This window comes from Daucus carota, chromosome 7, assembly GCF_001625215.2.
Source record: "Daucus carota subsp. sativus chromosome 7, DH1 v3.0, whole genome shotgun sequence".
In the NCBI taxonomy this organism is placed as follows: domain Eukaryota; kingdom Viridiplantae; phylum Streptophyta; class Magnoliopsida; order Apiales; family Apiaceae; genus Daucus; species Daucus carota.
In genome coordinates, this window is record NC_030387.2 from 13,720,361 (window position 1) to 13,791,646 (window position 71,286).

Here is a 71,286-nt window from a genome sequence, read left to right on the forward strand (position 1 = left end):
ATAATTCTCATGTTAATGTAATTCATACTATTTAACATCATTATTGCATTTTTTTATTTTAACATTTCTATTAGGAACCCACTAGAATAAATTCCTGGGTCCGCCACTGTGCTCACACATACGGACTCACATTTCAAAATCATCTCCTCTCAAGAAAATGCTAAATAAACCAACAAAGTTTATCTTGTCAAAGTAAATATTATTACCGTGACAACAAAACGGGGATAGATTATTACCATCCACGAGACCGCGACATGTTCCGGGTCAATCTTGTGTTCAAGTTCAATTTCGATTTCTAGTCCATCTAGATGCCAGAAAATATTACTGGCTCCGTGGCTTATATTCTGCCAAGTATACTTTTACATTATGCCAACGTAAGTTGCATTCGTCCATGCATGTAGCTGCACAAATTGAATTCGGTAGGTATCTCTTTCATTAATGCTCAACCTAATAATGCTTTCGTACCCAAAGTCATCCGCTCTTATCAGACTGCTATTACCATCTTTGAATCACATCTCTATTCTGTTACACTACTTACGTCTTATTTTCAATTAAAATAAATAATTTCGATAAAGATTTATATCAAAGTTTGTTACCAGATGATAATAATAAGCCCTCATCCCACAAATTTTCGACAAGGATCGGTTATTTAATATGTTATCAGAGTTCAGACTTATTTCGAGAAGGATCGGTTATCTCGTTATATATAACTAGTGTTCACAGTATCAGTGTCGGCCCTTCTATTACCGCACAAAGCTGCTCTTCCCCGGTTGAAACCTGATATCTCCTGATCAAATGGATGTGGCTAATGGAAAAGCTCATGAAGTTGTTACAGCAAAGAGTACTGATGAAATAAAGTATGACAGGCAGAGTGAATTGAAGGCATTCGACGACACGAAAGCTGGAGTTAAAGGACTTGTTGATGCAGGGATCAAGAACGTCCCTCGCATATTTATACGACCCAAAGATGATTTACAAGATTCGATATCAAGCTCGGAAGGAGGACAGTTCAAGTTCCCAATTATCGATATGGATGGCCTGGATAAAGATCCTGTCAGACGACAGATAATTGATCAAGTTCGTGATGCATCACAGACATGGGGTTTTTTTCAAATTGTGAATCATGGCATTCCGGATACTGTGATGAATGAAATGCTGGAGGGTGTGCGTCGATTTTATGAGCAGGATCTTGGGGTTAAGAAACCGTGGTATACGCGTGACAACCTGAAACGTTTCGTTTATAATTGTAATTTTGATTTGTATAGTGCTCCTGTCGCTAACTGGAGGGATACATTTTACTGCGCTATGGCGCCTAGTGCTCCCGATCCAGAGGAACTACCCGAGGCTTGCAGGTAAACTAATTATAAGTGTTGAAATATAGCATAAGATCCATTTGGGACATTTCCTTAACATCTTAAGGTTTTAAATGGACTGGTCCTCAACAGTAAGTTCTGCTTTTTTTTTTCATGGAATGAATCAATTTTGTTCAGCATAAATTATGTTGGAGTAATTTATTCAAATACAAATTACTTTAGCACACAGGTGATTTGTTACTGTGAAGATCACTGCTACAACAGTTTACATTTTCTGAATGATCCTATGTATATTTTTACAGAGATGTGCTTATGAACTACAGCGAGCATGTAATGAAATTAGGAAAATCATTGTTTGAAGTATTGTCGGAGGCTCTTGGGTTAAACCGAAACTATCTGAACGACATCGGTTGTGCAGATGGACTTGGAACACTAGGCCACTACTATCCTGCATGCCCCGAACCAGAAAGAGCAATTGGGACTAACAAGCATGCTGACAATGATTTCCTCACTGTCCTTTTGCAAGATCACCTTGGAGGTCTTCAAGTGCTTCATCAGAATCACTGGGTTGATGTTCCTCCTGTTCCTGGAGCTCTGGTCATTAACATCGGAGATTTTATGCAGGCAAGATTTTTCACTATCTCCAGATCCAATTTATTACCCCTAACATTATTCTTAATTTAAATCCACTGTTGATTATTATTATGAGTGATCGCCTAAACATATGCTAATACGCTTAGGTGGCCTGAGTATCAGACTATCAGTGACTATCAAAATCGTGCTTAAAATTAATGTTTGCTTATTATTGAGCTTGCAGCTTATATCAAACGACAAGTTTATTAGCTCTGAACACAGAGTACTAGCAAGCAGAATCGGACCCCGAATATCAGTTGCTTGTTTCTTTACTACAGGTGCATTTGCGTCATCAAGGATTTATGAACCCATTAAGGAGCTCTTATCGGAAGAAAATCCTCCAAAGTATAGGGCTTTCACAGTGAAAGAATTTCTTGATTACTTCTTTGCAAAAGGGCTTGATGGCAATTCAGCTCTTTTGCACTTTAAAAGATCCATAGCTTGATTACTAGCTATAGATTTATATACTATATGAACCTCCATGCAGTAATACTCTATATAAGAATAAACTCTTCATGTATTTTCTGGATTTTATCGAAATCTGAACCTCCATTGTTTGATGTTAAATCTGTTATGGATTTGTTTTTGGGCTCCTCCAAAAGGCATCGTACTAATGAAGTTGTTTGGCTGCTTATTTTCAAGACAAATCTTTTTTATCTTTCTGATGTGAGACTTGGGTTGACACCTACTCAAATCGTACTAATGAAGTTGTTTGGCTGCTTATATTCAAGACAAATTTTTTTTATCTTTCCGATGCGAGACTTGGGTTGACACCTACTCAACAAAATCTTCAAGTAACTCACATAGACCAAGAAGGTCATGCATCTTAAAATTTAAGAGAAAGGCAAGTAAATCTGAAACCCAGTGATCAGTAAATCACTAACTGCTTTGAGTGCATTAACTAGCCCAATGTACACATTTTTTTTAGTATTGAAAATAATCACACACTCAGTTTATTCGAGGAGAATGGTTAGTTAATATAGCGCGTGTTTGTTTACCAGAAGCAGAAGCAGGAGCTGGAGCTGCTTCTAGCTTCTACTTTTCGTGACCCGTTTACGTAAATAAATAGAAGCACTTTTAAGAAGTTGAGAATGCTAATTTTTCTCTCAGAGTTTCCACTTCTTTACCAAAAAATGTATTAATTTATTTATTTTTCACTTTTAATCTACTTCTTTATTTTAAGCAAAAAAACAACTTTTTCATATTTACCCAAACGGCCCCGTAGCTTAGACTTACTCCTTTTGTGTCCAGTGTAGTCGTGATATTTTAGGTTTTCGAAGAATCTATCACTTAACAAAGTCAAACTTAATTATATTATCTTCTTGTCTATAACTAGTGTTCACAATATTAGTGTCGGCCCTTCTATTACCACACAAAGCAGCTATTCCCCGGATTAAACTCGCAGATATCTCCTTATCAAACAATATTACGACCATTTGAATATTCGAGGATATCAAAATTTTGAAATGGATGTGGCTAATGGCACAGCTCATGAAGTTGTTACAGCAAATATTTCTGATCAAACAAAGTATGACAGGCAGAGTGAACTGAAGGCATTCGATGACACGAAAGCTGGAGTTAAAGGACTTGTAGATGCAGGGATCAAGTACGTCCCTCGCATATTTATTCAACCCAAAGATGATTTACAAGATTCGATATCAGGCTCGGAAGCAGGACAGTTCAAGTTCCCAGTTATCGATATGGATGGCCTGGATAAAGATCCTGTCAGACGACAGATAATTGATCAAGTTCGTGATGCATCCCAGACATGGGGTTTTTTACAAGTTGTGAATCATGGAATTCCGAATACTGTGATGAATGAAATGCTGGAGGGTGTGCGTCGATTTTATGAGCAAGATCAGGAGGTTAAGAAACCATGGTATACGCGTGACAACCTGGAACGTTTCGTTTATAATTGTAATTTTGATTTGTTTAGTGCTCCTGTGGCTAACTGGAGGGATACATTTTACTGCACTAGGCACCTAATGCTCCCAATCCAGAGGAACTACCCGAGGCTTGCAGGTACTAATTATAAGTTCTGCTTCTTTTTTTTCATCAAATGAATCAATTTGTTTAGCATAAGTATGTTGGAGTAATTAATTTAAATACAATTTACTTTAGCACACCGGTGGTTTGTTTCTATGTAGATCACTGCTACAATAGTTAACATTTTTAATGATCCTACGTATTTGTTGCAGAGATGTGCTTTTGAACTACAGCGAGCATGTAATGAAATTAGGAAGATCATTGTTTGAAGTATTGTCAGAGGCTCTTGGGTTAAACCGAAACTATCTGAAAGACATCGATTGTGCAGATGGACTTGCAACACTAGGTCACTACTATCCTGCATGCCCTGAACCAGAAAGAGCAATTGGGACTAACAAGCATGCTGACAACGATTTCCTCACTGTCCTTCTGCAAGATCACCTTGGAGGTCTTCAAGTCCTTCATCAGAATCACTGGGTTGATGTTCCTCCTGTTCCTGGAGCTTTGGTCATTAACATTGGAGATTTTATGCAGGCAAGATTTTTCACTATCTCCAGATCCAATTTATTACACCTAACATTATTCTTAATTGGGTTTGTCTAGTGTGTGCCCATGGGCACATGTTAAGCGCATAAAATTTTGCATTTAGATCATTTTGATTGGTGTGGTTGGTGTATTTGCGAGGGGTCCATCATTATTAAAAAGTAGGAGATAATTAAAATGATCTAAACACAAAAATTTTCGCGCTTAGCATGTGCGCATGGGCACACCATAGAAAAACCGTTCTTAATTTAAATCCACTGTTTTTTTTTTTGAGTAATTTAAATCCACTGTTGATTATTATTATGAGTGATCGCCTAAACATATGCTAAAATGCTTAGGTGGCTTGAGTATCAGACTATCAGTGACTATCAGAATCGTGCTTAAAATTAATGTTTGCTTATTATTGAACTTGCAGCTTATATCAAACGACAAGTTTATTAGCTCTGAACACAGAGTACTAGCAAGCAGAATCGGACCCCGAATATCAGTTGCTTGTTTCTTTACTACAGGTCCATTTGCGTCATCAAGGATTTATGAACCCATTAAGGAGCTCTTATCGGAAGAAAATCCTCCAAAGTATAGGGCTTTCACAGTGAAAGAATTTCTTGATCACTTCTTTGCAAAAGGGCTTGATGGCAATTCAGCTCTTTTGCACTTTAAAAAATCCACAGCTTGATTACTAGCTATAGATTTATATACTATATGAACCTCTGTACAGTAATAATCTATACGAAGAATAAACTCTATATTGTAAAGAGGTTTAATGTGTTTATACTCCCTCCGTCCCACACTATTTGGCATGCACTTTAATGTACTTATAAAATATGGTTCTATGACTGATTTTTAAGATTTTTCTTCTGAATTATTCAGGAAAAAAATTAAAATAAGTTATAAAACTATACTTTAGAAAAACATTAAAGTGCTTGCCGCTCACCCTGCTTATACACTCAGGGGGGCGGAGGGAGTAATAAATCAACAGGACACACAGATCTTATGTACAATCTGTATTTTGTGGATTTTATGGAGTACTCTGTGCTAGATCTGAACCTCCATTGTTTGTAATTTGGCACTCAGTCTTATAATTTGACAAGATTTGAATCATATTTGTAATATAATGTAAGATATCTTTGTAAAAATTAAGTGTTTAACCAGTCATATTTAATTTCCTTTTTTCTTGAAATTGAACGTACTCATGCAGATCTAATTTTAAGAAGTTTTAAACTCTTGATATCATGCAAAGGGATCGAGGGAGATGCCGATGCAGAACAAGATCATTTCGAGTCAAATTTATATTTGCTTGAATCCTATATGCTCGTTATAAATATATTAATAAATTTGAAATTTATAAATTCATTATTAGACCTTATCCCTTGATTCTAAATATAGACAGGAAGTCATGCATTGTGTAATTTTGGAACTCTGCTAACTAGAACCAGAAAGCTATGATCACTAAATTTGCTTTTTACTTAATCATAGATTCTTGCCTGCACTAAACAACAAGAAAACCCAAACTAACTAGTCAGCGTAAAAGGCTTTCATTCTTTTTATCACCACACAACACTTGATGGTTGATACAGAGGGCACAACAATTTCATTCATACATAACAGGCTCTCTGATCACTTAATTTGTGGGAAAAATGGAGTGGTTAGCTGAGCGCCATGCTTTTAGTGAATCCAAAGGTTGTGTAAAGGAACTTGCAGATGCTGGTATAACTAAACTCCCTCCAATGTTTATTGACCCGAAAGCTAAATTTGTTGATCCCCGTCCCCGTAACTTAACTGTCCCGGTTATCGATTTGAAACACGTTAGTACAGATGCAGTTCCGAGGGCCAAAGCAGTGGAACAAGTGCAACAAGCGTGTGAGAAGTTTGGTTTTTTCCAGCTAGTCAATCATGGTATTCCAGCCAGTGTGATGGATGAAATGTTGGAGGGCGTAAGGCGATTTAATGAGCAAGATTCTGAGGTTAAGAAACAGTTTTATTCGCGTGACAAAACGAGGACCTTTTCTTTTTGTAGCAATTTTGGGCTTTTTAGCCGTCCAGAGATTAATTGGAAGGATAGCATTCATGCCATTATGGCTCCGAATCCTTCAAACCCTGAACAATATCCGCCAATTTGCAGGTTTTTGAAAATTCAATTTTATTTTTAGCTTTCACTTCATACCTGTTGTAGCCTAATTGAAGTAAGGTGTGCAAAATGTTTTTGTGTGAGTGTTGCAGGCATATAATGACAGAGTATGCTAGCTATGTTATGGAATTGGGGATTTCTCTGTTAGAATTGTTTTCCGAGGGCCTCGGGCTCCAGAAAAATTACCTAAAAGAGATGGATTGTGCCAAGGGGCTTGTACTCATGGGGCATTACAGCCCGAAATGCCCTGAACCAGAATTAACACTTGGTAATAGCAGTCATACCGACAATAGCTTCTTTACAATACTTCTACAAGACCAGATTGGAGGACTCCAAATACTCTATGAAAATCAGTGGTTTAATGTTCTCCCCATGCCAGGAGCTCTGCTAGTTAATATTGGTGATCTTATGCAGGCAAGTACATCTCCATGTCATCCTTATGAAGTGTTTAAATAACAAGGTTCCTTCCATTACAGACTAATGCAGATTACAAACACGAAAACTGGTGATTAGTATTGCTGAGACCGGTATAGTGACACTAATTTCTTGTTCTCTGACCGGTGATGTTAGAATACAACACGCCCTACTCCTAACACCTTGAGGTTTTACTTTTTAGGAGAATTGGTCACTTAATATGATATCCCAAAAGTGGGCTTTCAAGTGATAGAAATGTTAGAATACAATATGATCCTGATAAGCTCTCCTCCTAACACTTTTAGGTTTTAGGAGAATTGGTCACTTAAGGGTGATCGTGATATGTTATATGTAGCGGAACAATGATTTTTATTTGTGCGCTTATAGTCCATGGATGATTTCGTGTTAATGTTTGTATTGTTTTTATGGTTTTAAAACTTAATGCAGCTAATCAGCAATGACAAGTTGAGGAGCGTCAAACACAGAGTGCTGGCTAACAGAAATAGCAAGGCAAGGATTTCAGTAGCATGTTTTTTCAGAGAATATGGAAATGAAGCAAGAAAGTATGGTCCAATAAAAGAGTTGATATCAGATGAAAACCCCCCAATCTACAGAGAAATGACAATGGAAGAATTTTACAAGTCTGGAAATGAATATAAAGTTGATGCACTTTCATTTAGTCGTCAAAAGTAATCTCATGTACGTCAATTGTCGAGCATCGCTAGCAGAGTGTATATGCATCAGTACTAAACTTTTCTTGTGTATTTTTTATTTTGCAAATCTATCTTCTAATTTTTAATTGAAATTTATCATTTACGAAAATATGGAATTGAGAGCACATCGACTCTTGCAAGACATCAACTATTAGTGTGGTTGGTGTATTTGGAGGGGTCTATCATTATTAGAGCATCTCCAACGGCGTTGGTTAAATTGAACCTGCAAGATATTATGTAAAATTTGCTGAACTTGTAAGACATTGTACTTCAATGGTATTAACTATATTGGTTGTTTATAATTTAAAATCGAATGTTATTAATATTTTGGTTTCTTAAAATAGAATATATCAATTTAATATGGTAATAAATGATGTGCAATCACCCTACAGATTTCTTACAGACCTGTAAAGATTCGGCAAAGATAGCCATCCATAAGAGGTTGGCTAAAATTATAGAAAACAGATTCACATGGTTGGAGTATGATTTTTTCAACAGGCTGGCTAAATTTTTTATATTCGGAATGCCAACTCACTTTTTAGCTAAGGGGTTTGTATGGTTGGAGATGCTCTTAAGAAATAGGAGTCATCAAAATGATCTCAAACACAAAAATTTACGCGCTTAGCATGTGTCTACGGGCACACCACAGAAAAAGCGTAATATAATTTACCATGTAATGGACTCTTAGCACTTATTTCTAACGAGACTTGATAAAATATTATTTTGATATGATTTAATAAGAACAGATAGCGTTTAAATATTATAATAAAACTATGTGAATCCTTAGAGAATCTCTAACGGCGTTGGCTATAATCGTTGGCTAAATTGAACCTGCAAGACATTATGTAAAATTTACTGAACTTGTAAGACATTGTACTTTAATGGTATTGACTATATTGGTTGTCTATAATTTAAAAATCGAATATTATTAATATTTTAGTTTGTTAAAATAGAATATATATCAGTTTAATATGATAATAAATGATGTGCAATCACCCTACAGATGTCTTACAGACCTGTAGAGGTTCGACAAATATAATCATCCATAGGAGGTTGACTAAAATTATAGAAAACAATATCCACGTGGTTAGAGTATGATTTTTTTCAACAGGCTGACTAATTTTTTTTTTATTTGGAATGTCAACTCACTTTTTAGCTAAGCGGTTTGTATAGTTGGAGATGCTCTTAAAATACAAAAGTAGGCACTTATTCCAAATTTCAGCTCATTTTTTTTAAAATGACATGACAAATAGATAATTGATTTTGATCGGATGATTTATATATAGAGAGGATATCATTATTATTAATTAAACGTAACGAATCAAACACCAATAATTAGAGTTTGGAAAAGAAATGGAACCATTTTTCAGAATACCTGACCTTTTGGTGAAAAACAGATATTCATACATAGATATGGCAAGTGTAACCGACTTTTTATTTTTCAACAAAATATACTCTTCGGAAAAGATGGAGTTTTACTTGATTTAATGGTAACATAAAAATGTCAAATGTTGAGCACAGATGGTAGGGGAGAGCACGGTGCGGATCGGTGCGGTTTTAGGGTAAAACCGCAACCAGAACCGCAAGTGTTCGGTTTTTAAAATTGAAAACCGCAACCGAACCGTCGGATCGGTTTCGGTTTCAAAAAACCTCGGTTCGGTTTCAAACGGTTCGGTTTCGGTTTTAGAACCGCAATAAATAAAAATAAGAAACATACTTTCAAATTAAATTAGTAGATAACTTATGTTGGTTCGATATATATTTCAAATTTAATAACGAACCACATTATTATATTATCGGATTTAAACAAGATCATATTACAAATGAAACTTATATATCATGTGGGGATCATGATGGAAGTAGATTAGCGACTCAATTGTAGTGATACTAAAAGAAAGTGCTCGGTGGAAGAACTAGTTCGGATAAAACAATTTTAACGAAACAACCTCAGCACATTTCAACCCCACTTCCTAGTAACCTCCCCCGTCTCATTTTACTTTGTTCATCACATTTATATGTTATATATAAATATTTATATAAATTATGTGTAATATACATATATATAAATATAAATAATATTTATTTTAATAATCGGTTCGGTTCGGGTTTTTGCGGTTCGGTTTTGGCCTAAAACCGGAACCGCAACCGTTATAATCGGTTCGGTTTTTAAATTTTCGGTTTCGGATCGGTTCGGTTTTAGGCGGTTCGGTTTTTATCGGTTTTCACCGGTTTCGGTTACGGTTTCGGTTTCAATTCGGTTTTTTGCTCACCCCTAACAGATGGTAGGTAAAGCGTCAAATCTTGAGCACAAATGTCTGGTCTGCATTCCATTTACAAGTCTAGCATGACAGGTACAGATAATATGACATATGTTTCTTTACTCATCTTGCTGCTTATCTGGACTTATCTACCCACGCACGTTAGTTGACTGTTGATTTCACCACCAGGTTGCTTCTACTTGAATTATATGTTTCTTTTCTTTATTTTCTACATAGCATATTTTTATGTTATATATTGCCTTTTACAGTTACAGCCCACAAACAATATCTCATCAAGAATTGATTTTTATTACATGGGGATCTCTGATTTTATCTCTTGCCATCTGGGTTTATTTCCATTTTTTACTAGTTGATAAGGGTATGATTTTCTTGGAAATTTATTGAAGGAGGTGGATGCATATGCATATGCATAAGCCTTGTGTCTTTTGATGAGTGAATTTGGTACAATTTGTGGTTTTGCATTGAGTTGTCAAGAAATTGTGTATTGTTTTCTTGAGAAAAATGATGGATTTTGCTGGGACACCTGGGACTGCAACTGCTTTTGTTCTTAGGATATTGCAGAGCTTCTTTGCAGTTGCTTCAATAACTTTTATGGTCACCACCACTTCATTCTATCAAGTCACTGCTTTCTGGTATTTTCTTCTTTTTCCCATTATTCTGTAGTATATTGTTTTAAAATCAAGAATAAGAAAAATCAGAGTGTTTGTGGTTTCTTTACTATTGCAATTGCAAGTTTTGGTGCAGCATTCCCACTTACAAATATGTTTTACTGTTTGATTATCGTTATGTATACATAACTGTATTGGTGCTTCAAGAACTTGATAATAAGGACCGTTGGTAGGAAATTATTTTTGTAAATGTAAATGAATGTTAAGTTAGAAGCTCTCCTCAAATCATAGGGTGTTAACACTCCTGATCAATCGAAATTCGAAAGTCTTTTTCAGGATTTAACAGTGCGTCTATCTTGGAATCTTTAAACAAACAGCTAGTTAAATATGTTGAGAATATTTGGGGAGGAGTGTTCAAAGTTCAAAATGAAGACTGCTCCTTTACTTAACTCTTACTATTATGTTGTGGTACATGATTTTCTAAATTACCCCAATTATTCATTTTTATAAGAGATATAAACAGTTAGGAGGATCATTTGATTATCTATTTTAACACTGAAGTTTGATTCAATTGTGCTATATTGCTTAAACAAAGGGTAATGAGTTCTATAGTTATTTGGTATTAGCAAGTTAGAAATATTAATAGACCCCTTGAAACAGAAATCACCATTAGCATTTCTTTCCCATGTTTGGTGCTTGTCTTTATGCACAGACATGCGACCTCCATGCATATGCATTGCTGTCTTCCCTGTTTTTAGTGCATTTGTGTAAGTTAATGGAGTAACGAGTATAACTCGAATTTGTTACGCAGTAAGATGAAGGAGAGTAATGATGTGTGGCTTCTGGCAACTTCCTTTTTGGATCGTGAAGCTCAGTTTCATCTCTTTTGGCTGAAACTTGCATTTTAATTTACAGAAAGGCCGCCCTCTTTAGATGAACAGAAGCCATATAAACTCAGTTTTAGTTTACAAATATTTAATAGGAGCGGCGCACTTGAGGGAGAGGGAGGGTGATTGATATCACCCAACCTGCATCACATTTTTCCCGCTTATTAAATCTGAATTTTAAATATGTGCAGGCATGATTAATGCAAAAATGTATACTTATGTGAGCTATACATCAAGTCATAACTTCCAACTTTCTGTGCTGTTAAACAATGGTACAGAATTGGTCAAGAATGAAGATTGATTTGTAATTAAAACTTCAAGGTATTAACAATTAACAATTGCCTTCTGTTTTTCTCTTTTAGTTATTGGCATGACCAGAGTACCCACATTAGATGAAAAACATTAGGGGCAATTGTTTAAGAAATGATGTATTTGGAGGAATCTGTCACCCGCCTAAAACTATATGCCAACTTTCCGAGTGTTTGTTAACAAATAACAAGGAGGACCCTTTTGAATATGCCATACTTCAAAACTGAAATAGGAGCCTATAATTAATTTACGTGCAAATTATAGGATTTAAATGTTAAATAATACTCTTTTATGATCCTTCTATACTAAAGAACTGCATCAGTATTCTGCCTTATTGTACCATTTCTTTACATCATAATTTAGTTGTGGTTTTATGCTGACAGTTTTTTAGTTGCTTCAATGGGATTGCAAGTCCTTTGGAGCTCTGGACTGGCAATATTGGATGGTTATGCCTTGGCAACAAAGAAAGTAATCCACAATACTGGTCTAGTTGGCCTTTTTGTAGTCGGAGACTGGGTTCGTTGATCACCTTAAGCTTTTAGTTATTCAGAAAGAAAAAATTCATCATATGCTCCATGTTTAGGGTTGTTAATATGTAGTTATTATTTTCTTAAAATATTTTAGGTCACAGCGACATTGTCCCTTGCAGCAGCAGCATCCTCATCAGGTATTACAGTATTGTACTTCAATGACTTGGCGGGATGCAATTTTGGAGAAGAATGCCAAAAATTACAGTTGGCTGCTGGATTGGCCTTCTTAACCTGGATAACAATAGGAATATCCTCTGTAATTATGTTGTGGATTTTAGCGGCAGGATAATGTCCCTGACTATACTGTGCAGTTCATGTGTAGACAAAGAGAACTTGGGAGTTTTCCCTAGAAACGAGAATTCGGATTTTGATATATTATGTCTAGACAAAGAGAACTAGGAGTTTTGTATATACTGAGAATTTGGATGTTATTTCATCTTGTGTTCAAACTTCAAACAGAGAATAAAAGTGTCGGGAGATAAAATGTGTTTTACAATGAAAAATAGGACGTTCCCCTGCGAGGAATAGCATAAGCCAAGGTTATTTCTGGTGCTGAATGGTCGCTCAATGACTGAATCCAACACAAGAAGCACAAATTTGATCTAATTGATTTGTTAGGATTGCAAGTAGCAACTATACCATTGTTTGGCCAAAAAGCTATATCTGTATTTAAAATGAAAACAAAAACATAAGGAAATCGACTGGTTGATAAATATAGATTGCTCAAAATGTTGGTTTCTTATATTTGGCTAGTAAAAACCAGACACATCACAAATTAAGGGGATAACCAATGTATATCAATTTCACCTGGTAATCTGAGAGAAATAGTCAACTAATATGTGACTAGATAATCCAACATTAAGCAGAACTAGTTTCTAGACAATAATCTATGCGACCACATATAATCTAAAATTCAAGTTTTTAACGAAAAAAAAACCAAGATGCAGAAGGTACAGCTACATTTGGATGTCAAGCTTCTTGAATGCTGAAGGTTTCCTGTAACTCTCTCCTCTTAAGCTGCAGGCGGTCTGAGCTCATGATCATGAGATGTATCACGTACGGATGGTGGTAGGTAATGCCACATCGGAAAGACACCATAGCTAGGGTAGACTGGCATATTGTTTGGAAGAGCTGCATATGCTCCAGGGTGTGCCGGCATGTTGTTTGGCACAGCTGGATATGTTACTCCAGGGTGTGCCGGCATATTGTTGGGCACAGCCGGATATGCAGCTCCAGGGTGGGCTGCCATGAACCCAGCGGGCAAACTTGTCATGGTTTTCAATTGCTGCTCCATCAGTGTCTTGTCTGCTTTTAATGCAAGTTTCTCTTTACGGAGTTCATTCTTCTCTGCCTGTTTAAGAAAAAAAACTACCAACTTTTAATTAAAACTATGTATATCTATAAATCCAAAGACATCCTGTACTATAAATACTCGAGATAGTATCTGTTTGTGATATAAAAATCATAACTAATATAAGTATAACAATATTAAGACTACAGTTGAGAAATGTTAATCGACCCAAAAGAGACAAAGTGGTTCTAAAATCCCAATACATGCATGTTTTCCTTGGACAACTTATATACAATATCTTTTATTCCCATTCTGGATAGAAAGGCCACGTTATCCAAACCAGTGATTGCGATTACAGTTCATCCTCTATGCAATGTGCTTCACCTTGATAGAATCAATTCAGATTTGGATTAGACTCCTGATCCTAAAAAAGCCTTAAATTTGCTGTGTTTAACATTACTTGATCCTTTGAGAAGAAAAAACATCAGGGTTTGTCAGTGTACACGGGTTTTTGGCATTACTTTCAAATTCCGTCAATGCGGCTTTGTAAAAAACCCTCAATCTAATGTATATGTTGTTTACCCTGTTACATGTTAATTAGCTTTATCATCAAACAATAGGGATGGCCATAATCAACTGTCACAAGTTCGAGGTGAAAGAGCCGCTTAGCCGTCCACCAATCAATTGTGAGGAATAGTTCTGTCTTTCCACCAAAGGATATTTACAAAAAATGTAAAAATTGAAGTCTCAAACTACCAGAAAATATATATCAAATGACAATCAGCAATAGTACAGAACATCAGAGAATAAATATAATCAATTAAATAATAACGATGCTAGTGTACAAGAAAAATTAAACTGCGGAATAATTAATAAACATTCGAAGACATGCTTATAAAATCTCTGTAGCATCATAACTAACCTTTAATGTTTTTATTTCTTCTTCTAGTTTCACTTTTGTCTCTTTGTTCTCCTGTATGTCAGTATTAAGCTGGTCCAAAACACGAATGGCATCCCCAAGTATGGCTAATTTGTCAGAGGTGGCATGCCTTTCTGGTTCTAAAGTAGAACTCAATTCCATGAATCTGCAACATACCATCAAGAGTTATCCTTACACGCAATTCAGATTATTATGCCAGAAAGGTACTCGTCAAACAGAAAAATTGATAATAACAGCGAAATGATGTTCAATGCAAAAGAATGATGTTTGCACGTTGCACATCAAAAGTAAACTCGATAGACCCAATAATTACAGTTAAAATACATAATGGGTGGTGAAGTAATTAACGTCCGAAACAAATAATCACGATATAAGATTAAAATTGGCATGCCTTTCATTCAACTTTTCCCTGCGTTGCCTTTCACGGCATGCTTTGTTTCCGATGCTGCCACATGATTCATTGCGGCCCCTGATAGTCACAAAAATCCATCAAATATCAGTATTTCATGGAAATTTCTCAAATTTATGGAACACCATGTTACAAGGAAAAAACTAAAGTATGAATATGTAACTAGCTTAAAAAAACCACATAAAGGATTAAGAATACACATTGTTTTGTCTGCATCAGGTAGGAGCATTTTTAGTTTCACAGGGGGTGCTCCCACCTGCCAAAACTTATCAACTAAAAGAAGACTGTTTCCTCAGCATTTTGATTTTCTTCTTCTCTCAGCTTATTTTCTCTGCTCTTCCTAAACCTTAAGGTAAGCTATACAGGCCAACTTTGCCTAGATCCATTTGCTTCCTCTTTTTCTTATTTAACTTTTGTTGGACCTGAAATCTGATTGGCAATTGCCCCGGCAGTAAAGCTACTGTTGCCATCCGATAGCAAAACAACATCCTGAATGATCTTATGGAATGTTTGGAAACTTGGATTTCACTTAAAAATCTCAATTTAATCAAATGAAATGTTTGGATCAACAAAAAAAATTGGATTTGAATTTTATTTGAATCTAACACATTCAAATAAAGTACATAATGGAGAATTATAATGTCAACTCAAATCATATCATTTTAAATCCAACATTTGAAAATAATTACATGCTCCAGAACACTATCTTGGTCTGTTTTATGCACATACAAAAGATTAACAATTATATTGGCAGGCCATTGCGCTACTTGCTTGAACATGAATGCTGGAAAAATGCCATACCTCTTTCTCGTGCATGATTTCTCAACACATTCCTTGCCTTCTGGTTCTGGTGCAGCACCACTAGAAACTGGAGCATCAAATTCTGGGACAGAACTGCAACCAAACAGAAAAACCAAATTAATCCAGCCTTCTTATACTCTTAACCAAACCTTATAAAAAAGAAGTCAATTAAATTGATCACCCTAAGATAAAAAAATCCGGCTAAAACCAATGAAATGAAGACCAATTCCAAAACTTGGCATATCTTAGACTCGTAATCCACGACATAAACAATCCAACAAGTGAACCCTAAAACAGATCACTACAATACAAAACAATGTCTCGAGAACTTGTCATTTCTCCAGGAAACACAATCAGAACCATTCCACCAAAACATGTAAAGCTATCGATTTTAATAACGCTTGTACTGGTACTAAAATGCACAGGACCAAATAACAAGGGAACGAATCCTAACCTAGATAATTTAAAACAAACACAATAAAATCAATCCGAGATTATCAATTAAATTACTAAAACAAATAATTAGATGAAAATTCGCACACATAAATGTAACAATGAAATAAAGAGTGACTGAACGAGACGAATCTCAGTGAGGGAAGAAGAAGAAAACCATTGATCGACCCAATTGAAATCAGAGGAAGCGACGTCGTTGAGAAGCGTGCCGACGTCGATATAGTCCCAGCAGCTGCCACTATCATCATCCATTGGTGGCGTTGTAGTTCCAATTTTTTTAATCTCAGATTCGTATCGGAGTTTATTGTAAAAAAATGTAAAAATTCGAACTTGACGGCTTTGCTTTTCCGGGGGAGCAGAGTGACGAGTAGAGATGCACAAAAGATCTGTTCGGGCCAGATCCAGACCGGGCCAAAAAAATCCGGATTTTTTTCAAACCAGATCGGGCCGGGCTTTTTTAAAAATCGGGCCGGGCCGGGCCGGGCTTTTCCAAAAATACTAGGCCCGGTTTAGTTATAAAAAGCCCGGATTTTTCAAAAATCCGGATTTTATCCGGGTTTTTTTGAAAATATTAGGCCTGTTTTAGGCCCTCGGGCCGGGCCGGGCCAGACCGGGTTTTTTTCGGATCGGATTTTTCAGATTTTTTTCCAGATCGGATCAGATCGGATTTCAGATTTCAGATTTTTTGAACATCTCTGGTGACGAGGCAAATGCAATTATCAGAATCTATTGTCACGTGTTGTATTGACCTAAATTTTATATTATTATTATTTTCTTAGAGATTTGAGTTATATCTAATATTTGAATTAGTTTTATCATATATTCTGTATTTTATTCAAGTTCGTAATTTCATACGTGATCCGAGAACATAACACCAACTCAATGCATAAAGTATGAATTTAAGAGGGGTGTATTGGATTGGGATTTTAAAGTATTTTTTTGCATTCATGAAATCCGAGGGTATTCGATTGGGATTGTTTGAAATCCATTAAAATCTTGAGGTATTCAATTGGGATTTCAAACTATGCTACAAAATCTAATGGTATTCAATTGGGATTTTAAATTATGCTTTAAAATCCGATGGTATTCAATTGGGATTGTTTAAAATCCATTAAAATCTGATGGTATTCAAATGCTGATGGATTTTTTTTCATTTCATAAAATGATGGATTTTGTGGCATTCTTCGGTGTATTTTAAGTTTTTTGAAATCCCACCAAATTCAATGGGATTTTGAAGCATTGTACCTAAATCCTATCAACTCTGCGACATTTCATCAAGAATCCGCAAAAAATCAAAATCCCATACAATCCATTAAAATCCATAGACTAAAAACAATGCATTAAAATCCCAATCGAATACAAGTGGATGATTTCTGGATTCTGAGTCCATTAAGGATTGATCCGAAAATGATATGAAATACTCTGTTCTTTCGGATAAATTAAAATCTAACCCTAAATCAAATCAAACCAAATATACCTTTATATCCTGCTTAGAGCAGGGTCTGGGGAGGGTAATATATACGCAGATCATGCCCCTACTCTTAAAGTAGGGAGGCTTTTTTCGTGAAGACCTCCGGCTTAATGCAACACAAAGTATTGTGTGAGATATATGTAAATAGTACCTTGGCCCATGAACCCCACACATGGGACCTACCTTTTTCGCGAATATATCTGGTCATGAATGATCCAAACTTTGTCTTCAAAACTGAAAACCACAATATTCAAAATCTCTTGTCGCTAATGCATCTGTTGATGACTGAGCTGAACCTTTCTCTTAAAGCATAACGTCATAACACTTATAATCTCTGTAAACCAGGAGACCTAGTCTCAACTACAATAATACGTCGTCTCCAATCATTCTTATCTAATGTCATATCACCCGTGAGATTCAAGTCTCCCATGTCCAAACTTAATAGATCAGCCCATGTCCGACGAGGCCGACCTCTCTTTTTCTTGCCCTAAATCGATATGTGTTCGACTCCTTAATCGGTGTTGAGTTATATTTGCGCCGAACATGTCCATACCAACTTAAACATCCATCCCTTATCTTCTTAAAGATAAACTCAACACCTAAAAGACGTCGAAAAGTAACATTCGATATATGATCTGTCATGATGTTACCACAAATCCAACGCAGCATACGCATTTCTGCTGTTTCTGGCCTATGCTTTTGAGCCTTTCTCAATGGCCAACACTCAGAACCATATAATAATGACGGTCTGATTGCTACATGGTAGAATTTACATTTCAACTTCAAAGGTACACTCTTATCACACAACCCACCGGTAGTAGCCCGCCAGCGAAGCCATCCTGTCGAAATACGATGTGTCACATCCGCAGAAATATCGTCCTTACTCTGAATGATAAAACCCAAGTATTTAAAAGTATTAGTTTTTGGTACACGAGCCTCAGCAACACATACTAGGGTTGAGCAAAAAATCGATTTAAAACCGAAACCGAACTGAAACCGAGAAAAAACCGGGAAAAACCGATCCGAATGTAACCGAGCCGAAACCGAAACCGAAAAATCAAAAACCGATCCGATTTAAATGGTTTGGTTCCGGTTATACCTCCAAACCGGACCGATAAAAACCGAACCGAACCGGTTATTTAAATAATAATTAAATACTCCCTCCATTCCAAAATAATAGTCGTTTTGACTTTTTGCACGTATTTTGAGGTGCATAAAAAACATATTTCTAAATATTATTTTTCAAATTTTCTTTTTTTGAATAAAAATAGGGATGTTAAACTTTCATTCAGAAAAAGAAAAATTCAAAAATAATGTATAGAAACATGTTTTTTTTACACCTTAAACTACGTGCACAAAGTCAAAGCGACTATTATTTTGGAATGGAGGGAGTAATGAATATTATATATATAATATATAATATATAATAAATATATATTCTATTTCATATTTAAAAATCAACAAATTTATTCAAAATACTTTCAGAAAACATATGTCTGTATCGGTATAATATTGATTCGTGAATTGAAATTGGGCCTTGTAGAGTTCGTATACAATTGGGTCGACAGTCCAAAACATGAATACCACAGGTTTAGTTTACTGGCTTAGATTAGGTATTATCATTTATCGCATACGAGATACAAGTTAGCCGCAGAAAAGCAAGAGCTGAAGAGCAAAAACACAGTCGGCCAATTGTTCATTCTCCATAGTCTATACAACTACTGAGCTACATAACACTATACTCCAATTGTTCATTATGGAGAATGAAGGTCCTCAGCACAAAGTTGCTAAACAAGGAGTTCAGCAAACAGCAGCTGAAATTGAAGTGGTATGAATCTGAAATACATAGCTGAATATATATTCTAAATACCTTGTTTTTTTCCATTCGACTACTTGAATATTTGCTTATTTGTGTAATTTTTGAGCATGTGTCTGCTTGTTTGATATGTGTTAAAATTCATATCTGCGCATTCTTAATGATTGTGAGAAATTGTGCATTCTGAATGATTAAAAACCGGATTATTCATAATTTTTGATTGTTCGGCACCTCTGAATTATAGACATCTATTTATATATATATATTATTTGTAGATACAAGTTGACTTGGATGATAAAGAAGTTAAAGCTTCTGATAAAGAGGAGGAAAAACCTGATAAGAAGGGGAAAAAGAGTTCAAAGGCATGGCAGTACTTCGAAGAACTACAGGGCTGTCCAGCAGGTTTTAAAAAAGCCAAATGCAAGTTCTGTAAGGTTATTGTTGGATGCAACACCAACGGAAATGGTACATCTGCTATGATGAACCATTTAAAAACAGTATGTGCTAAATCACCGTTGCGTATCAATTTGGACAAGTTGCAGAAAACATTAAAGTTTGAGAAGCTGTCCGGGGATGAACATTCTCAAACACTTAAATCTCATGCATTTAATCAAGAAAAATTGAGGAAGAAGCTCGCGGTGATGTGTATCAAGGATAATCAACCTTTCAGAATTGTGGAGCATGAAGGGTTCAGGGAATTAATGAACGGAGCGGAGCCAAGATTTAAAATTCCTAGCAGATGGACAGTAGCGAGGGACTGCCTAAAGATATATGGCGAGGAGTTGTTAAAGTTAAAAAGAAGTTTGGTCTCTGAACGAGTATCTTTTACTACTGATACATGGACATCAGTTCAGAATCTGAATTATATTTGCCTAACAGCTTACTGGATAGATAAAGATTGGAAGATTTGCAAAAGAATTTTAAACTTCCGTCAAATTGGAAGCCATAAAGGGGTTGCAATTGGTAAGATGTTGGTTGAATTGTTTGGAAGATGGGGTATAGATCGTATATTCACCATTACATTGGATCATGCAAGTTCAAATGACACAGCAATCTCGCATTTGAAAAAGTTTTTAAGAGGACCGGAGGCTATTTTGGAGAACAATTTTCTTCATATGAGATGTTGTGCCCACATTCTCAATTTAGTGGTGAAGGATGGTTTAAAAGAACAACACGAGTCTATTGCGAGAATTCGTAATGTTGTTAGATACGTTAGATCTTCATCGGCAAGGCTTGAAAAATTCAGAAAATCTGTTGAAAGAGAGAAGATAAAGTGTGATCGAATGGTGTGCCTTGATGTCGACACTAGATGGAATTCAACCTACACTATGTTGGAAGTTGCGGTTCATTTTAAAGGAGCCTTTATTAGAATGATCACCGAAGATTCTAGCTACGAACCTTTTTTTAAGGGGGCTGATTTCAAGGGGACTGATTTTACAGGGGCTGATTTTGGAGTTTCAAGTGACAATGCAAGGAAAAAGAAAAAGAAATTTGTTGAAGGTGTCCCTTTCTTTGTTGATTTTGATAATGTCATTCGTTTCATTCAATTTTTAAAAATCTTTTATGATGTTACTTTAAAATTATCCGGTTCGAAGTATTGTACTTCCAATGTGTTTTTTATTGAGCTTGTTAAGATGCAAGAGGCCATTGTTAAGTTGTGCTCGAGTGAAGATATTTTGATGAGAGACATGGCAAATAGAATGAAGGAAAAATATGACAAGTATTGGGATAACTCGGAGAATACAAACTTTTTATTGTATATGGCGGTTGTGTTAGATCCTAGGTATAAAAGTAGTTACATTGAGTATTGCTTCGCCAAAATTTATGGGAGAGGGTCTAGTAAATGTTTTATGATGTGTGACAAGGTTATGAAGACCTTACAAGAGCTTTTTGAACACTACAAGAATCTGAGAGGGAAATCAGATTGCTCCTCTAGTGAAAAGACAAACCAGCCTCACGATACATGGGATGATGATTATGAGAAATACATGTAAGCTCGAGAAACCGGGGGAATCGGAAAATCAGAACTTGATGTTTACTTGGGTGATGAAAGGGAAAGAAAAAGTGAAGGATTTGATATATTATTATGGTGGAAGTCAAATTCAACGAGATTGCCAATACTTTCTGATTTAGCTAAACATGTTCTTGGTATGCCTGTTTCGTCTGTTGCTTCAGAGGTTGCCTTTAGCACTGGTGGACGAACTATTGATGCATATCGGAGCTCACTTTCACCAAAAATAGTTGAATCTCTGGTTTGCAGTCAAGATTGGCTAAGGACTTCCAAAAATTTTATTGATCTTAGGGAGGAACCGGAAGAATATCTACAATATGAAAAACTGGAGAATGGTAATTATGTATTTAGATTCTATTTTCTTTTCTGTTTAGTTGATACTGGATTACTACTCTACTGGTATAATTTTATGAATACTTGTAAATTACAGATGAGCTAAAAGCTGGAAGCTTATTTCAGAAGTTGGACCTCGATGATTGAATTCTGAAATTAACTAGCTTCAGGTAGCATTTTAGTCATTTTGGTCTTATTTTCTTAAGGAGTTTGATGGTTATTTGTGATGGCTGATAGTTATTTTAGTTCCATTTATGTATATGCACGTCTTATTTTGCATTATGTGATTGGCTGCCTCTCTGTTAGATATCATATGATCTCTGTAATGCCTCAAATAGTTATTAGCTTAACTCCTGTAATCCTTGGACATTAGCTTAACTTCTGAATGATTCTGAAATTCTATTTGGCATTCCAAAAGCCATATACTGCTCCTTGATTTTAGATGTTCTCACTGCTTTAAATTCTCTCTCTTATACTTTTCAATTGCCTCTACATTATTGTTCTCTCTCTAACTGATTTTGGTCGATCTTAGTTGGTGGCCAGCTTGTGAAAATTCGATATTCATTACATTATTGTTCTCTCTCTGCTTTTTTCTGTTAAATTTAACTTCATACTTGTCTTTGCTGTTTGGATAAACAAGTCCACCAACTTTTTTGTAGCTTTGGCTTCTGATATAAATAGTTAAAAGCATTATAGTCATTTTCAATTTGTATGCTGATACCTGTATGGTGCTATTCCAGGTTCACTTTCAGTTTTCTTTATTAATTGCATCGGATAGGCTACTAGCTTCTCTCTTTTGGCAATGGATTTGCGGAAGACTTTTCTACAGGCCATGTAATATCATTATTTGTTTATGTCATTCTGTAAAAGACTAATTTGATTCTCTAGAAGTTTAAACAGTGAATGTACTTTTGATATTTGGTGTTGAAACTTCAAATTCACTGTTGTATTTATTTTAATCTCTGGATTACGCGCATAATTTTGTCTCGCTTGTAATTTTATAGTTGTCGGTTTTGTAACCGAAATCGAGCCGCTTATAACCGAACCGGGATATTTTAAATCGAAACCGAAACCGAATCCAAACCGGCGGTTGCGGTTTTCGATTTTAAAAACCGGGGATATATGGTTGCGGTTCCGGTTTTATCCCGAAACCGAGCCGAACCGGCCCACGCTCTCCCCTAACACATACAGCGACATCCTCCTCATGAATGCCATAACCCTCCAGTGATGTACACCATTGTTTAAATTTCGCATTAACCCCACTCATAGACTCAGCGATTAACACAATATCATCGGCAAAAAGCATACACCAAGACCCAGGAGCTTGAATGTCATGAGTAATCACATCCAAAACAATAATAAAAAGCAAAGGGCTTAATACCGAACCTTGATGAAGACCGACCTGAGCTTCTTGACCCAACATAAACCGACATGAAATGTGAAATTGACGGTATTTGAGTATGTACATATAAGAGTTTGTTTTGTACAGAATAGTACGACGCTGAAATGAAAATTCAGATTAATTTTTCTAAAAAATAGATGTGGGACCTACATGCGGGGATCATCACTGCCATGTCAACAGTACTGGGCTCCATCTAGTCTACAGTGCCACATCAGCAGTTTTGGGGATCACATTATCACGTCATCAGCTGTGAGCCCCAAGTGTCACGTCATCAAGTGCAGCCCTCATTCTAGGAACAATTTAAAAAAAAAATTCTCGTATCACTAAAATTACAACAATTTAACATCTGTAGGGATGGATCCTTAAAATGAATTCTAAAAAAATACAATCTTCATTCAGTACAAATTTAATAATTAAAAAAACATAAAGATACTTATTGCAACACTTAAAGGACCTATTACAACAAAAACGGTCACATCATTAGTTGTGAGTACCAAGTGCCACGTCATCATTGTACGCCCCACTTCTGCCACGTCATTAGTTGTGGGACCCACGTGTGGGTACCACCACTGACATGTCAGAAATTGTGGGATCCACACTACCACGTCATTAGTCGTGGGTCCTAGATGTGGGGACCATCTTATAGTTCCAAATCATATATTTAATTATTTTTCTAAACTCGGTATTTTTGAAAATATTTTTTTACTAAAAAATTTTTTGAAAATATTTCTAAAATTTAGTATTTCTGAAAAAAGCCCTACTTTTTAATAACTGGACTTTAAAAGTACAATGTATATTTTCGTGAATCATGTACATGTTACTTGTATAAAACTAATTATATTATTTTCTTATTATTAAATTAGTTTTTATTTATAATCAAGTTTCTTTTAAAGTTTGTTTATGGTAATACATTATTCAAACCTATACTATTTATAAAGTTGTGTGTTTAATTTATACTCTCTCCGTTTTGAAATATAGATCGCTTGATTTTTTTGCACACAATTCTAAGTGCTTTGACCGCATGCTAAAAATTATTATTTTTAATTTTTTTTTCTGAATAAAAATATGTGATATATATTTTTATTCGGAAAAAGAAAATTTCAAAAATAATGATTTTTAACATGCGGTCAAAGGACTTAAAAATACGTGCAAAAAAATCAAGCGACCTATATTTTAAAACAGAGGGAGTAGATACAAACATTTATAGATAATAATAGGGAAAATAGATTTTTTTGCCACTCAACTTATAGTGTTTTTAGAAACTTGCCACCCAACTAATTTTTTTTTCCTTCTTCTCACTTATGTTAGGTTTGGATCTTTTTTTAGCCACCAACTTAGGTTTGGATTTGATTACTAGCATTATGATAATCTTTGTAGCATCATTTATACATAGTGATAGTATGTAATATTTTGATGATGTGTCGTATGTTTATATCTTTATATATAACAATAATAATATAAAATGAGCCGATGAAAAATTAAAACCAGGAAAAATCGTAATTAGAATTCTAAAAATTCAATAAATCATGAATATGAAATCAATGACTTCAAACAATTCACCCTCCCTGATAAGATAAAGTGTAATTGAGTGATATGATGCATCATCTTTCGCTATTAAAGTTTCAATCGACTAGCTCAGTCTAAAATCTCTCTCAAATTTATCTTCATAAATTTTAATAACTTTATCTTATTACAATTTTCAAGATAAATAAATAGAGAGGTTAACTTAATTTTCGATGATTGCCCTGTATAGTGCATCATATTATTATTATTACTCCCTCCGTCTTTCTCATTAGTTTACAATTTTTTCTACTGCTTAGTACGTATTTTAAAACTCCTATAAAATATAGTTTCATAACTTATTTCTGTGATTTTTTATGTGTGTAAAAATTCAAACGCTGAATTTTTATTCGGAAGAAAAAAGTAAACTTATTTATGAAAGTAGTCTTTTAAAAGTCATCAAATGCGTGTAAAATTCTTATCGCCCAAGGTAAACAACGTTGGAGACATAAAAAGTACTATATATAAAGATACAGAAATATACTAAATCATCAAAGTATTATTACAGACTACTACTGTATTTTAATAATACTAGACAGAATTAATGTAATGCTAATAATCAAATCCAAACCTAACTTCAGTGACAAAAAAAAATGAACCTAACATTAGTGAGTAAAATAAAAAAAAATATAGTTGAGTGGTTAATTTCTGAAGAAGCAATAAGTTTAGTGACAAATAAAATTAATATAATGCTAGTAATGAAATCCGAACCTAAACTGGTGGCTAATAAAAGATCCAAACCTAACATTAGTGAGTAAAAGGAAACAAAATATAGTTGGGTGGTAAATTTCTAAAAACCCTATAATGGTAAAAAATCTATTTTCCCATAATAATAAAATGAAATATATAAAGAAAAATGATTATTTTTAAAAACATCTCACTATCTCTGGGTCCATTTTCTGGTACAATGGCTTTGACTTTGGGTTTTTGACTATTCAGTGCGATAAATGACCTGGGGTCCTTGAATACTCCATTAGCCATCACTAAATTTATAAATGTTGGATGGCCGGCCAAATTTGACGATGAAGTCCCAACAAGAGAACGAACCATCATATTTGAAATATATGTAAACGATAATAAAGTATATTTCTTTGTAACACTCAAATTATATTGAAGTTATATACTCCCTCCGTCCCACCAGGTTCTTTACAGTTTCCTTTTTGGGACGTCCCATCCAATTCTTTACATTACAAAACTTTCCCAAAATAGTTAATGGGTCCCACCACTTTATCACTTTTTCTCCCTTTTCACACTACTTTTACTCCACTATCTCTATTTTATATATTAAAAATCAATGGGTCCCACCACTTCACCCACTTTTCTTCCTCTTTTCCACTACTTTATACATATTTCTTAACCTCCGTGCCCAAACCCAATGTAAACAATTGGGTGGGACGGAGGGAGTATAAAGATTAAGAATATAAATGAATAACATATGAGAAATAAAAAAAATGAATAGAGGGTGATGAATAGTTTGATATTTAATCTATAAAATTATATTCAAAAAAGATAGAAGATATAGTTGAATTTTATATTATAAATTTTTATTATTTTTATTACATTTTAAAATATAAAGGATTATAAGACATCTCAAAATTCAACCGAGTTACATTAGGCAACCTTCACCATCTTATCAAACAATTGTATAACCTGATACCTTCGGATAGGTTAAGATCAGGGATAATCATGATATTCTGGTATTCATCGAATATATTCGGAATCAAAGAATTTATTAACTCAGCATGAACATCCGTATACAATATCGTATGGTATTAGCATTAAGAGATGAGACTATTTGGGTGTTTGAGCGGGGTTTTAAGTCCCGCTTCTGTAGTTTTTTGTTAGAAGTATTTATTTAATTATTTGTATTGTTTGTGTAAAAAGCTAGCAATTCATAACTTCTGTTTTATGACTTTTACTTTTTTTCCCAAACACTTTAATCATTTATAAATTTTAACTAATTTTTAACTTCTACTTAACTTTTTTACTTTTCAACTCCTTAAGAGTAAGTTACAACTTAAACTGAGCTAAACAAGTTCCAGCTCAGCGACCGTTTTAGTATCATGCTTGATCAAACTGCGGATCTGCTTTTCAAATTTCTTGCAGCGACAGAATGATAGTAATACAGTACTACAAAGAATTCCACTAAAAAAAATTAAAGAGGAGAGTAATTTGACGGGAACTAACTAGTGGGAAACATTGTACACAGATTATAATCATGCAAATAATAAGTCAATTAGACCACAACAAAACAGTCCCAGTCTCAAAAATCGAATAATCCAAAAACAATGTGCACTGTGCAGTATGGGCCAAAGCCTCATTTCATTAAAAAAAATCTACTTAGGCCTAAAGCCTCCTCATCTGTCTTATGGTGGATTGTTCTTTGCTGGAGAATTACTAGTATATTTCTAGACTAGTTTAACACTTGTATTAGTATTTGCTGAAAAAGTCACAACCTTAGCTAAATAGCTTAATATATCTAGAACAAAATCCCTCTTTCTATGTCACAGTAGTACACAAATCAGCAATGATAAATTTTACAAAAGAAATAAAAAAAATTTATGAACCAACTTCAGTGTTCCATTTGTGGGGGCAAAACTGCTCTTCTTGATCCCCTGCCATGCCCAAATAAAAAGAATGATCGTCTGATTCTACTACTGCAAGCTTCACTACTACTTACAATGTCACTTCCATGGCTATTACCATTTCTAGTTTGATTTACAATCTCTTGAACTGCTAAATAGAGCTGTCGGTCCGTAGCTGAGTCCATCGAAAATGATCTCCGAATGGGCTGCACTGATAATCTTTCGTCTTTGATTCTAGTATCAATGCATTCATCTCCCATACTTGAATGACAAAACCCAATTTTCTTGGATCTTTTCTTGACCATCTTGTTCCCCATCCTCTTTTGTAAAGGACTCGTTGGTTTTTCTTGGTTACATTCTTCACCTAGTTCAATCACAACGTAATCCTCTTCGAGGCCTACTAAGTTGTCATTATGTTGAGCTTGATCATGATTAGCAGGAGCTGAATCCGCCACTGCATATTGAAAATCTAGTGAAATGCTGGTTCTACAAAGGGGACAATTAGCATTGTTTTGGAGCCAGACATCAATGCAATCAATGTGAAACAAATGGCCACAATTTGGTATCATCCTCAGCTTCTCTTGTTCATGAAACTCATTCAGACACACAGCGCATTCGGAAAAACTTATCCCCTTTTCAGGGTCTTCTTTCTCTGTTTTCTTGAACTGAAAAATGGGGATTGAACGAATCACTGATTCGTCCAATCCCCTGTTCTCGATAGCTGGAGTGTAGCCAATTAAAGGGTCTTGGTTGCGATTTCTTGACAACGAAAATCGACCCAGAATGTCGATTCTGTGCCAGTTCAAGCAGCATTTGATGACAAAGATGTAGTAGCCTAGTAGTAAAAAAGCTGTGGCTAATATGCCAATGATGGCTATGACTATGATTGGGAAACCATGTTGTGAGGAGTGAAGATGTGAAGTGTTTAGCAGTGAAGGGCTTGGTGGGCTTTTAATTTGGGACAGAGTTTGAGATGCATGAATGTTGAGGCCTCTTAGATCCATGGACACTCTGGTAGTGTTGTGAAAAAAGCTGTGGCTAAAGAAAGGGTTCTGTTCTCTAGATCTTGAGAACACATGAAGATGTTACCAAGGTGCACAAATTGTTAAAAAGAGAGATGGGAAGAAACAAGATGTATATGGGGTCATCTCTCCAGTGTCACAATATTGATAGACAAGGGTAGCCACTGATTGAGGAGGAGACTTGTATTTTTGGGTGATATATATGTTTGGTGCAAATGGGTCCGAGTCCCCGACAATTTATATATATACGATAACATACGTCTGTTGTGAACGAGCCCGACGACAACGAAGGCGAGATTCACACAGTAAGAGAGAAAAAAGAAGGAAAAAGAGTGGTAGTTGGGAGAGAATATGTGGGCAACCAATTGAAAGAAATTTTGCTGTCACATAGATTTTATAAGACCCTTTCTCTGATTAAACTGCATTACTGCAATTTAGTACTACAGCTCTTTCAACTACTGCTATTGCTGGTACTAGTAGGAGTATATTATATGCATCTGTCTTACCAACTTATCATAGGAGATGGCCTATTTATTTCAATCTATCTTTTCACATTAATGTAGGTTTGTTTTTGTAAGCAATGTGAATAAATAACATAAATGTTTCACCGACTTGTTCATTATTGTCAACACCGATTTGTTTTGGTGCTTTATTTCACGGTAACAGGAGCTCTGCCAGTTAAGAGCAGAACTAACTTCTCAGAGTACCGTATTTAATGGGGAAACCAAAATATTGAAAGAGTTGTGGCTGTCCTGAATAATTAAAAAGAGCACATGTCAAGCACCAAATTAAATTTTTATTGATGTAGATGGTGAATTTGTAAGGGGTGCATCACTATAAAAAGTAGAAGCCAATCAAAATCCACAATACTTATAGAAATTGGCGCAGCAAGTCCAATAGGTTACCTATATGATGTCTTAAACTCACATTTAGGTAATATGTCATAAAAATGCACTCCAACACTATTCTAGTGTTATCCTAAATCAGTAGAACAACCTTAATTCTCTAGTCATTACCTATTTATAAGTAACCCCTAGCCATTACCTATTTAATATTTATCAATAAAATAATCATCTCTCTCCTTTCTTTGTCTATTTTCTCCTTTTCCCTTCTCTCTCAAATTTATTATTAAAATAATGTTAGGAGAACAAATATAGGATTACTATTGGAGTTGACACTAAAAATAGATTATCTAAATTACTAAGATATACTAACACTCATTATTTTATATTATTTATAAGTAATAAGATAGGTAACCTATTGAACTTGCTCTTAGCATGTATTCATGGCACGCGCTAGAGAAACTGAATTAAAAATTTTGGCAGGAAGTATATTATTTGGTGCTTTATGAGTTATCATTGCATAATTATGTCCCTGTTACGTTAAACGCCGAGTGCTGGCAGCAACATCTGGGTCTAAAATGAGGTTGAGGTTCAATTAAAAGAAACAGGCATACTATTGAGCTGGCATGTAGGTAGTATTTGGAATCAAATAGCCCTCACACATTCTTATGACGGTAAGCGTCTTATCTTATTCCATAATCAAACCCAAAATAATACTCCCTCCATCCCAAAAAGATTGATATGCTTTAATTTTCACGGAGATTAAGAATAAGGTAGTAAAAAAAATTAAATTAGTTGAAAAGTTGATAAAATGATAGGACCCATCAAAATTTTAATAATAGATTTGAGATAGTGGAAGAAAGTAGTGGGTGTAATAGTATTTATATTATTATAGAATAGAGATAGTGGAAGAAGTAGTGGGTGTAATAGTGAAAAGTAATGTTCAAAAATAGTAAGTGTAATAGGTTCATTCTTTTTGGACGTCCCAAAAAGGAATAAGTGTCAATTAAAATGGGATGGAGGGAGTACTCCTTTGGTAGCCTCTCAGCTGATTGTTTGTTGAGACTCCTACAAAATATAATTTCAGTGTTTCATAATGTTTTCTTAATTTTTTTAACAAATATTTAAATGTCAAACATTTTTCAGAGAAAAAAAATAAAAAAATATTATAAAATTATATTTTATATGAATCTAAAAATACATGTCAAAAAATAATGTAAGGAAGTAACTAATCTGAAATAATATTAATATCAAATAAATTTATCTTAAATTTTTTAAGTCAACAATCAAAATAAAAAATTATGCACTCTCTCTTAGAAAGTGCTCTTTCTCTCTTAAAAAGTGCTCTCTGCAGTCACAGATTTTTGTTCAATTTTCACCATTAATAACATGTCAACATACTTGAACTTCTAATTCTTTAGACATTATTGTTTAGAACATATAATTTGAATAAGCAAAAGTGAGTTGGAGTGGTGCAGCCACTATTAGAACGAGAACATCATGCTTACATTACGTTTCATATTTTCCTCACCAAGTCTGCAAGTCTGCAGTAACATTGAATACACAAAAAGAGAACCTTCTATCTGTAACTTCAAATTCAGTCCTTTAATACATTTCTAAATTCTAATCAATCTTGCTTGACGCAAAGAAGAAAATTTTTCTCGTACAAGTGACGCCCATATATTCGAATTATAATTTCTCTCACACAAACTTCCATCTTCGTTTTATATAGATCTCTTTTGTTAAACTTTTGCACCTACCTTTAAAAAATGATGACCACGCGTGTATAAATCTTATATGTTTTAGTATTTTATGACTAGAAATTAAAAAGTATATATTCATTAAGACAATAAAACTAACAAATATTTTTATTATATAACCAATTCACCTAAATTAAGGTTACAAAAATTTGAAAAAAAACATGCAAATTGGACCGGGAACAGTTAATTGAATGTTAATTATTCAGCCCAAGCAAAGTAGTTAAATTATGAGCAAATCATCTAATCAGATCGTGTTTTAATGATGACAAAGTCTTTTAAATTCAAAAAACCAGTAATTACATACAAAAAGCCTATATATGTGGATCATAAATGCCATCAAATCTTAATCATTACACACGCTTTGTTGAAAAAAGTTTTTGTCTCAAAGTAAATGAAGAAAGTTTTCTTACCCACATGCAAACCACTTTCTCTTTTTGCATTATTCATCTCAATTTTTAACATGTCCCCACGTAAATCAAAGCTACAAGAAATTACCCAACACGCTTGGGGAAGTAGCAAGAAATAATATACAAATCGGGTCTGGAGTTGAGTACATGGCAGATAAATTATGTACATGTACACACGAAAAGTCTAAATATGTGAAAGATAAAGAAACCTGGAAATGGTGCATTTTTGTGTAAAGATGAGGAGAGTCTGACACTTTGTGTAATATACTTGTGGACTCATATTCTAGATAAAGAGACCACTTGGGGATGCTTTCTTTGATTTGGCGAGTCCAATATTTTTTCCTTGGTCAAATGTGGGCTTATGTATCTTGTTCTGCAAATTAAAGGGAATGTCTAATAGTCAAATCTTGAGGGCTCAATACATGTAAACCTGGTGTCTGACTGAGGGAAAAAAGGCTCAGGGTTTTTAAGTTAACATAAAGTCAGAATGGTGTAGCTTAGATTCACATCAACAATGAGATATCCAAAGAATTTGAGTATAAAATAAATCTTTGGAGTATTTAGCATGATTATTGTCAAATGTATACAATATTATGAATAGAATATGATATTCATTTTCTAATACAATTACATGCACAAAACTATCCACCTCTCAACTATCCGTTACCAATAATATTTAAGTATAAACCTTAGCACACATAACAATATGACTATTTATATATCGTAATCTAAAACTTATCTAAATCATAATCTTTATCCTAAAATACCCAATTTTAAGTTAGAATTCAATTCTTGAAATCTAACTTAAATTTGTACCGCTGGATTAGAGCTGACAAAATATGGATTTGATTTGGTTTTGGACCCAATAATATGGTTTTGGTTTGGTTTAGGAACCAAATTCATTTAAAATTCATATTCAATTAAATATGGTTATGGTTTTGGATTGGTTTTATGATTTTGGTTAAAAATATGAATAAATCATATTTATCATTATCATTTAAACATAATTTGAGAAAAGAAATAAAAAATACATCATCGTTCTGCATGAAAAGCAATACAGAGCATGTTATAATGCGGATCAAAACTTCAAACAGTTATTCATATTAGGACATCTCATTATTGTGAAAGTGTTGACAACCGTTTTACATGGTCATCCATTGCTGGTGGTCTAGTGTGACTTCTTATTAGTTTCAAACGTGGAGCTTCCACCACTTCAATCTCTCTCATAAATATTTGATGTTAATACATATGATTTCTCTAAAAGAGAGACGAAATGTAGTTAGATCCATATTTTGTGAGATATGTGAGATTAGGAATCAAACCAGATCCATTTTCCTAAATGTGATTTCATATTGATTCAAATTCACAAATTTGGTTTGGTTATATGGTTTTACAATCATATTGCCACCTCTACGCTGGATCTTTATTGATAGTTTTTGTTGCTGGACAAACTACCCCATTTTCTCATGTGATTTTATATGTTTTTCTTTACTACTCAATACGTATTTTAATACTCTTATAATATATTCAATTTTGTAATTGAACTTTATATTTTATTTCAAATAAAATTTAGATGTAAAATTTTTATTTAGAAAAAAATCCTAAAAATAGGTTACAAAATTATATTTTCCGAAAACATTAATGCGCGTTGTGCTTGATTATGAACATGAATATCCGGGCTGAAGCCCAAGTTTGATATACTTCTATGAATTTACCTGTGGTTCCACTTACCAGATTCATGGCCCAACATTGGTTTATATACAAAGGTCGGAATGCAATCCCATTGTTTTCATGTACGGTTTGATACAGAACTCTAACTTGGGAGAGAATGAGCTGATCTTTATATGGGCTTTCTTTTAGAAATATACTCTTTTCTTTTTCTTTGCAAAACATGTTTTCTTAAAATAATGCAAAATCACTATCTTCTAAACTTTATTTACAAAATTAATTCATTGGAAAATTAACTCAATCTAACTTCTAACTTTAAATCAGTTTTCGGATTATAATTAATTATAAACCAACCGATGACTTATAAACAAACATTCACTTTTCAGTTTAAAACAAAAAATGACTTGAGATTTAGTGACAGTCTTTGCTCTCAATGACTTCTTTTTACAAGTCGCGGGTGGGGTTGGTGTGAACTTTTTTTTCTTCCCCACAAATATGGCTTATAAACTTATAAATGAGCATCTGTTCTCCAGAATTTTCGGGATGAGTCAGGGTCGAACCCAAAATTTAGGACAACAGAGGATAAGCTCTTAACCACTTGAGTTATCCAGCTGTGCTCGGTGTGACCTAATAATACGAGTGGAGTATCTCGGAATTACATATAAATATGAACGTTTTTTACAGAAGAAATCTTTAGTTTTATATATACGATTTTTTTAGTGTGTGCTCATGAACACATGCTAAGCACTAAAAATCATGAGTTTGACTCATTTTGATTGACTCTTACTTGTTAATAATGGTGGACCTTCTTGCATATACAACAGCCACAACAATGAAAATGGCTCAAAAATATACTCTCTCCGTCCCATTTAATTCTATACATTTTTTTTCAACACTCGAGGCAATCAGTCCCACGTTCGGGGAATAGGGAGGCCTCTTCTTCTCATCATGCACTTGTAAAATATAGTTCCGTAACTTATTTTTGAGATTTTTTTCTAAATAAAAATTTAACATTCAAAGTTTAATTCAGAAAAAAAAAATTTTAAAAATAAATCGCACAACAACACTTTTATAGGAGTATTTAAGTCCGTGTCGCTTCTCTGTCCCTGATGTATACTATCCAGGAGACGGAAGGAGTAAAATTTTTTGCTAGCATGTGCCCACGAGCACACACTAAACAAACGGGGTATAATATATCCATACAACCAACCCCGAAACGCTGGTCCATATGCATGCATGATTTGACGTCGAATCATCTTGACCATGACAAAATAAATCTACATATTTAGCTAGCAAGTCGGCTAGTCTTTCGTACCGATTACCTAGTCTAATCAAAACTATGTACTCTCGCCCTGACAAACAAAAAAAAACTATGTACCCTCGTATATATTGGCCTTATTACCGCAACTAATCTATATATTTCACACAAAAACACTTGTTTTTCCAAGATTAATTAACAGTACAAGAATTTGTAAGCACGTGGTTCAACTTGGCGATCAAGTTGCATGCATGAACGTAAGAAGAACAATACGATATATCCATTCAAACAACTTTAAATCTGACCCTTTACTACTATTCAATATATGTTCTAGCTAGCTGGTCCAGTATTGTGTTCTTGGAAACCTTTATTCTTAATTATCTTTTGATTCTGACCTACAATATTTTATCTTCAATCAAAAGTAGAATCTCCAAAGCCACTGATATATAGTGACGATCTTGTGGTTTGTCTAAACCATCCATGTCATACTCAGCATCAGCATGGAAAACAAATGTGCATCATTCATATGATCATACCAATAAATTAAAATTAGGAAGTATTATTCAGTGCAAATTATCGAATGTTGAAAAAAGAAAAAGAATTTATAATACAAATAGAAGACACATAAATTGTTAACGGCGTGATTAAATTAACAGACAAATTAAAATTAATAATTATAACAGGTTGCTGATCACTAAAGTAACCTCCCAAAAATTGGTTATCAGTGCTTAATCATGCAATGTTCAATGTATATGATTTTAGGAGGCTAATTAATGGTAAATCGATTTCACACAGATCTTTGCAGCTGTGTTTTCACTGCATCGTTCTTCAATACAGGAGTTTGTAATACATTAATTAAACATATTCAACCCTTAATCATTGTAACCCCAAATTTATTTTCTGCAGATGTGCGCTGAATGTATGATGCAGCCACCACAATGTGTGTACATTGCTTAAAATCATTACATTCTATACGATACAATTGTATACAGGCCTGCTTTTCCCAGACCAGACGCAACTCGGATACACTGGTCAGCTTCTTTTATCTTTTTAGTATGCGAAACTAACAACCAGTTGATTTACTACCTTGGGTTGAAGTTAAATAACCGCTCGGGATTCGAATCTTTAACCTTTTATAACTAAAATGACGAGGTTCGAATTTTAATTTCAACTTTTATTAATTGTTAAAGTGTACATATATATGTTGTTAACTGACTAGGTTAATTGGAAGGAGAAATTGAAGTTAATTAGTGCTTAATTTTTGTGTTAAGCCATGTAATGGAACTATTGATGAACAAAAGTATCATACTCCCTCCGTCCTGCTGAATTGTATATATTGGGAGACGGGAATACGGCATGTAAGTTCTATAATTTCTTTTTAAGATTTCTTTCTAAATAAAAAATCAATATTTTAATTTTTATTCGGAAAGAAAAATTTAAATATAAGTTATAGAATTATACTTCATAAGAGTATTAAACTGCGTGTCGAGCAGTTAAAAAAACCATATGAAAATATAGAAATGAGTGAGACGGAGGATTAGCACTCAGCAAAGGAAAGAACTGATAGGAGAGGAATTCACATGAGTGATGTTAGGCAGCTAAACAAAATCGTCTAGTTCCTTTGTAAAGAGTTTCAAACTTACTAGATAAGTTAATCTCGACAACATTGTCAAGTTTTTTGTCGGGTACAATATGAAGGACGTAAAACAAGCAAAATAAGCTGCACCAAAGTTTCAACTCATCAACGTTTGTTCAGTTTCTTCTGTTCATCTGACTCCAGAAGCTCCTCCAGAACACTATCATCTAAATACTCCAACTCAATAACTTGTTTCTGATTATTCCCACTCGATGAAGAACTCCCATAATTATTCGTCGTAGACGACGACTGATATCGACAATCAGCGAGTTGCGAATAATATTCATTCGGAAAATTCAATATAGCCGAATGGCCTCTCAAGCTAAATGCAGCCTTATCATATGCACGAGCCGCTTCCTCTGCTGTCTCAAAGGTTCCAAGCCATAGCCTCTGTCCATTGCGAGAAGGATCTCGTATCTCCGCCGCGAATTTCCCCCAGGGCCGACGTCGAACGCCGCGGTGCTTCACTTCTTCCTTGGCTGCGCCACCTGCCTTGTTTTTTCCACCTCGAGAGCTTTCCATTGTGTTCTGTTTTGTATTCAAATTTGCTGCCGCATCTTTATATAGAGTTGTGATTTGGTATCTAGCTAACTGCGAGAATATTATATAATATTTTTTTAAATTGAAAATATAGAGTTGTGATTTGGTATCTAGCTAACCTTTTTTTTTTTTTGCTAAATTATCTAGCTAACCTTTCTTTGCTATATTTGCGATATATACTTCTCCTGTCATTCCTCGAACTTTCTTCAAGATTGTATGCAAATTCAAGGCTCTTTTCAGATGAGAACTCTCATTTATCTCATTTTTAATTTTTTGATTGTTTTATTTTATTTAAATAAAAATAAATAGGAGATAAATTTTTAAAAATCTAAAAATATTATCTAAAATACTAGAACTCCGAATCTTTCATTTGGATGTAATACCATTCATAAAAAATGTGCGAAACTCAATATATAGTACTTTCAAAATTTCGACTAACGAAAGAGTGATATTTTTGATACAAATTTCTCTAATGAGTGACTCATTTGAGTCAATTTAGGATTCAGTCACTCAATTGATACATTTGGACGAAACGAGTCACCAACTTGATATTTATCCCTTTTAGAAAACGGTTTTTATATGATGTGCTTATCCGCATATGTTAAATATCAAATTTTAAACATCTAATTTATTTTTATAAGTGCTCTTATTTCTTAAAAATGGTAAACATCATTCATATGCAACAATTAGACCAATCAAAATGAGATAAATACATAAAACTTAGTAATTAATATGTGTACATGACAACACTAGATAAACCTTTGTTTAAATATTAAGGAAAAATATACATCTTTGTTTTAGTTTTACAAATTCGGAATAAGAGACAATCGTATTCTGTCAATAAATTTTCAATATTTTTTTTCCAGTAATCTTAAAATGTATATAAAACGCGGATATATAAAATAATTGCTTGCATTCACATGAAAATCATATGTGTTGTATTGTCAGGTATAAAATATCACGATAGAATATTTTATTAGACGATGATATTGTAAGGAATCCGAACATATAAATTTTATGTATTGTGTTATCAGACATAAAATATGAGGATAGAACACTGTCTAGTAATAGGCGATTGTCAGCAGTCAGAACAATTCATATACGTAAAATAAAATAATAAAAATGTTTATCATAATATTAAACTACATTGTACTTAATTTATCATCTCGAATAAAAAAAGGTAAATAAATGCTGAAAATATGTTCGAACAACCTCTGAGGATTCGCAGTACTCTTTGTTATAGTAAGGACAAAAATAAACGGCTCCAGCCGTTTTCAAAATTTGCGGGCTGCTATTAGAGAAAAGAAATTCTAATTATTAATTAATTGAATTTATGTTACATTTGGAAAAAAGAATAAGAGACGAATCTATATTTTTATATTCTTTATTAATAGGCAAAATCTCTTTAGTATAATATCAGGAATATGGAATATTAAATTATCAAAAATTTGATAATCATTATAAAACTTTTATATTTAATGATAATTATTATATGCTATCGTAAAAACACATATATTGGCAAAGAGTTTGTAATGTTTCTACCAACACAATAATATGACCAACAAAAGTATTCGCTTCTACTTGTATATATAATAGCCAACAAGTTCGATAAGACTCGAACTCAAAATCTCTTCGATACAAATACATCACTCAAATCCTTGAACTACGCAAACGATTAATTTGCTATTCAAAAGCATTAACCACGTACTTTAAAACTTTTGTATTTATATTCGTTTCAGTATCTTATTTATTTGAGATAAGTTATTATTTCAGTGAAGTCTCATATATTATTTACATGATAGATTAATATCTATAAATTCATTATTTACGTAAATAAATTTAAAATTGAAAAAGAATATGAATAATCGGGTTCGAGCCATGATTCAGATTTCTAAAAATAGATATAATTCATATTCGAATAAAAATGAACGAATTTAAATCTAACTTAATAGTTTAAACGAGCACCGATACAAGATTATAGAAATTTTAAGTCATGAATGTGAGAAATAAGCACAAAAACTGAGGTTTAAGCGAGCATCTTTGAAAGGAAAAATAGATGGGCTTTCAACATGGACTATGTCATATTAATTTCTTTTATTATAAAAGGCGATTTATAAAGAGATTACAATATTTTGGAGAACACGAGATAAGTAAACTGAAAGAATATTCCTATTTAAAATATTTTTTTATTTTAAACTTATGAATTCAGAATTTGATGTGTAACTAAATCTTTTTTTAAAATAGTGACAATACATCAAATTTGGTGTCAGAAAATATATCTAAATGATGTAATTTTGATGATATATGTATTTGAAATACTGTAACTTGTGATTCGAAGGTGAATTTAAGGAATATCTATATTGTTAGTCAAAAGTCAACCATATAATAATAAAACGTGTTAACGAGAACTACTAAAAATATTTAAGTTATAAATTTTGCTTGATTAAATAAAATAATACAGAAGTTATATATATATTAAAGTCTTAAAACTATAATTTTTAATATGCCATCATTCAATATATAACATACCAGTTAAATATAACGATTCAAACTACAATTAAATTAATCATTTACAAATTAACTAATAAAATATAATTAATTCTGAACCGAATAATCTGACGCGCTACAGTGAAAACTAATATCTGATTAAACAGGATTAGAATAAGAATAGTTTTTTCATAATTCAAAATATCGAATATATGACTTGATATTTAACAATTGAACATAATATGCTACATTGATCACTTCTAATAAGTACGAGTATCAAAATATTTAAAAATGTGAGTTTGCACAAAATTAAAAAAGTGACTACACGACTAATTGAACTAAATATTTCATGGTTTTATGAACTTCATGATGCTTAACTCATATCTACTCTTTTTTTGCTATTTGAAATTCCAGAAAATTATTTGGAATCTGGTTTATAACAATTACATAAAAAATCATTAAAAGTCTTAATCGACAAGCTCAAAAAACTAATTATAAAAAATAAAATTTTATAACGAGATAATGTTATAACATACTGTATCAAAGTAATAATCATGTAATATTTTTAAATTAACAATAAAAATATAATACATTAAAGTACTATATAATTGATATGAAAAATAAAAGGATAAGACGCATCAAAGGTTTCAGAAATTTTTGGGGTGCAATTACAAGGTTAGCAGTTCAATTGATGCTTTTATAATAAAATAAGGTATGTGTCTTTTTACATACAACATATGTTTCAATTTCTATTTATACAAAATGTGTGCAACATATGCTAAAAAGAATGTGTTGATGATGTGCTCCATCATGTATCAATTTAAAAATTATGCAAACATACGCTCAAAAAAAAGAAATAAATGTAAGGCAACGCGGACCACACATCTTTATTTAATCATGATTTAGGATATCGTAATTCACATATCAAGAACAAGTTTTCATCAAAATCATGGTATATTAGTTGAAATAATTTAATAATTTCAACAATAAATTACAGATACTTTTAATGAGGTATAATATATTTAAAATCTAAAAGTTTCAGTATTAATTTCGAATATAATTTTGAACATAGATAATATGATAATGGTCTTTATATCCTAACGAATTTGAATATAGCAATATCAGTTCAAATGTAGTTTTTGATACATATATTTTTTAAAATATACTCCCTTCGTCCCATTTTAAGTGACCTTATTTGACTTTAACGGAGATTAAGAAAAAGGTAGTAAAAAAAGAGTAAATTTAGTTGGAAAATGGTTAAAGTGGTGGAACATATCAAAATTTAATAATAGATTTGAGATAGTGGAGGTAATTAGTGAGTGTAGTAGTGTTTATTTAATAAAAAAAGAGTATAAAATAGAGAAGTAGTGGGTGTAATATTGAAAAGTAGTGTTTAAAAATATTAAGTATAATAAGTTCATTATCTTAGAAATGTCCCAAGAAGGGCATATAAAATGGGACAAAGGGAATAATACTTATTATTACTATTAATGATATTAGGTTGCAAATATTACATTTTTCATATTTACATATGTTGTCAAAAAATAAAACGTAATAATTACGCTCGAAACAATATGATGACCACGGATATTATTTAAAACACAATACAAACTCAAGACCCGTACTAGAACAATATGATAACACATAAATACTATTTAAAACACAGCAAAAACCAGAAGCTCGTGCCTCGCACGAGCTTTTATTCTAGTTAAATTTTAAAACCCAAACAATTAAATACAGACCTAACGAGGCCGCATGATAAATGATGTCAATAACATGTTACGAATACGTGACAGAAAAAAAATGTTATGTATGACGCCGACTTCGCTTACGAGTTTCTGCTGCTTAAGCTGTAAGAAGTAAACCAAAAATGAGTAGTAATTTGCGTAAACGACAAAAGCTAATTACTAAATATATAGAATCTATAACACTAAATATAATCATGGGTGATTTTATTAGATTCATATCCGTAAATATTTTAATACGGTAAAGATTTTATATATAATATTAATAAAAAATAAAAAATATTAAAAATGAAAGTTTTGTGTTGACAAACGTGATAAAGATAAACAACAAGAGTATTAAGAGACATAGAGAGTGTTTTCTGCTTTTTTTTTTTGAAATGGCGGAATTTTTCGTTGTAATAAGTGTACAGATTCCTATTATCCTATATATATTTATTCATACACTTAAATAATTTATACATCATATTATTAATACATTTTGATAATCTATATATCATAATTTACTTATCTTATAATATACTACTTTCTTAAAGAATTTGACCCTTTTCAACATAAAACATTTTTACGTTATTCAAGCATACAAAGTAAATCAAATCTAGTCGCGCTTAAAAGTCAAAAAGCAGTCGGTTCGTTTTTTAACTTCTTGCTCATTTCTTCAACTCTCATGCATAAATTTTTTTGAAAAAGTTCCACCACTTCCTTTCGCAATAGAAATACATATGTGATTTTCAGCCGACTAGAGTGTTCGTACCGACGTGTTGATAATTACTTTTGGAAAATAAAATAAAATTAGTATTGGATTCTTTGTGGTGGAGCATGCATGAGATATCCATATCACTACGATTAGGATATATATTTATACAGATCCCCACCATTTTGGGATTAGATTAGTATCAGATTATATTTACCTTTGCTATATTCTTAGTCATTACAACATTATATGTATCTGGCTAGGTCAAAAGTGGTATAAACGTATATAATATAATAATAGTACGATGAAATTAATTCGCAGAACAAAATAAGTCTTCGCGAGGGTGACACATTAAAATAAGATATGATTACAGGAAGACCATTTCGAGCGTATTCGATCGGGTTGTCATGGTAATTAGTAGACACATTTGAGGTGCATCCACAGATTTTGTATGATAAGGAGAATATTCTTCAAGAGATTAGCTTATCGACTTGTAAAACAATATTGCTGCTCGTGATATTCCAATTAAGAGCAAGTTACATTGATATTATGCCTTAATCGTATCCATAGACCCTTCAAAATCCTTTATTATGTGTACCTATTATAAACTATTATATGTATCTGTAGCTCAATATCGACATGTTTTTCTGTTACTCCTTCCGTTGCATTATATAACCTCCTTTGAGAAGTATGTTTCTAAGAAAATGAACAGCTGACTTGATATCAACCGCACAAGGAAAGTTACATAGGGTGATAGGGGACGGTAAATTGGTATATTTTATAAATATATAATTGTAATAACTATTTCTTTATGGTGTGCTCATGCCTCATGAGCACATGCTAAGCATCAAATTTGATGTATCTAACTCATTTTGGTTGATTATTCCTTAAATAACGGTGAATCCTCGCATCTCAACTAATCAAAAAAAGTTAAATACATCATATTTATTTAGAGGTTAGCATGTGTACATGAGCACATGCAAGCAAATGTTCTAAATGACAAAGTTAATCCTTATAATAATATTAACCAGACCAAATGTTCTAAATGAAAGACACTATGTTGGGTATTTCTATTATAAAATAGAAAAAAATATAAATATGTAAGTATTACACATATCAATATTCTTTTTGAAACCACAAATATGAATATATTTTTTTTTAATATTTTTTCTGTCAAGCAATATATTACTATCTTTGTGTATGCTTGTTTATGATGCATGGGATGGACAATACGACTATACGAGCAAGTTAGCAACTGAGTCAATTGACTATATATCTACTTACTGGCACGTTTTAAATAACTATAAAACTGAAATACATGGCGAGGAACTGAAGATTGTTTTTCAAGTCTTTGTTGTAGACCAGTGCGTGGAACCTCTTTTATATTTGACCCAACTAATTAACTAAATATAACAATATGTTACGATAAATTCACATCATCAGTCCACAGAACGAAAGAATTGAGAGTATACTACGATCTATACATGCAATTATAAATTTATTTTCAGCCGTACAGATACATATAGTAAAAACGGTTCGGGAAGAAAAAAGCCAATTATTTTACCCCTCTCATACCCTACTCTAAGCGGATATACTGAGTACGTTGGTTTGAGTTAGATCTACAAAATAGCTTATACATAGGGGAGAAAGTCATAAAACTCCACGTAGGTGGGTTTTTTTTACGAGGCCCACGTACGTGGTTTAGTAGTGTGTAAAATGATGTGGACTCAAAATAGTAAGATCCAATTTGTCAGAACAACCCAGTTAAAGTGAAGGTCCAAAACTGGTTACAAGCCCAGAAGCGCAATACATAGTGCCGCACTCCCTTGCGGCAAAGCTCCCCTGTAAGTTGTAAATACAGTATTCTTAAATCTTCAGTTCTGCATTGTTTTGTGTATGAACAGAATGATATTTGTTTTTTTCTGCTAAATGATTTTTTAAAATTATAATTATGGGCATTGTTTGGCTGATTTTTTTAATATAAAATTACGAACTTATTGCAGCCAAAAATTCGTACTTGCATAATGTTTTTTAGTATTAGACATTTTTAGGTGTTTAAAAATTTTGATCTCTAGAAAAAATTATTTATTTTCAAAAAATTATATACCATTTACGTACTAACAAGTGACTAAAAATGATGGGGTGTTTGGCACATGCTTAAAAGCCGGCTTCTGGCTTTATAAGTTAGAAGCACTTATTTCGTACCGTTTGTATAAAAAGTCAAAAAGTACTTATAAAAAGCTAGGAATACTAGCTTTTGTTTCAGGATTTCTACTTATTTCTCAAACACTTTCATCACTTATAAGTCTTAACTTGCTTCCAACTTCTACTTCACTTTTTTTACTTTAAGGAAGAAGCACTTATTTTAAGCTCACCGAAACGACCCCGATATAACCTGGAAAACAAAATCTAGTATATCTTTCCACAGTTTGTGTGTTTTAGTACTAATTACACACACTGAAAAACATTTCTGAAGGGACATGCACGCTCCTCAATTTGTGGACATTTCCAATGTGAATGTTAAATCTATCTATTAAAGAACGTTTTTTAGGCCTAAAGCTCGCAAGTCACCAATAGATCTATTAGTAGCTGTCTAGCTCTATAAGCATATTGAATCATGAACCTTAGTTCTTCATTGTGCTTAATGCACGGTGTCTTTAATTTATTTGGTGAACTCTACGGTTTTGTGCTGGCAAAGTTTAAATATCGTAAAACAGAAAACATGCATGCATGTTATATTTATAATATGATACGACATAATATAATTCAATAAGTTGTGGTACAAATTACAAACGTCCCACACGCATTATCGGTACATTGAGGTTACTGGTTAAATGGAGTGAGATCCATTTAGCTGCAACTCTTATTTGTAAAAGCTAACAATAAGATGCATAACGGTGACTTTATTCTGCAAGCTCTCGGTACTCTTACGGATGTCCCGATCCCGGATGGTGACCCTTTGGAGGTGAAGGCTTGTGAGTCGGTGGTGGCCTCACAATGATTGGTGGAAGGTGCGGAGGCTTGTGTTCTTTTGTTGGTGGCTTCAGTCCCTCGGGATTATTAAAGCCTTCGATAGTTTCAGTAGGAGGTTTGTGTACTGGTGGCTTGTGAAATGGCGGTTTGTGATGTTCTTCGGTGTCATGAACCGGGGGTGGCTTATGTACTGGTGGCTTGTGAAATGGCGGTTTATGATATTCTTCTGGTTTATGATATTCTTCTGGTTCATAAACTGGAGGGTGTTTGTGACCAGGTGGTTTGTGAACCGGGGGTTTGTAGTGACCTTCTAATTCATTTACTGGTGGTTTGTGCACGGGTGGTTTGTGCACTGGTGGCTTGTGAACGGGGGGTTTGTAGTGACCTCCTAGTTCCTCTACAGGGGGCTTGTGGTAGGGAGGTGGTTTGTGAACGGGTGGTTTGTGCACTGGTGGCTTGTGGTGATTATCTATGTCGGAAACTGGCGGCTTGTGATATGGTGGTTTGTGGATGGGCAGTTTGAGCTCAGCGAGGGAGGGAGTGGCAAGAACCACCACCCCAAGGAAGACGAGAAGATTGAAAGACATGCTAATGTGTTTGTGCTGATGTAGTGTAATGACAATGGGTTTTTATAGGGAGCTTGGGATCACTTACGACAATTACTTGCAATAATTTTTGCTTTTAACACTTGTAGGGTTGGTACATGGTACTCTCTCCGTTTCAATTTACATGTCCACTTTGAATAAAAAAATTTGTTTCAAATTAGTTGTTCAGTTCAACTTTTAATACAAAATTATATTTCCAAAATCAATTCTACTCCATATATTTTTCATTTATATTTTTCAGATCAATCTCAGTCCACAAATTAGGGTCATTTAATGTAATTAATTTGTCAACATTCACTTTTCTTAAACTGTGTGATTTTTTAGAAGTGAACATCTAATTTGAAACAGAAAAGAGACTAATTTTTCAGCAAAAGATAATGTATTCTTATAGACTATAGTGCATGCATGAATATGCATATTTAACCGACAACATAGACCTTAAGACATTCTTTTAGTAAATTACTAAAGAGGTAGAGAACTGGATTTTGAACACTTGGTTAAAATCGAGTGAAAATTAGGACAGAGATTTTAGATTATTGTAGCACTGAACACAAAGTCGTTAATTGATTTGATTGAGGTTTGCTGTTTGTAAGAAATTTACCAACCCACTTACACTTTCGTGTATTTACGTATCTTTTTCTTTTCTTTAAATTAAAAAGAGCAGGTGTTGATACTTGACACTAGTTGCTTACAAGTTTTTGTTTGGCCTTGGGGTGGTTAATACAGGATACTCGGTAATAAGACCATGCACAAGGCTTCTAGAACGACTTTAAATTATTATAAAATTGATTAACGAAAAATAAGTGGTTTTTGTCAAATGACGCTATATATATAGTGGTCATGTTTAAAGAAAATACAAAACTTTAATTAAGTAACTAATTGTAGTTTACTTTATTCAAAAGAATAAAAATAGCCATAACAATTGCTATTTTGTGACTGTCTAGTAATACTTAGACACATATATTAATTTATATATAATAATTTTGACAAGATAGAAAGATGTGTGTTTTTTCTGCTGCTGAGAAAAACTACTGTAATTTAGTTTTAGTATATAATTTCTGATTTTCACTGAATCAGCATAAAACAGGACCCAGCTAAAGCTTGTGATAACGTGAATCAATCCAGCTATCAACGGATTCCTATCATTTTGTCAGATGAAACTAGATATTTTATTGTCAATTTTATGAATAACTTTTATTATTTTTTCACCCGCACCAGAGTCTTTGTTAGTTGCCATGCAGGGAGTAGTCTATTCAGGGATATATGAAGTTTGAGTTTTCCGTCTTGTTTTGTATCCAAATTATGTTGGGATCAGAATTGATAAAGGAAGAAGGCAGAAAGCTTTTCTTTATATATTATTATTTGCTGGCTTAATTTACAACTGATCCATCTAGTCTTTATATAGATAGACTAGGAAGACTATGAGTTTAGATCATTAATAAGGTTCATGAATAAGTTCAGGAGACCTTCCATTGCTTACATTGAATATTTGACTCATTACTTATAACTAGAATCATCTAGACTCTTAGAGATAATTCAAGAGAATTACAAATTAACTTATTTTTAACACCCCCTCTTAATTTGTAATTCCTAAACTTTCCTTGAATTTTGTAAATTTCTCAGTTGAGACTGATTTTGTGAAAATATCAGCAACTTGCTCATTTGTGTTGATGAACTTTAGCGAAACTTCTCCATCTTGCACCAGATCCCGAATAAAGTGATGACGTAGCTCAATATGTTTGGTGCGGCTATGAAAGACAGGATTTTTAGTCATTGCAATTGCTGACATGTTGTCACACAATAAATTTGTTGGGATCATTCTGAAGTGATGGTTGAGATGTATTGTTCTGAAAGTTCCACTGTTTTGTTTCATCAAAAATTACATCTCTGGAGATCACAAATTTCTTTGTGGCAGGATTAAAGAGACGATAGCCTTTTGATTCTTCGCTGTAGCCAAGAAATAGCAGCTTCTCTCCTTTCTCATCAAATTTCTCTCTGTGTTGTGCTGGAATATGAGAATAGGCGATGCATCCAAACACTTTGAGTTGATGTACTTCTGGTTTCTGCTTATACCAAGCTTCATAAGGCGTTTTATTGAACACCGCCTTTGTTGGAGAGATATTCAGAAGATAGATAGCTGTGCAAACAGCTTCTGCCCAGAAAATATTTGACAAACCTTTTGCTTTTAACATGCTTCTGGCCATCTCGACTATTGTCCGATTCTTCCGTTCTGCAACGCCGTTTTGTTGAGGACTATACCTTATCGTTAGCTGCCTCCTTATACCTTTTTCTTTGCAGTAATTAAGAAAGGGTTGAGATAAATACTCCCCACCACGATCAGTCCTGAGTGTCTTTATTTTTCTTCCACTTTGATTTTCCACCAACGCCTTGAAGTGAATAAATGAGATGAACGCCTCAGATTTTTGCTTCAGAAAATACACCCACATCATTCTAGTGTAGTCATCCACAAACAAGAGAAAATATTTGCTGCCATTGAGTGAAGGAGTCCTTGATTCACATATATCAGAGTGAACCAGTTCTAATGGAGCCCTTGCTCTCCAGGCTGTTTTCGGGAACGACAATCTGTGCATCTTTCCGTATATGCAACCTTCACAGACTTTATTGATTTTGGAGATACATGGCAGGCCTATAACCATGTTTTTATCTTTCAATAGCTTAAGACCATTGAAGTTGAGATGCCCGTATCTTAGATGCCATATAAATGAATCATCATTCTGCTCAACTTTTAACGCAACATTACCTTCCAATGGCATAGATAATGGAAAGGTTTTATTTGAAATCATTTTAACTCTTGCCACTGTAAATTTCTTCTTCTTATCAAAAATAACACAATGCTCATCATCGAAATTTATTGAGAAACCTCTTTGCATCAGTTGGCCAATACTCAACAAATTTTGAGTTAATTCAGGAACGTAGTGAACATCAGCGATGTTTAGAGTCATACCTTCTTTAGAGCAGAATGTAATGATGCCTTTTCCTTCAATTTTCAGCATTTTTCCATCTCCAATCTTTACTTCAGATTTATGGCTTTCATCAAGCTCTGAAAAAAGCTCCTTGCTGCCTGTCATGTGATTGCTACAAGCGCTATCAATATACCACTTCTTTTGCTGCACTTGCTGGTCATTCATACATGAAAAAGTCACATGTGTCTCTTCACTCTCCTCCGAAAAATTTGCATTTGCTTGAGTTCTGTTTTGGAACCAGCAGTCTCTCTGAGAATGGTTAGAAACTTTGCACCTTTTGCATCTGAATTTGCAATTTTTTGACTCATGATTTGATCGCTTGCAGATGATACATTTGAAATTGTTGAAGTTGCTTCTTTGATTAAAATTTCGCGTTCCTCCTCTTCCTTGAAAATTCTGATTCCTTTTCTAGTATTTTGATTCCTGCTGTAGTTTCTTCGTGCTTCGTTTTCCTGATTTACTTCACCGTTTTTGTTGCTTATGCTGATATTTGCTTGAAAAGCTTGCTCCAGGGGCTGATTTGAGAATCTGCGAATTCTTTCCTCGTTAGCTTCAAGAGCGCCCATAAGTTCATCCACCGTTAATTTGGACAAGTCCTTAGAAATTTCAATCGCTGCTACTACATGCTCGAACTTCGCTGGCAGGCTTCTTAAAATTTTATGAACAACTTTTTTATCATCCAAAGTATCTCCATAACTTCGAATCTGATTAATGATTGTTGACACCTTAGAGAAGAAGTCCTGAATACTTTCACTTTCTTTCATCTGCAGGTTGTCAAATTCTCTCCATAGCGATTGCAGCTTTACTGAAATTACTGCTTCATAGCCTTGAAACTGATTCCGCAAAAGATCCCATGCTTCTTTTGACGTTTTTGCACCCATAATACGTGGAAATATTGCTTTACTGACTCCTTGCTGAATAAAGAGTAAAGCCCTGGCATCTTTCTTCTTATTATTCTTAAATTCATTCTGCTTAGCCGCTGACCAGGATGCAATTTCTTCTTGCGTTGCTCCAGCTTCATAGCCATCTTCTACCAAGTCCCATAAGTCATGAGAGATGAATAACGTCTTCATCTGGATGCTCCAGAAGTCATAGCTTTCACCGTTAAAAATAGGAATACTGCTTTGCGCATAGTTGAATAACACTTCACTAGATGCTGCCATTACATATATAAGAGGGTTTATGAAACTTAAGTGTTTTGGAGGTCTGGAATGAACCTGGCTCTGATACCAAATTTGTTGGGATCAGAATTGATAAAGGAAGAAGGCAGAAAGCTTTTCTTTATATATTATTACTTGCTGGCTTAATTTACAACTGATCCATCTAGTCTTTATATAGATAGACTAGGAAGACTATGAGTTTAGATCATTAATAAGGTTCATGAATAAGTTCAGGAGACCTTCCATTGCTTACATTGAATATTTGACTCATTACTTATAACACTACTAGAAAAGCGGGCATTTCCGACCAAAATTTCCGACCGACCACAGTGGTCGGAAAAAAAGCGGACATTTCCGACCGACTTACCGACCAAACACGATCGGTCGTAAAAAATGGCTTCATTTACGACCGCCATTACCGACCGCACCAAATCGGTCGGTTATAATGGGCGTGGGTCCCGCTCACCAACGTTCTTCAGCTGACATGGACGCCACGTCGGTAAAACCGACCGACACATTTCCGACCGCCTATGGTCATTTCCGACCACCTTGACAGGTTTAAAATAATTGGTCAGCTTTTAACTTGTTGTCGACTTGTGATTGGCTAAGTGGGGACGAGGTGGAGTCCTGATTATTTCCGACCGATTTTGGCGGTCGGAAATGGCCTGCTTCGTTTCCGACCGAATTAAAACCCGGGGGGTCGGTTTTGACTTCTTAGAAAAACAATAAATCCTATTCGATTAAGTAAACTATTCAAAAAAACTAAAAACATTGTACATCCAGAAAACCGACCACATTCAATATATTTCCGACCAAACTCATAATTTTAACACAGAAAACCGACCACATGCAACACATTTCCGAGCAAACTCATAATTTTAACACAGAAAACCGACCAAATTGAACTCATTTCCGACCAAAAACTCAAGTGCAGAAAACCGACCATTTCGTTCTGTCATTTCCGACCGATTTACGACTCTGGCGGTCGGTTATGACTTTTGAGAAAAACAAAAAAATTATTCGGCTAAGTAAACTTTAAAAAAAATTGAAACTAGCTTTTAGTCAGTTAATAAATTAATAAAAAATTATTCATCACTTAATATTTGATTTTTAAATTTTTTTATTTCCATAACAAAATATAAATACTGACTAACTAATTTCAAATTAATTATTCAAACAGCAGAAAAATGTAGAATCTTTGTGATATGGTCTACTTTAAGGTACTAATCATGATAGCAAAAGAAGAAAAATATAAAAAAAATTATAAAGACACTATTCTGTTACGAATCATGCATTGCAGTGAATGTCAGAGTTCAGGATTTGGATTTTTTTAGAAGTTATCCTAGGGTGTATACTTTCGAAATATCAATTTGTTTTTTAGGCGATCCAACCGTACGGATCGTTAATTAAGTAGTCATAGTAGTTGTATACCAAAAATTAAATCAATAGGATTTTATCCGCTGAGATATTATAATGAAAATATGATGTTATACTTAAATATAGACGTAGGGTTAATTTTTTACAAAAAAATAAATTTGTTTTTTAGGCGATCCAACCGTACGGATCGTAAATTAAGTACTCATCGTAGTTATATACCAAAAATCAAGTCAATATGATTTTATTTGTTGAGATATTATAACGAAAATATTATGTTATTCTTAAATATAGACGTATGGTTGTTTTTTTTATAAAAAAATAAATTTGTTTTTTAGGCGATCCAACCATACGGATCGTAAATTAAGTACTCATCGTAGTTATACCAAAAGTCAAGTCAATAGGATTTTATTTGTTGAGATATTATAGCGAAAATATTAGGTTATACTTAAATATGAACGTAGGGTTATTTTTTTTTAAAAAAAATAAATAATTCATTTAAATGATCCAACCGTACGGATATGAATAAAATTACTTAACTTTTATTGGTCCTTAAAATCAATCATTTTGAACATTAGTTGAAGGAATATTATAATGAAAATTAATTTTTTATATATTTTATTTTGTAAAATAAAGGTAGGTATATATATAAGTCCCTTCAATTTTAACTTAATGTTGTGGCTGGTCTGATGGTTGAGCACTGTAATTGACACTCAGGGGTCGCGGGTTCGATTCCGCGTATTTTTGGCTTTCCCGTGTTCTTTTTTCACGAAAAGTTAAACCCCCGCCCAGCTTAAACGACGTCGGTTTTGCGTGTATACGGCGTCGTTCTCTTTTATTTCGATTAAAACCCTCCTAACATCTCGATCAGTTATCTCCCCCAGCTCTCTCCTCTCTCTGGTCTCGTCCCCCAGCTCTCTCCCCTCTCTGGTCTCGTCTCTCTCAACTCTCTCTCTCTCGCATCTCTCGGCTCTCTCTCTCTGTAACCCTCTCTCTCTGTAAGCTCTCTCTCAGCCTCTCTCTCCATGTACACTATATGCTTATTTTGGGGTTTATCATAAGGTTTATACTTTATACATGTGTTATAGTTTATGCTCTATATGTATAGTTTATGGTCGTATATCTCTCTGTACACTATGCTTATTTTAGGTTTTTGATTTTTTTTTTTGCTCTGATTTGTTGTAATTTGCTTTAATCTGGTTCCTATATGTTTATATTTGCTTTAATCTGGCTGAAGTTTAGTTGTTTTAGTTTTATGATCTGTTTATATGATTCTTTTTGCTCTGTTTTTGTATCTGGCCTAATCTGTCATGTGCTTGCTCTATTTGTGTTTGTGTTTTAGTTGTTTTGTATGTTTGTGTATGGATTTGTGGGTGTTTTGTGCACGTAATTAATATGGGTGTTTGGTTTAAAGTATTTGTGGGTGTTTTGTTATTGAATTTATGTTATTGTACTATGGATTACAAGCTTATAACTAGCTAGGATTGCCGTGTGTTTAAAGTATTTGTGGTTGTGTACTTAATTTACAACTACGATCAATATATAAAACTTGAAAGTGTAGTGAATAAGTCTGATTGTTAAGTGTTGGTTCAGAATGATTCCGTTAAGTCTGTGATCGTTATCATGTCAAAATACACTAGAGAGAAAATTACAATAAAGAGTTTGTAAGTACAAATGTAAGTTAGAAATCTCAGACCAAATCATATGCCAAAGAGTTTGTAAGTACAAATGTAAGTACATTTGTGTTCTTGTCAAAAATGTTATTTCCCTGTAATATAATATACTGACAATTTGTAAAAATTGAAATAATATAGTGAAGTGAGAAAGAGAAAGAGAAAACTCAGGCGTGACTTGAAAAAGTATGTTTGTGCTTGTCAATTTTTAACATGGAGATTTGGTTTGGTTTATGTGGAACTTACTTTGTCATGCATGACTTGGTGTCTGTAAGTTTGAAAATAAAATTCAAACTATGGAAAATTACTTGATATGTTAAAAATATATTGATGATATTTGTGACTTTCTCTAAAAAGGATTTCTTTTTATGGAAACTAAGGATTTGTAATATAATATATATTTGATTTTTGTATAGTCCAGTTGTTTAATTAATTTCCAAGATAATATATTGTGGCTTCCTGCGATTTCTTTGTAGCAAATTGTCTTTTGATGTGTATCAGGTTTTGCTCGATTTGGGTTGAACTCTATGTGTGCAGGTTTTTCCAATAGTATGTTAATGCACCTATTGCTTCTAGTATTTTACACTTTAATAAATAATTTTTCAATTAGTAGTAGATGCATATGCAGCAACTCTGATAAGCTTACTGTTAAGTCTGAGTTCAATGAAATGCTGCCACATCAGCATATGCCAGCTGGCTAAGTTTGTTAGGCTGATTAGTTAGTTACAAGTTGCACGATTGTGGGTGTATATTGTTGCTTCTTTTCTATTCTGTAAAAATAGTTCTCAGTTCTATTTGCTCAAGTAATGAAATCTCTCTGTTTCTCTCCTCTTTTATGCTGTTAGCTACATTTTGTAACAACCTCCAACACGCCTTTCTATATATATCAGTACAATTGACTATATAGTTAAAAGATGATCTGCTGAATTATAGCTATTAGCATAGATATTATGATCTTCAGGACTAATGTTGAAACTTGAAACTAAAACCACTCTAGACTTGCAAGGAATTAAGGATCATGCAGTGTTCTGCGAATTTGTTGGACAGCTGAAATATTTGTTAATAATTCTTACTAAACTATTTCACAAATTCTGAGCCTATCGATAACATCTGAGTAATTAACAAATTTAACCTATAAGATCGATGAGGAACGAAGCATCAATTAGTTCCCATCTCCATTTTTCACCCTCATTGACAATTTGCTAGCAAACTTGCTTAAATGTTCTTTGTCCCTAGACAGAGGTAAAACAAGCCTCTGTCAAGCTCCTATCTTTAACCTGGAACTAAAACTCACTAGGTTTCCTGTTTTATTAATCCAGATAAAGAATCCAATGAAGTTATCGATCCTAAAGGCCCAAAGTAGTAGAATTCATTTCAATTTATAACTATATATATAGAATGTAATGGACTATGCAATCAAATAATATTTAAATCTTATGAGAGAGCTGAATACAAACCACATATCAAAGCATGACAATATAAATGACAATTTTCATTGATAACTATATTATCTCTTACTAAAGCAGTGTGCATGACATGTATTCATGCTCTTCTAATAGATGTTGCTTCTTACAGAACAGGGCCTGATTTTTGAATAGTTCATCAGTTTTCCCTTGTATCTGCTTCATTTCACTTTTTGTTTAATTTTCTAATGCATTTATAATTTAATATATACATGTGGCCTGGTAGCAATAAGTTGTTATGAATCTGCCGTGGTTGTTTCATTGACTAACATAAGTTGACTAACTATATATATCATTGTTCATGTATAGGCTATGGCGCCAAAAAAGACAAAGGCAAAAGGAATGGCTATTTCTCAAAGGATGATAATGGTGATTGCGATGAGGAAGATTGAAATGAAGCTACCTAGCTAGATGCATTATTGGTAGGGATGCTGATTTTGTTAAAACATTGCTTTTGTCTTTTGATTGTTCAGCTGTAACGTATATGATTGTTGGCTTTTGCTAGCTTTTGGCTGATTGTTTAGCTGTAACATTTATGTCGTACATAATTTTATAACTGTCCTTTTGTAAATATATGAATGCTTGTTGGCTTTTAAATTATGTTGTACTGAATTTTAATGGATATGATTCTTTATTTTGGTTTTGAAATTGGATATTGTATGTGCATTGTTGGTTTGGTAAAATAACAGGGATATGGTATAGTTTATAATGTAAATACTGCAATTTTTTGAAATTTTATCTCCAGAAAACCGACCAAATTTGATCATTTCCGACCAAGAATGGTAAAAAAGAACCCAGAAAACCAACCAGATGTATACATTTCCGACCAAATTCATATCCTAAAACCCAGAAAAACGGCCAACTCATTTCTGACCAACTCATTTCTGACCAGATGTATGCAATTTGGGTGGTCGGTTTTAGCCCAGAAGCTCCCCCAATAGACCCTGAAAGCCATTTCCGACCAACTCATTTCCGACCACTGGGTGGTCGGTTTTAGCCCAGAAGCTCATCCAATGGACCCTGAAAAGGCATTTCCGACCGACTCATTTCCGACCACAATGTGGTCGTTTTTACAACTGGGCCCCACAGCTGAGCCCTGAACTTCTTTACCGACCAACACATTTCCGACCGTCATTGGTCGGTTTTGAGACAATCCACGTGTATGACACGTCAACAGTGGGCCAGATTTATCTGATACAATCCACGTGTACATGGACATGGCAACACATTTCCGACCGACAGAATTGGTCGGTTATATAACTCATTTCGGACCGATACGTCATTTCCGACTCGGTTTAAAGGGACCGACGTGGTCGGTCGGTCGGTGGTCGGAAATGACCTCAAAACCGACCGATTTTGCTTATTTCCGACCGATTTTGACGGTCAGAAATGCCCGCTTTTCTTGTAGTGTAACTAGAATCATCTAGACTCTTAGAGATAATTCAAGAGAATTACAAATTAACTTATTTTTAACAAATTAGTCTGTATAAATTTGAGTCATACGGATGGATTTGAGTTATGATGCAATTGAATATTTGAATCCAAATTAGTCTGTATAAATTTGTTACGTTTTCCAGTATTTGATTCTAAGCGCAAATTATAAGCTTTAGCGAGAATTACTGACGCCCCTAAACCGATCGAATAGTGCTTCGTTTATCTAGTGAGTTTATTTCTTTTAGCTAGTGAATCTTATCTTCTAATGAAATTAACATCGATCGCGAAACTTTATGAGATAATAGGCCTCCCGAGTCATATATATTTAAAACTAATTGTTGTGGTAATAATTTGTAGTTGTCACTAATCAATTACAGATAAATAATGAATGATTACGAGAACAATTGGCGTGGTCTATTTAGGAACCTCAATTTCATTTGAGATTTTAGATTTGAACAAATAATATGTTTTGAAATATGGATTTGAATTTTATTTGAATTGTCATTTGATCTCAATCATTTGAAATGAAACGCAAATTTTACTGTTATTAATGTATGTAAGTTTAGAAAGAACAGTAGTTAATGACGTGTCATGAGCAAATCTTTGCATGCAGAATATATAAGTCCTTGAAAACACGTCCATGCATGTATAACTTTTGCTAGATAGCAACAGTAAATGTGTAATACATGGATAACTCATACACTGATTTATTACAGCATATAGTACTACTTGCTCATAACCTATTTTAGCCGAAACATAAGAGGTAATGAGCTTATAGATACATACACTCGTAACATTATTATTTTCAGCAGTTCTTATTTATTGTAATTACACTACATGACGTCTTAGTTTCCGGTATTCTCAACTGGAGGGTGTCCAGGGTGGTGACCGTATGGAGGATTAGGCTTATGTGTAGGCGGTGGCCTCACGACGATTGGTGGCAAGTGTGGTGGCTTATGTTCTGGCACAGGCTTCTCAGTCTTCGGTGGTTGGTACACCGGGCTCGGCTTGTGCTCCCCTGTCGCTGGCTCGTGAACCGGAGGTTTATGCTCTGTTGGTGGCTTGTGAACCGGTGGCCTGTGAATCGGTTGTGGTTTATGAATAGGATGGGCCGGGTAATGATCATCGGTTAAGGAGGGAGTGTTGTGAACCGGTGGTTTGTGAATTGGTGGCTTGTGAACGGGTGGTTTCTGCTCTGGTGCTGGCTTCTGAACAGGTGGTTTGTACACTGGTGGCTTGTGAATAGGGTAATGATCTTCAGTCACGGAGTTGGTTGCTTCCACCGGAGGTTTATATTCGGAAGGTGGTTTGTGAACGGGTGGTGTATAAACTGGTGGCTTGTGAACGGGTGGTGTATAAACGGGAGGCTTGTGAATTGGTGGTTTGTGAACGGGTGGTGTATAAACGGGAGGCTTGTGAATTGGCGGGTGAGAATGAAAATCGGCTAGGGATGGAGCTGCGAAAATCGCAACTCCTAAAATGAGGAGTAGGTTCATGTGTGTGAGAGACATCTTGATAACCGACGAGGTGAGAGTGTTGATGTTGTATTTTCCTCATGCAGTGATTGGGTTTTTATAGGAGTTGATGGACACTGTTCGGCTGGATTGATCGTCAACAAGTTTGAATTATTTTGCTTTTAGACGTAGAGGATGTAGAGAATTTCAACATTGAGATTAGGACATGTTGAAAATATTGATGCTTGTTGTTTTTATTCATGAAAAAGATGAGGTTTGCTTATAGTACAGTTGTGTCGAAATATTGGACTGCATATCAAAGCTTGCCACGTCCATCCTAGGACACTGATCATAAAATCTGAACAGATATGAAAATCAAGAAAATTGAAAGAAAACATTTGAACTCGGGCGCCAAAGAAATTTTACTATGTAGAACTTATCATTTTTCATATATTATTTAACAAAAACCGACTTGCAAAATAGCAAGTGAATTAGGTGATATGCTCAAGTACGCACAGAAGAGTGAGGGAACCGACAGAATTTTGGCTGTATGCATGAATGTGAAACTGGGACTAGTCAGTGAGGACTGAGGAGTGTCTAATTGTCAAAATAAACGACTAGGATTACTGACCACATATCTATACCATACAGTATATAGGTACGAAGAAGACAAAATAAGAAAAAATCACATGGACAAACACCGGAGCCTAGTGCTGTAATCCGATCCGGGCAGCTCGCGAGCTCGCCCGGCTCGAACTCGTTTTAATGGGCTCGGCTCGGCTCGTTTAGTTAATCGAGCTCGAGTTCGGGCAGAGGTTTTGGCTCGTTTTGTTAAACGACTCGCCCGACTCGTTAAACTCGGCTCGTTTAACTAAACGAGCCAGCTCGACTCGACTCGTGAAAATAAACGAGTCGAGTTCGGGCAAAGGTGTAGGCTCGTTTTCTTAAACGAGCCGGCTCGGCTCGACTAAATAAAACTCGGCTCGAATTATGCCCGGCTTGAAACTCGGCTCGCCCGGACCGAATAACAACCCTACCGGAGCCTGTTGTGCTGGCGTAAACACAAACAGGCTCAAACATCTTCAACGGATTAAAAATTACGAATGTTATACTTTTATACAGGAAAAAAAATCCTAAAAATAAGTAATATAACCATACTTTATTGAAGCACTAAAATCCGTTTCGCGCTCTCGTGTCCCCATGTATACTATTGGCTGGACGGAGAGAGTAATTTTGATCAACTAATTAATCATGTGATACCCTAAATTATAATTTTGATTAATAAATTAGTCGTGTAATATCTTAAATTATAATTTTGAGCTATGTCAAAAATTTGTTCCAGTAAAGTTCTTATTCATTTCTAAACATAATATAATTGAATACCATCAGATTTTAAAGTATAATTTAAATTTTCAATTAAACACTCGTAGATTATGTTACATTTTTATAATCTGAATCAAATATCCTCAGATTTCATGAATGAAAAATATATTTTAAAATTATAATTGAATACAACCCATAAGTTCAGCGTAAATGTAAAACTTACATGAGGTTAGTGTAAATGATTCATCCCGGATATTTGAGATAACCATTAACCAAACTAGTTGCAGAAGTGATGATACGACATCAATATAAAATTTAAATTTCATTTGAATCTGTATTTGATCAAATAATATATTTGAATATATAAGGACGAATTTGAATTTTAGTTGAAATTCAGAAGATCCAAATGCTAGTATAAAGTTGAAAATATGAAATGACTTAAAATTATGTCATTTGAAATAAAATAGATATTTCAGAATACAATCTTAAAGAATTATGCGATCTTTTGCGGACTGAAAAACCAAGGCAGCCTATTGCTGTCAAAAAACAGAGAGCTCAAACATGGTTGGATTCCCAAGTTGAAGTCTTTTGATAGTAGATGATAGCATTTCCTTGTGGCAGGTAAATGGAATTTGTGAAAATTGATCTTTCTCTTCTCTCTGTGTCTTGGCTCAAAGGCTGCTGCCAGCTTGACTCAACTCTGTGATATATAGTAAATTTGAATTAAAGAGGAATAATAAAATGTTGTCAAGTAGTGTTTTCTTTCTCTTTTCTGTTTGTCAAAACTTAAGAGTTGAGAACAAAATTGATGAGAAGAAATTAAAATCTTAGAGTTGATATCCTCATCCCATTAAGATCCTTGTTCACGAACTTTAAATAGAACTGCTGCAACAAATTCATACTATTCATTCATCAAATCCTACGTTGAATTCAAACAAATTTGAACTACAGCCCTCATCAATTTAGGAATGAATAGTTCCCATCTCTACTTATCTTCTTTGCTGAAAAATTTGCACTCTTTTAACACTAAAAACTAAATTTACCACCTGATTTTATTGGTACCAACCTAGCTAAAGATACACACTTTCCTAACACAACTAGCTGATAATAAGAACAAGAGCATATGAAATAAATAGTACTCCCTCCGTCCCTTTTTACTTGTCCCTTTTGGAAAAAAAACGCATCTTAAGAAAATGTTAGTTGGATATCTTGTTTTCATACATATCCCTAATAAATGTAATGAATTAGATAGAGTTGTGTGTATATATATGTTAGTCAAACATTGAAAGTTGTTACTTTTTGAAAAAACATACAAAAAGTTGCTTTGAAAAGAGAAGTGGACAAGTAATTTGGGACAATTTTTTTTTTCAAAGTGGACATATAAAAAGGGACGGAGGGAGTATGCTACTGAGCTATTCCCTTGAGCTGAAGAGCCCACTCTACCCGAGCAACGGTTGGGCTCACCCAGAATCCCAACAGCTTCACTTCCTCTGGATTTTCTTCAGGACGCAGTGCGACAGAATGCACTTTCAACGATAGATTAAAATCATATAGAACAGTGTTAAGTATGAAGCTGTTTATGTGACACCCAAATTGAGTTGGAAAAAAAAAAGGAGTAAACATGCTGCATGAGCAAACATAACCACTTACATCCTCCGCATTACAGGACGAAAATAGTATCTTTACGGAAACCTAACTGTGCCAATTCCAGAAGTACGAAACTGAAAGAAATATGAGCTCCAGCTATGAACAATGGAAAACCACTTACCCTACCTGTTTGCCTGAACTAGTCTCCGCATCTATTTCTACATGGCTTTGCTGCTTCAGATCAGAAGATACTGAACACGATTGTGGAACTGAAAAGGAAGTCATGCTGCAAGTTGCTTGTTTCTTTGCGGAAGAGGATACAGCTGTGGAACACAAGTCATCATCTATCTTTGAAGTCTCGCCTTCACTGTTACTGATTTGCATGTTCCGTTGATGTTGTTCTTCTTCAAGAGGTAGTAATCTCTTGCGACTAGAGAAGCCATTCTTGAAATTTTGCATGGAAGGTACCTGTTGGTCGTGGGAGGAGGCCGCAGAGCAAGGAGCCTTCTCCTTTAGAACAACCTTTGGAATCACTAAATTGTCAATGCAATCAGAGTTATCACCAACTTCATCAGTCCCATCAGATTTCTCTGCTCTTGCAACAGCTTCTCTCTCCCTCATGATCAATAAAGCCTCAGTTAGGCGTTCTCTTGCTAAATCGATATCAACAATAGGCACTGGATAGTTTAATCCCAATTCCACTCCTGCAGATCTAAGTACACTAGGAGGTGCATCCCAAGGATGATGAATCCACTCGGAGGGCATCCTTGCTAGTTCAGGCAGCCATTGCCTCACATATTCACCCTCTGGATCAAATTTAAATCCCTGAACCTGGATCGTAATTGAAGAACAATTAAGATCTGAGGTCTCAACAAAAAGCAGTGTAAAATTACTTCCATCTAGTAAGGTATAGCTCAGTATAGCATCAACAACAAAGTGACTTATTTTTATAAGTATCCTACTTGATATTAGTATTTTCAATAAGCTTATTTGAATCCCCCATGACAAAAAAGAGAAGCAATCACCATAGTACCTTCAAGCTTTCTGTAACTCAAAAATATATTTTCCCTCCCATTTAGTTATCTCCTCAGGCATGAGTCTCATAAGGAAACTCTTCATTTGAAAAGATTTTCTTTCAGTGCAAAAATGTAACTATACAAGGCAGAAGTGTCAAAGAAGATCAGTCAATTTAATTGTATACGGATTCAGTATAAAGGATTAGAAAACAACACACTGTCAAACCATTCTGAAATTGTGAGTGCCTGTTCTTCCAAAAATGATTTTATTATAACAAACTTACGATTCATCTCTTAAAAACACTACAACCCTTCAATAATCAAAAAATCAGAAACCTGACATAAACTAAAACTATACATGTGATATTTCTTTGTGCTAATTAGGCATACTTACTTAATTTTTCAATATATACACAATAGGAGCATTGTAAAATATAGCCTGTATAGGAAGGGAATTAACGTGTACCTGTGGGCTATCTAGACGCTCAAGCTCATGTCCATCTGGCAAGCTACCTGATATGTACTGCCAGCCAAGAATATCAGTTTCCAAATCTGAGTCCAGAAGGGTATCCCAGAAATATTTCATTCCCCATTGCCATGGTAGAAGCAAAAACTTTACAAAAAACCCAGAAACAATCACTCTTATCCTATTGTGCATCCACCCAGTTGCCCAAAGCTCTCTCATACCTGCATCAACTAATGGATAACCAGTACGACCCTGTCTCCAAGCCTTAAAATGGGCTTGATCTGCTTTCCAGGGGAAATACTTTAGGTTGCTCAGCAATGATCTTTCATGAGTAAATGGGTAGTTAAAACAAATGTAGCGAGAATATTCTCTAAAACCTATAGCCCGAAGAAACAGTGAAACACTTTCTTGTCCAACACAATTCCCTTCTTTTGCCCACAGTAATTGCTTCATGCGCACACACTGGAATACTCTCCTCACACTCATTTCCCCAAAATGAAGATATGGTGAAAAGAGCGACGTTGTGTTCCCTGCAACTGTTGCCCTCTCCTTTGAGTAGTCGATCAGATTTTCTTCTACGAATGCCGATAGAGCCTTATCAGCATTGCTCCAACCAGGAGACCATCCTCTTCCTAATAAAGCATTGCTAGCTTTTTCCATTTCATTTTCAAGCCCCAGATCATCAATTGAGCAATTGTCTACTATTCCTGTCATTTGCACATTGGAATCCACACTTAAATTGCGCAGCTATATACTGAGTTTATTTTATCTTCTTCTAATGCTATAATACTCTATTGCTTTAGGAATACAATTATGTATCATCATGAATTTGTCCATATTATGGCTGGCAATGGGGTCAAAATTTAATTAGAAGAAAGCATGCAAATTTGACAAGATTGCACAGTGAGAGTACCTTCAACAGGAACTAATCGCCATGGAGGAAGATGTGAATCGGGTTCTTTTTGCATGCTTAAGCACCTCGTCCAGTATGCATCAAAGGTTGTAAAGGCATGTCCTTCATTATCGTATATTTCCCATGGTTCATACAATAGATCTCCATTGTAGCTTTGCACTGATATACCAAGCTCCCCAAGCTTTTGTTTGATAGTGTGATCTCGAACAAGTGAAACAGGATCTGGATAATAATTAAAAAGCCAGAGACAATAAGATAAACCTAGAGACTGCAATTTGTTGGGAGGGGGATATGTACTACACTTTTTGATGTCATAGTAAGCAATTGAGCTTCTATATAAACAGTATTCTGTATTTATGTGCATGTCAAGACAGATGCATGAATAACATATGCTTTCTAGTTGAAGGCTTACAAAATACTATTCTCTTCTTCATATGATATGACCCACAAACAATGCACTTCAGTAACAGTGTGCATACACCATAATATGCTTAAGCAACTTCGATTTGAAATTAATTACTTGAGACTCCACAATGCACTGTTTTTAGTGTGTATGATTCGTTAGGAGCACATGTTACTGCAGCACTTATTAGGCTATATCTCATACATTTCCATTCAAATCCCATGTTTGTTTAAAAGTTTAGTATCACTTCTGCATAATTGATATCTGTATAAGCTCGTATGCTATTATACAGTTATACCCTCTCCTTGTGACCTTAACTACAAAGTCTTTCCGGATAAATATGTTCAAAGCAATAGATTACAACTCACCTTATAATAGGAAATATATGCTCTCTAGTCTATGAGATTAGTGTGATCATGTTTTCATGCCAAGCTTCGGACATTTATCAGGTCTTTTTAGTAAATTCAATCACCCTACTTTAGCATTCTAGCATTGTAGGAGATTCGTAGAGTTAGTGAGTCATCATATTTCACAAAGTTTATGTAATCTAGCCATTAGTTGAGGTCACAGTATCACACAAAATATATACACAAATGCTAGATGAAGTGATAACTTTACTATACATATGTTGAAATCAAAACAACCAAGTCATAACAAAAAGATAGTTCAGGACTTTGATCTCATATATGAATCGAATAACAATTTGTTGTCAAGGCTCAGTCTTAGAGTATGTTACCGCACTTAAGTTCCATAGCAAGAAGGGAAGTATAGACTTCTATAACTAGAGGCTGAACCAAGAGGTTTTTCTCTTAAAACTTTTTGCAAATTCACTAAATATAAAGAAGCTCAAGTGAAGCTTTCTGCAAAGACCTCCTTTGATCATTAGGCATCTTGAACAATCATTATTTTATCGAACATGATTTCTATGTTTTGAAGGATGCTATATGGAAAAGTGAAAGTAACTACTCACGAGTTAAGAGTTAACACTACTTAACATGACTTCTCCTAAAATTAGAGTATGTAATGAAACTTTTATCGCACTAGAGTAAGAAGTTTTTTTCACAGTAAGAAGGGAAGTATATACTTCTGTAACTAGATGCTGAACCAAATTTTTTTGTTTGTGAGCCGTTTGAAAATTTTATGAATATGTAGCAAGGACAAGCTTTCTCTAAAGTCCTTCTTTGATCACTTGGTAAATTGAGCAAATATATTACAACATGAAACACAATTTGGTATGACTTTTCTTCTACCATGTTTCAAGGGATCCTATCTGAGAAAGTAGTTAATCACCAGATTAGCCATTATTAATCTGTGATAGCCCTTGACCTAGATAATTAAGCTCCTGATCATTATTTGAAGGAAAACAAAACCGAAAAAGAATAAGGATCATACCATAAAGATGGTTATAGGCTATTTTTGTTGCCCCAACAGCACTAATGCATTCCAGAAGAGCTTTTAAAGTGCTCCGAGCTTTTATTAAAATAAGTTTAGCCCCAAGAGACTCAAGTGACTGCTGCAGATGTATGAGAGATTGCTTGAGCCACCACCTCGAAACCCTTCCCGGGTAGAATTGCCCTTCTTCCTGTGGACACCATATAAAAACAGGCAGAACAGAACCATCTCTAGCAGCTGCAGCTAAGGCTGGATTGTCATCGATCCGGAGATCCCTCCGGAACCAAACAATGGTCTTGCCATCAGTATCCATCGTGTTAAGTGACCAGTTCTCCTAATCCCGACGAAAAGATCTTATTATATCATCAACACGTCATAAATTGTGTTAAGTTACCAGTTCTCCTGATCCGACGAGGAGATCTTATTATATCATCAACACGATCATCATTTCATGCAGCAAACTTGACGATACTCAACAAGTAAACAATTATATAAACTCTAAAGGCAAAAGAGAGAGAGCAACAAATAAAGAGAAACAGCACTACGTAGCAACCATAATAATTGGAATAACGAATTTGTAGCAGACAGGAGGATTGTGTGACATGTGACAAAGTTGCAGAAATCTGAAAAAACAAACAACTCAAGATCCCAACACATATGGTAAAAAATAATATCCACACAATGGAAGGACCACCACTAACAAGTTGACAAGAAAAAAACAAATAAAGTAAGAGGTATATGTCCCATGTGTGTTTTATTGCATAGAAAATGACAGCAAAAATAGGTGAATAATCCTCATGAGTCATGGGTCGATGCCGAGACTACCCCCACTTGATCACCATCTTCTACTGTACAATCTTCTTTGAGCATTTTACTCTGCCCATCTTTATTTGGACACTTGCTTACACTAGTTAGCACTTGGCACTAGTGCTCTAATATTAAATTGACTACCTGTATATGTCATGTGATATTGCAACTTTATCATTAACGGGACGTACCTAAACCCGACTTCTGCTTTTATAAGTTTGAAAAAGGATTTATTCTTTCGTTTGTATAAAACGTCAAGAGTAATTATAAAAACTAGTATCATAATTATACCGTAAATATATACAACATTTTATGCAAAAGCTATGATAATATTATAATTTTTCTTGAGATAAATAATTTTCACAAGTAGAAACTAATTTCGGTATCAATCTCAATTTTTTTGTCAGGGTATTAGCCTCAATTTAAACAGAAAATTTTTGTTAGTTTGTAAAAATTATATTTAGAGGGTTCTAATTTTATGCTACGATATTTATACTCTGAAAAATAGAAGTCAGCGACTATTCTAATTTTGCTATGGTTGTTCTGGCAAAACGTGTCAATCTAAGCAACTGCAAATTGCTGAATCTTATGTCGGTGACAGAGTCTCTCTATGTCGGTAAAAATAGGAAATGTGAATGAAGAGAAGTAGTACGAGTGTGATGAAGGATTATCTCAATCACGTGGGTGCCCCAGATTATCACGTGGGCTTGTTGGATTCTTGTGAAACAGGTACACTCAAATAAATTATGCCCATGCCCTTTTGTCCCGTCAAATATAAAATCAAACTGCACCATAAATCTTAAAAAAGTAATTTTGTAATTGTATTCACAGTACTGGCCTCTCCTAGCGGTAAAATTTATCTATGTATAAGTACATGTATGACTGTATGAGTATGAACCAATTTGATTGGTTCAAAATAACGTTCTTGGAATAATTTAAAATAAAAGTTGATGCCTTTTTAATATTCTGACGAATTACCCAAATGAGCGGTTAAGCAACAATGACTGAAAGTTTCAGAGTATCATATTGGATGAAAAGGAGATGTATCATAGGGGCCGTTTGGCTAAACTTAAAAAAAGTGATTTTTTACTTAAAGTAAAGAAATGGAGGAGAAGTGAGAAGTAAAAAAGTTAATAAAGTGTTTGGAAAACAAGTAGAAGCTGTGAGAGAGAAGTTAGCATTCTTAGCTTCTTAAAAGTGCTTCTGCTTCTTTACACAAACGGGTCAAGAAAAGTAGAAACCAGAAGTAGAAGCTACTTCCACTTCCCAAAGAGGCCCATATACTCGACACGGGCATTTTAATAAAATATACTCCCTCTGTCCCTTTGAAAAGGAGATGTATCATATACTCTCTTCCCGTGATTAGTATACAGTGACACGGGCATTTTAATAAAATATACTCCCTCTGTCCCTTTATTTCTTTACGGTTACTATTTTGGGATGTCTCTTTCATTTCTTTGGGTTATTATAATTAATAAATTTTTTTCATCATTACACCCACTACTTTCCTCCACTATCTCGAATCTATTATTAAATATTAATAGGTCCCACCATTTTACCCATTTTTTGTCTAACTTTACTCATTTTTTATACATTGTCTTGGTCTCCGTGTCCCCCTCCAATATAAACAATTGACGGGGACGGAGGGAGTAATTTTATAATTTTTTTTATATTTTACATTTTTGGGTAAGATGTAATATTTAAATTGATATTAAAAAGAAATTTAAAAATAAGTTATATACTATACCTACAAAAATATTAAAATTAAATCTTTATCGAATATTGAAAAAGAAAATAGGAGTATGTATTTTGTTGAAAGTTGTTTCAAACAAAACTGAGGTATAGAAATAACCAAACTGACAGCAAGTTCAAATTCTAAAATCTTGACCAATTATTCTGAATATTAGTTTAGGCCTCCGGGCGAGCACAAGTTAATATTACATAAAATTTACTTTCTCAGTAATTTGTAATTATTATTTTCTATATTTTAATATGTAATTTAATTTAATTATCTATATTTACATTTATTCATATCTTTAAAACTTTAATAGGAATCAAATCTTAAATATTTATCTAAATTTCGGTTCACATGTGAGTTGAAAATTTTAACAACTGCGGTGAAAAGAAATGATAAGTTTTACCTTCAGGCAGAGAACATAGGCATCTACGGCTTGCAGCGAAGGAGGAGGGGAAAAAAAGGAAGGAGAGAGAAAACAAATGTATTTTAATTATTTTTAAAATTTAATATAAAATATCGAATTCTAATAATTTTAGACATTAATAGTTATTTTCATCTTCAACAACATTTTTATGTTCATTATTATGTAACATTTTATCATGAAAAGATATTATTATTACAAAAAATGAAAAGTGAGAGTGTTTATTCACAGGGGCCATTTAGACATTTAAAAAAGATGACTTCTTACTTAAAATAAAGAAGTGTATTCGAAGTGAGTGGTAAATAAGTTAATAAAATTTTTGGAAAAAAAGCCTCTGTGAGATTCAGAGATATGTTAGCATTCTCAGCTTGTTAAAAGTGCTTCTGCGTATTTACACATATGGGTTAAGAAAAACAGAAGCACGGACGCAGCAACTGCTTCAGTGTTAAACAAACAAGGCCTATATATACTACGCTGTGTGATAGAATATATTTTAAATATATTCTAGATGATTTTATTCTCATATTTAATTGTATTTTGCATTGATTTGGATAATTATTTAATAGATTTTAATGTTTTATTGTAAAGTGCAAGGAATTCCTAAAGTTGGAAAGATTTGAAGAAATGAATCTTAATTGGACACAAATTTGGATGGAAATTCGGATTTATTGGGCTACACATATTATTTCGCTGTTTTGGCCATATCTGGAGTTCCGTACATCGGATTTTGATGATCTTACAGCCCACGCGAAGCTTAGAGAATTTTCTTCAATTCAGAGATGGTCCAATATCCAAAACCCAACTGGAAAAGCCCAGAAACTGTGGAGAAAACAGACCTACGAATTTTAATTACAGAATCCTATTCGGTTTCGGAGGCTGCCTTGTAAATTCATTAAAGCATTAAAATACTTTTATTCTAGGAGATCAATATTAGTTTTTATCAGAGATACATAGATAGAGATATAGAGAGAAGATAAGAGACTTTTACTTTTCTTCTTGTTCAAGATTTGAAGATTGAAAGTTTTTCTTCTATTCTTAATAATAGTTTAATTATGCGTTTTTATTACATCTTGTGTTTTGTTAGTTTAATTATGAGTGAGTAGATCTATAATCCGGGGTTAAGTTGAACCCTAACTATGATAGATGCATGATTCTCCCACCCCAAACTGATTGTTTAATTGCTCTTGCTTATTGAGTTGTGCTGATTAACAATTACATGTCAGGCATGATTATGTGATTTGTTTGAACCAATATCTATTTACCTTCAGAAGTTGGACTTAGATGGTTGTGATTTATCCAATAAGGACATGAAATTCTCCATGGAAATAGGTAGAATGGATTGTTAGGAAGCCAGGATGTTGTGTTTAATGTCTCTAAATTGCATGATACCATGGAAATAGGCTTGATTGTATTGTTAGAGAAGCCATTAATACTCGGAAGAGGTTAATGGTATTTTATAGGGCGCATCTTTCCTCTTGAGTAATATATTTGATTGATTGGGGTAGGGAATCGTAATTGCATTGATTCATACTAGTGGGGATACTTAATTCTGGATGTTTTTAATTAATTGATAAAATCCTTATTTGCCTTAGTATAATTAGTTTAATAAATCTCAAAATATTATTGTGTTCTTTGATTAGTTGAAATTGGTCAGAAATAACTAGTGTTTGACACATTTGTCTCTGTGGGATCGACTCTGACTTGCCCTGCTACATTGTTAGGAGGATTTGTTAGGATTATTATTGGGAAAATAGATTTTTTTGCCACCCAACTTATTATTTGTTTAGAAACCTACCACTGAACTATAATTTTTTTCTTTTTTGCCACTAATGTTAGGTTCGGATTTTTTTTTTGTCACTAACGTTAGGTTCGGATTTGATTATTAACACTATGTTATTCTTTTTAGATTTAATTGCATTTGGCACCCCTTTGATTTCACCTAATAGTTTTGGAATAAACACTATGCAGCCCCTTACTTTTAACCGGTAGACACTTTGCACCCTTTCCGTTATCTTCTGCCGTTCCCGTTAACTCTTAAAGGGGCATTTTGGGAAATTTTATTATATTTAATTAAAATCAGACTTTTATTAAATTTTCCGACCATCTAAACGATATTTTTCGGAAATCTATTTTTCAGTAGTCTGTAATATAATAGTGATCTGTGTCTATATCTTTATATGTAGTACTCCATATGTGTCCTAGGTAGTTTATCTTAGAGGACGAGAGTACAGATTTTTTTTACTCAGAAAGGAAATCTCAAAATTAACTTATGGAACTATATTTATAAAAAGTGGGAACCTTAAAATACGTGATCAGTAGTGGTAAAGAACTATAAAGTCAAGTGATACTATATTTTTGTGGAGTCTTAAAATAATTCATAAAACAAAATTTTTTAGGTTCTTGAAATGCCTGTTAAACTCTCGTACTTCAAGGTAAACTAGCTAAGGGACATATAGATGACTGTATATAATGTTATAGACACATATCATATTACCATAATATTGCAGACTACCACTATGTTTTTATAATGCTAAAAAAATAACATATTGTTAATAATCAAATCAAAACATAACGTTAGTGACAAAAAAAAATCCAACGTTTTTTTAAGGAAAAAAAACCAACATTAAATTTTATTCAGAAAAAATAAAATAAAATAATTTTTGAAATTTTTTGGAGTCTCAAAATGCGTGTCCAACTCTCGTCCTCCAAGGTAAACTATCTAGGACACTACATAAAGATATAAACACATATCAGATCGCCATTATATTGCAGACTAACACTATATTTTAATAATACTAAAAAAATAACATAGTGTTAATAATCAAATCCGAACCTAACGTTAGTGACAAAAAAAAAATCCGAACCTAACATTAGTGACAAAAAGGAAAAAAATTATAGTTCAGTGGTAAGTTTCTAAACAAATAATAAGTTGGATGGCAAAAAAATCTATTTTCCCATTATTATTTGAGAGGTATACGACAGCCTTGTCACTGTGCCAATCATTTCTTTACTATTTTATTTTTGGATGTTTCATCCAATTTTTTCCATTTCAAAACTTATCAAAAATAATTAATGGATCCCACCACATTCCCATTTTTTGTCCTTTTACACACAACTTTTACTCCACTATCTTCTTTTTATACACTGAAAATCAATAAGTCCCATCACTCATCCATTTTTCATTTCATTTTCACTACTTTATACATATTTTTTAATCTTCGTAAGACCGTGACCAAATCAAACATAAACAATTGGGTAGACGGAGGAAGGATAAAATATGAGCTAGTAGGATAGGTTAGCTGAAACATAAGAAATGATAACAAGACTTATAGTTTAAGAGATAATTAAACTATTCGAATAACTTTAAATGGCCAGAATACCAAATTTTAAAACTTCCCTTTCATTTGCAATTTTAAACAGCATGGGACTATTTAGGCTTTGATTTGGGCCTCTTGCCCATTGTAGTTTAAGATTTTTGATTTTAAGCACAAGCCGGTTTTGGAGATGCAACTAAAACTATCTGTTTGTTGCTTGCATGTTACATGTGTACAGCACTACAGCGTCACTTTTACCATATTATTATTAAATTTATATATTTTATATTTTTAAGAGATATATCTTTGAATATTACTCCATCCGTCCTCCTCAATTATTTACGTTGGGGGACGGGAGCTCGGCACACATTCTAATACTCTCAAAAAATATAATTTGATAAGTTGTTTTGAATTTTTTTCCCCTCGGAATAAATATTTACTATCTAAACTTTTATAAAAAAAAAGAAAAATTTCAAAATGAAGTTAGTGAAACTATGTTTGATATGCTCTTAAAATTATGTGTGTCGAGCAATGAAAAAAGTTTAAAGAAATGAGAGGGACAGAGGGAGTAACTAATAATTTTTAAAAATTTTATTCATTATAATACTAATATATGTCTAAAATATATTTATATATTATAAATTCAAGTTCCTTGGAGTACTCACATTTACCGGAGTATTGGAGTCCAAGATCTAGACCGTCCATTTATAATCTAAACTAATGTTGTGTTTGGTTGGGGAGAATGGAATGGAATGGAATGAAATGAGTAAAAATACTTGAAACTAATAAAGATAGGAAGAAAATTTTGAAAAAAAAATGAGGAAGTGCAAAATAGCTATGATGATGAGATTTGAGAAGAAATTGAGGATGTGGAGAATGGAGCATTCCATCTCAAATTGAAGGTGTGAAATGTAGCACATGATATAAGGAATGGAATGGAGGAATGAATGAATTTCTTGAAAATTGTCCATAAAATAGTTCATTTTTCATTCCATTCCTTCCGGAATCATTCACCCCAACCAAACACAACACAAGGGTTCATATAATTCTATATTTTAACTTCTTTACTTATTTAATTATTGATATCGTTGGTGTATATGAATAACCAACTCCGACAGTTGCACAGAAACATGCATTGTTCAATGCAGTCGCCTCACCTATAAACTTTGTTTTGTTCAGCGTTCTTGTATCTACGTAAATATGATTTATGTAGAAGAAATACGTAAACATGGAGACTTCTTCGTTTCCCTTAAATTAAAAATTTTAAATAACCAAAACCCATTCAGAACATTCACTATAATGTATTACAATTTCA

At 33.9% G+C, this 71,286-nt stretch overlaps 9 protein-coding genes, 1 long non-coding RNA gene and 1 pseudogene across 11 annotated transcripts; 5 read left to right on the plus strand and 6 right to left on the minus strand.

Moving 5' to 3' along the window:
* Window positions 1-371: 371 nt before the first annotated feature.
* LOC108193313 (1-aminocyclopropane-1-carboxylate oxidase homolog 1) lies at window positions 372-2,513 on the plus strand. The gene is made up of 3 exons (XM_017359917.2): window positions 372-1,352; window positions 1,616-1,937; window positions 2,131-2,513. Exons 1-3 carry the CDS (start codon window positions 796-798, stop codon window positions 2,389-2,391), a joined length of 1,140 nt encoding a protein of 379 aa, XP_017215406.1. The 5' UTR covers window positions 372-795; the 3' UTR covers window positions 2,392-2,513.
* Window positions 2,514-2,623: 110 nt separating this feature from the next.
* On the plus strand, window positions 2,624-5,630 carry LOC108193314 (1-aminocyclopropane-1-carboxylate oxidase homolog 1-like; annotated as a pseudogene).
* Window positions 5,631-5,749: 119 nt separating this feature from the next.
* LOC108195534 (1-aminocyclopropane-1-carboxylate oxidase homolog 1) lies at window positions 5,750-7,839 on the plus strand. The gene is made up of 3 exons (XM_017362506.2): window positions 5,750-6,597; window positions 6,696-7,017; window positions 7,465-7,839. The coding sequence occupies exons 1-3, from the start codon at window positions 6,113-6,115 to the stop codon at window positions 7,708-7,710; spliced, it is 1,053 nt and encodes a 350-aa protein (XP_017217995.1). The 5' UTR covers window positions 5,750-6,112; the 3' UTR covers window positions 7,711-7,839.
* Window positions 7,840-10,203: 2,364 nt separating this feature from the next.
* Window positions 10,204-12,779, plus strand: LOC108193548 (CASP-like protein 5B3). The gene is made up of 3 exons (XM_017360254.2): window positions 10,204-10,641; window positions 12,197-12,329; window positions 12,438-12,779. Exons 1-3 carry the CDS (start codon window positions 10,511-10,513, stop codon window positions 12,630-12,632), a joined length of 459 nt encoding a protein of 152 aa, XP_017215743.1. The 5' UTR covers window positions 10,204-10,510; the 3' UTR covers window positions 12,633-12,779.
* A 283-nt stretch (window positions 12,780-13,062) lies between these two features.
* LOC108193958 (transcription factor bHLH104) lies at window positions 13,063-16,610 on the minus strand. Its single transcript, XM_017360822.2, has 5 exons — window positions 16,395-16,610; window positions 15,785-15,877; window positions 14,966-15,043; window positions 14,557-14,719; window positions 13,063-13,694 (listed from the first exon to the last, which is right to left on the minus strand). The coding sequence occupies exons 1-5, from the start codon at window positions 16,487-16,489 to the stop codon at window positions 13,356-13,358; spliced, it is 768 nt and encodes a 255-aa protein (XP_017216311.1). The 5' UTR covers window positions 16,490-16,610; the 3' UTR covers window positions 13,063-13,355.
* Window positions 16,611-27,266: 10,656 nt separating this feature from the next.
* On the minus strand, window positions 27,267-28,731 carry LOC108194120 (RING-H2 finger protein ATL16). Its single transcript, XM_017361020.2, has one exon. It carries the CDS (start codon window positions 28,417-28,419, stop codon window positions 27,403-27,405), a length of 1,017 nt encoding a protein of 338 aa, XP_017216509.1. The 5' UTR covers window positions 28,420-28,731; the 3' UTR covers window positions 27,267-27,402.
* A 7,382-nt stretch (window positions 28,732-36,113) lies between these two features.
* Window positions 36,114-36,530, minus strand: LOC108194627 (ethylene-responsive transcription factor ERF098). Its single transcript, XM_017361582.2, has one exon. The coding sequence runs from the start codon at window positions 36,528-36,530 to the stop codon at window positions 36,114-36,116; it is 417 nt and encodes a 138-aa protein (XP_017217071.1).
* Window positions 36,531-44,398: 7,868 nt separating this feature from the next.
* LOC108194302 (proline-rich 33 kDa extensin-related protein) lies at window positions 44,399-45,031 on the minus strand. The gene has a single exon (XM_017361251.2). The coding sequence runs from the start codon at window positions 45,029-45,031 to the stop codon at window positions 44,399-44,401; it is 633 nt and encodes a 210-aa protein (XP_017216740.1).
* A 6,362-nt stretch (window positions 45,032-51,393) lies between these two features.
* Window positions 51,394-54,300, plus strand: LOC135148035 (uncharacterized). Its single transcript, XR_010285845.1, has 2 exons — window positions 51,394-51,565; window positions 54,013-54,300. It is a non-coding gene; the product is annotated as an uncharacterized LOC135148035 (long non-coding RNA).
* A 1,429-nt stretch (window positions 54,301-55,729) lies between these two features.
* Window positions 55,730-56,696, minus strand: LOC108193884 (proline-rich 33 kDa extensin-related protein). Its single transcript, XM_017360730.2, has one exon. The coding sequence runs from the start codon at window positions 56,646-56,648 to the stop codon at window positions 55,983-55,985; it is 666 nt and encodes a 221-aa protein (XP_017216219.1). The 5' UTR covers window positions 56,649-56,696; the 3' UTR covers window positions 55,730-55,982.
* Window positions 56,697-58,822: 2,126 nt separating this feature from the next.
* Window positions 58,823-64,336, minus strand: LOC108196353 (cryptochrome-1). 2 transcript variants are annotated; one of them, XM_017363606.2, is made up of 4 exons: window positions 63,692-64,333; window positions 61,897-62,118; window positions 60,984-61,690; window positions 58,823-60,332 (listed from the first exon to the last, which is right to left on the minus strand). In XM_017363606.2, exons 1-4 carry the CDS (start codon window positions 64,002-64,004, stop codon window positions 59,679-59,681), a joined length of 1,896 nt encoding a protein of 631 aa, XP_017219095.1. In that variant the 5' UTR covers window positions 64,005-64,333; the 3' UTR covers window positions 58,823-59,678. The 2 variants fall into 2 exon arrangements, with proteins under 2 accessions (XP_017219095.1, XP_063937180.1); XM_064081110.1 differs by lacking the exon at window positions 61,897-62,118 and having other exon boundaries at window positions 63,692-64,336.
* Window positions 64,337-71,286: the final 6,950 nt, after the last annotated feature.

Coding starts and splice junctions, on each gene's coding strand:
- LOC108193313 (XM_017359917.2), top strand. CDS start 796: ATGGATGTGGCTAATGGAAAAGCTCATGAAGTTGTTACAGCAAAGAGT. Junction 1,353..1,615: donor GAACTACCCGAGGCTTGCAG/GTAAACTAATTA, acceptor ATATTTTTACAG/AGATGTGCTTATGAACTACA. Junction 1,938..2,130: donor ACATCGGAGATTTTATGCAG/GCAAGATTTTTC, acceptor TTGAGCTTGCAG/CTTATATCAAACGACAAGTT.
- LOC108195534 (XM_017362506.2), top strand. CDS start 6,113: ATGGAGTGGTTAGCTGAGCGCCATGCTTTTAGTGAATCCAAAGGTTGT. Junction 6,598..6,695: donor CAATATCCGCCAATTTGCAG/GTTTTTGAAAAT, acceptor TGAGTGTTGCAG/GCATATAATGACAGAGTATG. Junction 7,018..7,464: donor ATATTGGTGATCTTATGCAG/GCAAGTACATCT, acceptor AACTTAATGCAG/CTAATCAGCAATGACAAGTT.
- LOC108193548 (XM_017360254.2), top strand. CDS start 10,511: ATGATGGATTTTGCTGGGACACCTGGGACTGCAACTGCTTTTGTTCTT. Junction 10,642..12,196: donor TATCAAGTCACTGCTTTCTG/GTATTTTCTTCT, acceptor TTATGCTGACAG/TTTTTTAGTTGCTTCAATGG. Junction 12,330..12,437: donor TTTTTGTAGTCGGAGACTGG/GTTCGTTGATCA, acceptor AAAATATTTTAG/GTCACAGCGACATTGTCCCT.
- LOC108193958 (XM_017360822.2), bottom strand. CDS start 16,489: ATGGATGATGATAGTGGCAGCTGCTGGGACTATATCGACGTCGGCACG. Junction 15,044..15,784: donor AAATCATGCACGAGAAAGAG/GTATGGCATTTT, acceptor TGTGACTATCAG/GGGCCGCAATGAATCATGTG. Junction 13,695..14,556: donor AAGAAATAAAAACATTAAAG/GTTAGTTATGAT, acceptor TTTCTTAAACAG/GCAGAGAAGAATGAACTCCG.
- LOC108194120 (XM_017361020.2), bottom strand. CDS start 28,419: ATGGATCTAAGAGGCCTCAACATTCATGCATCTCAAACTCTGTCCCAA.
- LOC108194627 (XM_017361582.2), bottom strand. CDS start 36,530: ATGGAAAGCTCTCGAGGTGGAAAAAACAAGGCAGGTGGCGCAGCCAAG.
- LOC108194302 (XM_017361251.2), bottom strand. CDS start 45,031: ATGTCTTTCAATCTTCTCGTCTTCCTTGGGGTGGTGGTTCTTGCCACT.
- LOC108193884 (XM_017360730.2), bottom strand. CDS start 56,648: ATGTCTCTCACACACATGAACCTACTCCTCATTTTAGGAGTTGCGATT.
- LOC108196353 (XM_017363606.2), bottom strand. CDS start 64,004: ATGGATACTGATGGCAAGACCATTGTTTGGTTCCGGAGGGATCTCCGG. Junction 61,691..61,896: donor GCGATTAGTTCCTGTTGAAG/GTACTCTCACTG, acceptor TGCAAATGACAG/GAATAGTAGACAATTGCTCA. Junction 60,333..60,983: donor AGCGTCTAGATAGCCCACAG/GTACACGTTAAT, acceptor ATTACGATCCAG/GTTCAGGGATTTAAATTTGA.